At 40.9% G+C, this 72,089-nt stretch overlaps 1 long non-coding RNA gene across 1 annotated transcript; it reads left to right on the plus strand.

Annotated features, from left to right (window-relative positions):
- Window positions 1–24,751: 24,751 nt before the first annotated feature.
- LOC128413803 (uncharacterized) lies at window positions 24,752–46,187 on the plus strand. Its single transcript, XR_008330466.1, has 3 exons — window positions 24,752–24,832; window positions 26,307–26,353; window positions 45,967–46,187. It is a non-coding gene; the product is annotated as an uncharacterized LOC128413803 (long non-coding RNA).
- Window positions 46,188–72,089: the final 25,902 nt, after the last annotated feature.

Here is a 72,089-nt window from a genome sequence, read left to right on the forward strand (position 1 = left end):
AATTCTTACCTAGACTAAACTAAGGCCACATTTATGCCATACATTTAAAGTACTGTGATACCACTTGACTGTGATAAACAGTCCTCCAAAGAATGTTGGGACTGTTGTTTCTTTAGAGTACTAAGACCCCTATTCCCCCTTCCTAGAGCTACAATTCTCAGAGTGGTTTAACAACCAATGCCTCTCCCCAGGGAACTCTGGGAATTGTAGCTCTTTGAGGGGAACAGGGGCCTCCTAGCATCGCTCAGCATCCTTAACAAACTACAACTCCCAGAATTATTTGGGGGAAGCTGTCACTGTTTAAAGTGGCATCCTAGTGCTTTAAATGTATGTGTGAATGTGGCCATACACAACACCCAGGAAGGAGCAAGAATGCAAGGTATAAAGAGAGGATGACTAGGTCTAAGGAAGGCAGTGTCGGGTTTGGAAGGAAAGGTGTTGCTGAAAGACACATGCTTCTCTGCTTTTTCTCCCCGGGTTTACAATGCAGATTATGCCTCAGGCATGTGCAGCTGGCATGAATTTACTGGAAGGCTGATTTAGGGAAGGACTAAAATACTTGTCGATTTTACTTTCTTGGGCTCCATGATCACTGCAGATGATGACAGCAGTCACGAAATTAAAAGACACCTGCTTCTTGGGAGAAAGGCGATGACAAGCCTAGACAGCATCTTGAAAAGCAGAGACATCACCTTGCCAACAAAGGTCCATATAGTTAAAGCCATGGTTTTCCCAGTAGTGATGTATGGAAGTGAGAGCTGGACCATAAAGAAGGCTGATCGCCGAAGAATTGATGCTTTTGAATTATGGTGCTAGAGGAGACTCTTGAGAGTCCCATGGACTGCAAGAAGAACAAACCTATCCATTCTTAAGGAAATCAGCCCTGAGTGCTCACTGGAAGGACAGATCCTGAAGCTGAGGCTCCAATACTTTGGCCACCTCATGAGAAGAGAAGACTCCCTGGAAAAGACCCTGATGTTCTGAAAGATGGAGGGCACAAGGAGAAGGGGACGACAGAGGATGAGATGGTTGAACAGTGTTCTCGAAGCGACCAACATGAGTTTGACTAAACTGTGGGAGGCAGTGGAAGACAGGAGTGCCTGGCGTGCTCTGGTCCATGGGGTCAAGAAGAGTCGGATACGACTAAACGACTAAACAATAACAAAATACTTGTCTAAAACACAGAGATAGGAAGATGGAGTAAATGCATCGGCTACAACTTGTAAGAAAAACGCCTCCACCAGACAGGACACAGAGCAAAGTTACATTTCCCACCCTGATGAGGAATAAAATTGGGTACATCAAAAATCCTGGGTTAGGCAGGTAGGGCAGGCAGGCAAGTAGTTGGCCTGAGAAGGACTTTTGAGCCAACTGGAACCAGGATATCTGCTTGAGCAAGCAGGGATGGAGAGAATCAGGAACTGAAGAAGAGCCCTAAAACGGACTTATGAAGCAGCTACAATACAGAGAGTCAGAGGAGCAGGAACCAGAGGCAGAGAAGGAAACGGAAGGGAAGATAATGCTGTCACACCCCAGGTTCTGGTTGGCAGCATCAGTGATTTTCAGCAGGAAAGTGATCCAGCAGAAAGAATGATGCCACACAAACAGGGCAGTCTTGGGCTGAGAAATCTGGAGTTTTGTAACTTTCTTGATAGATGTTTCAAAGCAGATTCCAAAATTCATTGGCTGTAGGAAGGCATAATTCCTGCATGGCCTTTACTTTCCTCTACTTAGTATGGCTCTGCATTTTGTGGGAATAAGTGGGCAGCCCTCCTCCCTGATAGAATTTTCTTTTTGAAGACCAGTAGTGATAGTCAACTTTTCAGTAGCCTGATTAGATTTAGATGTGAACAATGGGCACATCACCTGAGGGGCACCCTACTGTAATGATAGTTTGACTGCATACCATCATTGCTCAAATCTATGTCCTGTGTACAAGATTTGTGACATCACCTCTTTTGAGATTATCAGTATCCATCAGGCAAGGATTGCTGCAGCCTCCTTGCTTTTATTGAAAAGCAAGGCAGGCTCAAGCCATTTTTTAAAATGACACAGACAGTATTGGAGTGGAGTGTCTTTCAGGCTCTTGCAGATAGCAGCCTGCCAACAGAGTTCAGTAGCTGGTAACCACCATCCATCAACTGCCATCATAGGCTGCTCATTTAAGCAAGCATCTTCTAGGCATCAGTGCCCATTAAAGAAACATCTTTAGTTGTTAACCACAAGAAAGACTGAGAAAAGGTCATCTCCTCCCTTGACAGCCATGCCAGTTTGCTGCAAACTTGATTTGTGGAACTGTCCCATTGATATCGGAGTAAAAACAATGAGAATCGGGCTGCAAGTACGTCAGTACAGATTACTGCCACTTGCTATCCGTGCCAAAGTATTCTACTGCCTACAAGACTGAACTGAGATCTCAAGACAAATGGAATTTGATTTCAATTTTCTTTGCATCATTTCTGACTTCTGGACAGACAAGCTGCCAATCAGTTTAAAAAGATAAACCGAACATTGGAGAAATAGGAGATCAGTGATTGCAGGGGTTGTTTGCTTGAATGTTGTGATGCAACGGAGCTCCTCTCTATATTAAAATGTCATCCTCAATATCCTAATTTGCCACGAGCATTTATTGTGCAAAGAATCCTACCCCGAGAAAGGATGGCTACATGAAAAATGTTTTAACATTACAGGCCTTCCTAACCTCAGTGTTGCTGTCTTAGGACTCAGCTATACAGCTGCAAATAAAACGTTTTAAGTGTGTTTTAAGTGCAATATACAATAAGACACTAGATGGCGTTGGTGAGCCTTATAGAAAATTCAATACAAAATTTTTTTTTTCCCTTTCAGTAGCACCTTAAAGACCAACTAAGTTAGTTCTTGGTATGAGCTTTTGTGTGCATGCACACTTCTTCAGATACACAGTGTATCAGCTTTAGCCCCAGGCCAGGCTCAGAGACCAAAGCAGGGTTCAGGAAGCAATCCTGATATAATTTTCTCAACAAGGGAGGTATCAGTTAAAAGGAAGCTGAAAGAGAGATACACAGTGTGTATCTGAAGAAGTGTGCATGCACACGAAAGCTCATACCAAGAACTAACTTAGTTGGTCTTTAAGGTGCTACTGGAAGGAAAAAAATTTTTTGTTTTGACTATGGCAGACCAACACAGCTACCTTTCTGTAACTAGAAAATTCAATGTATTTTTTAAAATGCTGTTTAAAAAGGCATTTTCAAAATGGTTTTTATATGTGTCTAGATTCCACCTATGATGTAGGGGGAAAATAGAACAAATAGAACACAGGAAGTCACACCACCCATTCATCTAGCTCCCTATTGTTTCTCCACTTTTTCTTACTATCTCCAGTTGGTTGTTGAACTGTTGAGCTTTGGAATTGAGGACTTAAATGCTGCATAGCTTCTCTATCCAACAAGAAAAAGATTGTGTCGACCAGTGGCAATGGAACAAAATGCTATTCCCCTTGTGCTCCAATAGAGATGGGGGTATCTGAATTAAATCAGCATAATGGGCTACAATGGCTTGGAATGCACTTTGCTACCCTTATTGGGATATGTTGTGTCCGGTGTCAAATGCACTTCTGGCACCAGAGTTTGCTCATCACTTATTTCCCAAGTTTCTTTATAAACCAACCTTTCCGTTATCCTGTTGACAATTATTTTTTACAGCAGTGGTGTTGGGTATGTTATATCATTCAGAATAATAACACATCTCCCTATATAAGCCACATTAATTATACTATAAATCCACATTTTAACAGCATCTTATGATTGCTGAAGTATAGCCCAGAAGCTTTGTGCATAATTTTTAAAATAATAATAATAATTTGAGTTCAGCACACCACGATGGTGTTCTCAGGGAAAGTTAAGGTCCCATTTGTACAGAAGAGTGAAGTCACCTCCTGATTATTATTATTTTGTGTGTGTTTGTGTATGGTCCTTCTCACAGAACACATGGGTGGAATGATAAAATATACTGTGGCTCTTCCCATACATTGCCATAGTTCATATCTTTAGCAATCTCTCACACAGAGCACTGTCAGAACTGTGTGATGGAAGTAACATATAAGCTGGGGATATACCCATGTCTGATCCTTTGGAAACCTCACTCATGTGACTTCATGTCTTCAAAATGGGGATTAAAAATATCCATTGAAGATCTCCTGGGAGTTTATTCCCCCCATGTGACTACTCCATATGGGGACCTTTAAATGCATTAATTGAGGGACTGGTGCAAAGCTGGAACCGTTGCTCTGACGTCTAAGGTTAATTTGATTTTATTCATCCTTGTGGTTTATTTTACCACTTTTTGTTGTATATTGTTAACTCTCCTTTATTCTAAAACAAGGCAAGATATTAACAGCATTGGTAAATACACCAATCACTTTGCCACACGATAATGGCACTGAGGGCCACTTAAACAAATAGGCAAACACTTTTGCAACAAGCAGTGAAAAATAATAAGGCATTGTCAGCACTGGCAACAGTGCTCACCAAAGTTATGGAGTAGTTGTAGCTCAGCTTTAGCCCCAGGCCAGGCTCAGAGACCAAAGCAGGGTTCAGGAAGCAATCCTGATATAATTTTCTCAACAAGGGAGGTATCAGTTAAAAGGAAGCTGAAAGAGAGAGTCCACCTCCTTGGAGCTTAATAAATGCTGCAATAATAGGAGCACAGCTAAAATGATTACCACAGATTGGGAAGTGTATCAACAACTCATCACAGTTCATGACAAAAGACAAGAAGGCTGCTCTGTTTAAATAAGAAAAACAAGCAGCTTTAAAAAGTCAACATACATAAATGTGAGCAACCAGCAAGAGGTAAGTAGGGGGAAGACTATGTTTCTTGACAACAAAGTTAAGTGTTTTTAACTTTCTTGTATCCTCACACTTTTGTCCAAATAAATCTACGAGGAAGTCCTGTGATTATTTTGCAAATAATCCACCATGAACAGCACGAATCCATGCTGATCAGAAACTTGATATGGTTATTTTTCAAAGGATGTTTGTGGTTTTGAGACACAGTCGACACGGTATACTTTCAGCTATTGGAGTTTTGCTTCTCTAGGCAATATGGAACAACTCAGGCTGTTTTATGTGAGCCTTTGTACTGATAACAAGAAGAGACTGGAGCTTGTCCACTTTCCTTCTTCCCAATAAAAGCCAACATTTCTGAGGGCACTAAGGCCTTTTATTTTAAAAGTGATTTAAAAGAGAACTGAATTGGAAAATCTCTTATATGCAGGAACTTTTTGGCAGGAGCTGATGAGATTTTGGAAATCTGCTTCTGCTAGCCTTTTTCTCCAAAGGGTTGTTGCTATCACATACTGATTCCATTCCTGTTTACTTTGCTGGGGAGATATCTGGCTCCAAAGACTTTCATTGCAACCATCTTCATTTCTAATTATTGTGCTCCCAGAAATAACCAACTTTTGTAGATTATTTCTAATTCCAGTGGCAAGTTGTGCTTTGAGCTGAGGGAGGACAATATTTAAAGGGTTTTCAGATGAATCTGTGAACATTTCCTTCACTAGAAAGAGAGAGAGAAACCCATTTCCTTTGGTCCTCGGTTTATGAACTATGACAGCTGCATGGTAGCTGTTTCCCATGTTGCTGAAGGAGGTGAGAAGCCTAGAAGATGTCATTATTATTTTTCTTTTAAGCACCCCTCATGTAGCAGTATGGGGGCGACCTTTTCCAATGGTGCAATCTCAAAGGTACACAATAAGATTGGAATTATCTGAGGAAGATGTGCTGTGTAAAACTTTCCCATCCAATCAACAGCCACCAAGGAGAGAAAGCAACATTTGGATAGGAAAAACTCAGGCAATCAGACCCAGCCACAGAGTTCTGATAATAACACACATACGTGGTATGGGATAGTACGACAATATCTAATTTGGGCTCAAGCTGTAGCCCTATTCAGGTGTTCTGCTAAATCATGTGATGGGAGGGGTGAACCCATGGTTCTGCAGAATTCTAAATCATATGGAGAGCCTCACTTCGGAAGTCCCCCCTCCAATGTGAGTACCCCCCCTTCTTCCTCTCAAATAGTTGGAATAAGGTCAACCTGAACACCCAAGCTGGGTTTCTATAAATAAGGGCACTCTGAACATCTGTACTGTGAAGAGGCATAGCGTAGGTTGCCAGCCCCTGGGGCTGCGAGGAGGGTGAGTGGGAGGGAGGAAAATGGATGGAGTACATATGCACTTTCAACTGCCTAATGACATCCACATCACCCACAGCACTGTAGCCACAGATAGAAGAAAAGAAGAGTCGTTCCATTGTCTGGAGAGGTCATTTCCTTCTTCGCATGGAAAAGCCCTTTTCAACTGAACCCAGTGACGGAAGCACGGGGCTGTATTGAGGAAGCAGCGGGTGTTGAAATTTTGTGCCTCTAACAATTTTGCACCCAGGGCAACTGCCCCCGTAGCCCCCCCTCCCATGCTATGCCACTGGTGTTGTGCATGTGATCCAAGTAGGTTAAGACTCTAACAAATGTGAAGAGGGGGAGAAAGATCCCTTTTTGAGTCTTAGTTAACCAGAGGTGTGTGCTGTTTCCTCCCTCCCTTAATGGGATTCCAAAGTGCTTTGGGAAGTATGTTTCCACTTAGAGCTAGTTAAGCAATGCAGAGATTTACAAGATGAGGCGCCGGCCCAAGCGTTTGAATGTTAAATGGTACTCGAGCCTTAATGTGTTGCTGCTTCCCCACCACCTGAAGCGTCATTTGAAAAATTTAGTATCAAAAACCGAAACAAAACAATAGAACGGGAAAAGAGGGTGGAGAACCTCACTTCGCTTTTAAGCCATTTTCATGCCTTTGGAATGCATCAACCTCCACTGCCTTGTGAAATATCTGATATGACAAGATGTTCATTTTCTGGTGTTCAAACGTGAACTCTCTTCAATAATGAATAAATGTAGTCACTTAAAAAGAAATGAAACCACACTGGAGTGTGAAGTCAATGTGGAAGTGAAGGAGAAAACCAGCACTTCTTTTGCCACATTTGTCTTGCCTTCCTCCTTAGTGAATAACCTTCAGCAGAACAAGTCAGGTCATGGTAGTAGATTGGTTTACATAGCCCATTCTTGACCTTTTACGTTGCATAGTATTGACCTTAAGAGGATCTTCAGCCTGCCTGAACAACACATGCTATAATATTGTATGCCCAGGAGGACCCCAAGGAAGGATCCTGCAGATCCTAGTATTTTTTGCCGGTTAAGATGCTTGAGATTTAATTCATTATTCTTTTCTGCCACCTGACTTGAAAAAAAATAATATGAAACATGAAACTTTTGGAAGGATGGGAAGACAGTTGATCTGTAATTTGTCACCTTTTCTCACGTCTTGTAGGAAAATAGCTCGGTAGATTAAAATTACAGCAGAAACTCCTTTTGGGGAAGAAAAGCGTGTTGGCATATATTACATGTGGAAAACTTCAATGTCAGCTGACAGCACAATCCTATACTTCTCTGTTCAAGAGTAAGCCTTCAGTGGGGTTACTTTCAAAACTGGAAGTGTTATATTTGATGCTTGTAGTTGCAGTGTATGGGAGTTAAGAGTATATGGGTGTGTGCATGTAACTCCCAATCAGAGATGGATCAGTGGGGTGATTCAGTGATCAGAGAGGGACACCCAATTTTTGGCACAGCAAGTTCCTCACAGCTCAGGGCATTTTTGGATACCATGGACTTGTAGAAATCTCAGAACTCCAAGCCACCTCCTACTTGGTGAAGAGGGATATGACTTCTAGAATACGTCTCCAGTCTCTATAGTTATAACCTGGGTTTATCAGAGTTTTCTTTCAAAAGAGAAACAAAACAACAACAATGGATGAGCAGTAGAGAAACATGATGCTGAATCCCAAAACTTGAACCACTGAGCAAACTTACACTTTGCCTTGTAAACTTTGTATAACCTTCATTCTCCACGGTTCTCCACGGTTATGAATAAACTGAATATACTCTTTTGTTTTTCAGGGTGATTTTTACTCTAGCATTAATTAACTGCTTTGGGAAGTTTGCTGCTTTACACCTGCATTTTAAATAGGCGTCAGTATGTAAATTTTTTATTTTTATTTCAGTACCTTGAAAAGAATAATGATTACTATAATTATTCACAAAATCTTCCAGATGAAATAATCACAAGAGAGATATCTCTACGGCAGGTACACGGTCTCTCCAAAAGTTTATTCCTAAATGTTTGTTTTGCTAAGAGCTCTTTAAGAATCAGAATCAATTTCACCCTTCTGTGTGAAGAACGAGATCAGCCAATGGGATGAAAGGTTCTCATCTGGTCAGGGTCAAAGCTATGAGTCCATAATGAAAGGAGAGGCAGATGTTGGACCATCCTTGGAAGACCTATCCACCCACCACTGATTTATAGCTCAGTCCTACATTCTCCTTTGCATAGTCCCCTCCTGCTTCTAGATCATCCAACTAAGTGACAGAATATTGAAAACTAATTATTTAAATACATATTGATAGTGGCTGCAGCTAACACCACTGTGCTGAGGACACAAGAGCCTGCCCACTTCTTGCCTTGTGCTTTATCCATAGAAACACAGGAAGCTGCCTAATTCTGAATTGGACCATTGGTTCATAGAAAGATAGAATTGCAGTGTTGGAAGAGGCACTGAGGACCATCTATTCCTGCAATGCAGTTGTTCCATACGGGCATCAAACCTGCGACCTTGGCATTATTAGCACCACACTCTAACCAACTGAGCTACATATAGCTGTGGGTGTGATCAGGGTTTTCAACAAGTTTTGATAGATGCTATTGAGATTGCAAAGGAGTTAGAAACACTGCCAAACTTTGAGACAGAACATGTTAGAAAAAGGAGAAAGAAACATCAGTTTGAGGCCCAAGAAGAGGCACCACAAGATCCAAAGCAGAAATTCAAAGCAGATTTGTAATAGGCTGTCTTAGACATGGCCTTACAATCTGTTGAAGGGTGATGCCAACAACTACAACAATGTAATTCCCTCGTTGGATTCCTGTACTGTATCAACAAAAAAATCTATTCAAGATGTACTTAAGGGCTGCAAGAATTTGTAAAAATCATTGATGCACAAAGAAAGATATTGATGCTGAAGATCTGTGAACTTATACTAATAGCTTGAAGACTTCCAAAGTCCATTAGGAGTACTTCTCATCATACTATAACAAAAATGCCTGGATAATGTGCCTAATGTTTCTGTTGCTCTAAGGATCCTTCTCACACTTTCAATGTCAGTGGCAAGTGGTGAACACAACTTCTCAAAGCTCAAACTTATAAAAACTTACATATGCTCAACAATGTTGCAGAGGAAACTAGATGGCTTGGCATGTTCAGTTGAACATGCTCAAGTATCAGCATTTGACCCGAAGAAATTGGCGGCAAAATTTGCAAAGGAAAAGGCAAGCAAAGTAAGATTTGTATGTGCCTGATATTGAAATTTTTATGAGACTTAAATTCTCATCATCACAATTCACAAGATTATTCCAAAAGATCTCTGTGTTAAATCATTTTCTTTTGTATTTGAGAAAGTTAATCAAAGACTGATGTATTCCTTATTCTTGCAATTTAAAATAAATTCAGCAGTTTCAAGTTTTCTGCATTTCATTTTTTTCTACAAGACATCTGTATTGAAAACTGAAGTTAGCAAAAAGACAATTTGAGAGTGCAAGTAGTTAGCCTTGCCTAGAGTGCTAAACTGCCTGGCACCAGCACTCTTCCTGAACATATCTACCCATGCAGTAAGATGTCTCACAGTGGAAAATTCACATACATTCATCTCAAACTGGCCAGTAGTCACTTTTCACAACTAGTGACACTTCCTTCTTGTGTGGTATGCACTTATACAGGCAGGAAGGCTAGCTGGCTAATGAAATGGTTTGATGGCTGATCTTTTTTTTTTTTTATGTCACTGGCCTTGGACATGACATTTTTTTAAACACAGAAACTATAGTAATATTTAGCATAAACTTGGCACAGACCCACCATGCAAGAAAGTAGCATTTTTTTTAAATAGCTGTTTTCAGAGGAAGAATAAAGTTCTTTGCCTTTCGTTGTATTCTATCAGTTTAAATTAATCTTGTGGGTTTTCTTTTTCAATGGTGAGGAAGAGAGATTGAAGCCTGAGAGAATGGAGATAGAATAATATTGTACTTTGCACAATGTACCATGCATTCTGGATACTAAAAAATCCTCAATGAATAAAGATGTTTCATCAGAGAAAAGGCCTTATTTAAAGCAGCTGCTCACATCTTGCTAACAATGCTTTCAGCGGTGCTGTGGACCAGTTACATTTGCCATACCCCAAACCTGGCATATCAGAATTTGACCTAGGCAGTCTTTTTAAGCAACAGTTGAAAGCTTAAAAATGGTTCTGACATACCCTCCAGCATTCCATAGATGAGCATGGGGACTTTTTATTTGGTTGTTACACCCCATTCTCAAAGTACGAATCACTCCCTGAGGCCCTTGCACACAATTACATTGTGCTGTAGGCTTTTTCATGCCTGCTATATTGCGTGACCAGGCGGAGACAGCCCCAGCCCCCAGGGATCATAAGGAAGGAATAAAGACTCTGACAACATTATAGGGAATGAAAATTAGGCACAACTTTATTAAACTTCCGAATGTAGGAAGAGCTTGGCTTAGGCCTTGGGCATGTATCCCTCCCAGCCCCCAGCTGGGGGGAACTGGGGCTCATCAGGGTAAATGGGATATCTCAAAAACTAAACCTTTTTGTGGTATGATTATGATTGCTGTCCTAGATATACATACTTGGGGAGTAAACTTCATGGAACATAGCTGTGTTTAACTTACAAATGGAAAGGTTCAGCTTGTAAAACATATGTCTACTCCCAACACCCATAGTGTACAGATAGTGGTGATTTTTTAAATATTGGGGGAAGGCATGATGGAGACACCCAACGCATTATGCATCCACATATCATGTCAACATGGGACCAGGAATGAGGGCTTCTTCCTTTGCCCTAGGCTGCAGTGCAAGTTTTCTGGTCAATTCATGGCCAGGTAGGATTTTTTTTCCAGCTCAGCTGCTCATTTGGCCTGCCCAATGGATTTTGTTTTGTTTTTACTTACCCCTCACTGCTTCAGTTGGGCTGCTGACTCCATTTGGGGCATTATTAGCCATGGCTTGTTGTTTATTAATTTGGCCACATCCAGCAGGTTGTGCAAGGAAAGGGGGAAAGAAATAGAGATTTGATTGGCACTCTGAAGTACCTTTACTTTCCAGGGACTTTCCTTTCAGGACTTTTAAAAATTAAAATTAAATTATCCATTTATGAATCTCAGTATTTTTTAGCTTCTTGGACTTCCCAAGTAATGCTGGGTACCATCTGCTAGCAATAGATTAACAGGTAACTCTTGCATTGGAGTTAATTAAGATTCTAAAAACCACATTGGGGAAATGCCTTTATTGCACCCACCAATATGTCGCAAAATAGTGTGCAGCCTTTACCATCTAGCCTGATGAAGAGTTATGGAGAACTTGAAAGTCCATTTTGTGATATTTTGATTGGTTCAATAAAACGCCTTACAAGGATTTTGGATTTTTCTTCTTCTTGTGGCCCTTTGCTTTTTGTGTGATTTGGAGAGCATTTACTTAAAAATTAGAAAGAGAAAGTGTTTCCTTTTCTAGAGCAGCTCAAGGGATAGCAAATAAAGCCATTGTAACATGTTGAAGCATTCAGTAATCAGTTCCAGAAGCTGAAGAAAAGTTGGATATTAATCCTGAGTAATAATGCAGCACTCTTAGTAATTTATGCAGCTTTTTAATCTCAGAAAGATTCTATGTGGTCTGCAAGAGACCTGCTTCTTTCCGTAGGCACATCTGGTGGTTTCCAATGAATATTCTAGTTTAAGATCACAATATTTAAAAGCATAGCATACCCTCTGATACATATTACATGTTCCATCTGGTGCAATGTTCCATAATGTTTGGCTCCTAGGAAATGTCCAGTAACAATAACAGGGATTGGCATTCAAAGCCCTACATTTCCCAAAATATGAATGCCTGTGTTATTAAATCAATTAAGATCAGGGGTTAGATGCCATTTCAAGGTGGCTTCACTTTCCCTCCCTACTAGAATGTATATTTCACCCCTGTGCAAAAACTATGGGTTCCACTGAATGGTGTGTGGGTGTTCACACAAAGTTCTGCTCACAAAGTGGGACTTTCTCTCCTCTTCCTGTAAAAGGTAAAGGTAAAGGGACCCCTGACGGTTAGGTCCAGTCACGAACGACTCTGGGGTTGCAGTGCTCATCTTGCTTTACTGGCCATGGGAGCCAGCGTTTGTCCGCAGTTTTTCCAGGTCATGTGGCCAGCAGGACTAAGCCGCTTCTGGCTAAACCAGAACAGCGCACGGAAATGCAGTTTACCTTCCTGCCAGAGTGGTACCTATTTATCTACTTGCACTTTGATGTGCTTTTGAACTGCTAGGTTGGCAGGAGCTGGGACTGAGCAACGGGAGCTCACCCCGTCACGGGGATTTGAACCGCTGACCTTCCGATCGGCAAGCCCTAGGCTCAGTGATTTAGACCACAGCGCCACCGGCATCTCCCTGTACTCACTCAAAAATCAGCTCCCGAGGATTATCCAACACTATGGATCGATTTTGAGGAGGTGGGGTAAGGGTGCGCTGTGAGAGAGGAGGAAGTTTTGTGTCCCAGGTGGATGTCTGCTGTGCTAGTGGAACAGCAGCACTGATTACAGCCCTGCAATTGCCATGATCACTTGTAATTACAAATTGCAGATTTCTCTCCCATTTTTCTTCTTCTATATATCCCAAGAAGACCTGCTGCTGTTAATAATTTCAGGAAAACACCACGTATTGTTCACGTACGTTGCTTTAAACGATGTCAATATATTTTTCTCACTGCAAACCAGAATCCAGTGATTTCCTCACATAAAGCTGAAATATTATCAAAGTATCCTTAATAGTAACATTGATTGGGATTCATTATAAAATACGTTATCTGCACGTGTGATAAATGGGCTGAAAAACTCTGAGCTATGCTTGTCCATGAGATTATTTGGTTTTGATATAGACCCCAGATTCTACTTCATCTTTCACTTACCCCAAAACCTAAAATCACCCAGAATTCAATTTGGATGAAACCCGACTTGAAATGCTAATGATGGACCGTTATTCATCTTTGAATGAGATATTCTCCAGGTAATGCTCTCAAGGGCAGATTAAACTGGGCAAGAATGTGGAAAGAGAAGATCTCAGAAACCCAAACCCCAAGCAGGTAAACTGCTTCAGGTTTCTATTTGCAGGTAGGGCAGATTCCGTGCTTGGTACTAGCTGTAAACCAGACTAAATTGGACCTTTACCCTCACTATAGAGCTATGCTTTTCTTTCTCTCAGAAAAGACAAAATATTTTACAGGCCCTTTGACCACATTCCAGGAGTGTGGTTAGTTATCTGAGAAGCAGGAGAATTTATATCAAATTCAGGAAATAGGCCTGAAAGAAAATGGTTTGACCAATTTTGACAAGCAATTCCTCTCAGATACACCATTGCTTGTCTATTTCCCTGATCATAACTGCTGGGCCCTCCAACAGACATTCCTTCCCCTTAACCATGAGTTATAGAGAAATAAGCCCTCACACTTGTACATAAAGTTCTTGATATGATTAGATTTCCTACATATTCAACTCCCTTCATAAACTTTAATAGTTCTTTAAAAATCAGGCCTCTGTTACATTTGGTACTAGAACGAAATTGCAAGCTTCACAGCATATTTACATTTGTGTGTAACTGCAGGCATAAAGTCATCCATTGTTCTTCTTTATTGATTGAGTTATGAATTTTAAAATGGAATTTAGTTTGCAAAGTCCCAAAAGAAATTAAAGCATGCATTAAAAATCAATATATATTTAAAATGAGCCACTAAGCAAGGCCTCTGTGAGTAAGAGGAACTGACATTCATTGCTAATAGGATTGGCTATTGTTTGCTTATTTTCTCTCTCTTTGGTCTGTTCTCTGTTTATTTTTGAATTTTACTTTTTGGGTATAATGTAATAAGCCCATTCTCCCACCTGTACTGTAATAGGTTGAATTGTTTAGGTTGTGATTAGAAGCAGCTGTCTATTATTTTATGTCTATGGGCCATGCATCATTTCTGGGGCTTGGCAAATTATTCTGATTCATCCAACAAAACATGGAATTAGGTTCTTTCCTCTGGGAGCTGGGCCCATTCCAGCTTCAGCTGCCAGCAAAACTTTGCTCAGCGATAAATAAATGTTATTAAAAAAATTCTAACCCACATTTTACTCCTATTTAAAAGTCTATTCTATTCCAGAATTCTGTAGCTATTGATCAACTTGCCTTCCATGACTATGTCTTTAGCCCTCTTAGAAAGAAAGTTATTAATCAAACTGTGCAGGTAACATTCTAAGCAATTTTTGTGAAATGAGCTAGCTTGACTGCTCCCACCTGTCAGTTTTTAGGGATGACATAGGGAAAATCAGGGTTATTGTGTCTTTGACAGCTGCACTATCATAATCAGGACAAAGGCAGAACAAAAGTTGACTTTCTGTGGTAAGCATGAGATTGTCTGCGGTGCAAGTGGAATAAAGCAGCAATGACATTATTCTCTAATTTTCTGTTATGCTTCTCGAGGCAACCATTTTGTGTTGTGCCATGTCCTCTATGGCAGCCATTTTGTGACTGGCACCCACAGATCTCTCAAAATTCAAAATGTGCTCACTGGTCCAAAAAGGCTAGTGACACCTGTCTTAAGAGGTATATAAATGCATAGAGAAGAGACAAACTTTTCAAAATATATACTAGATGCAGATTTATGCACTGTGACAACATTTGGGGTTTGATTGAATATGCAAGTTAAGAAAGGAGAAAACTCAGTGAGTGCACTTGGCTATACAATCTGCTGTTTTTTTTATAAAAAAATATTTATTACTTTTAAAGATTACAGAAAAGGAAAAGGAAAAGAAAAAAGACAAGAGAGAAAAAAACAAAAAAAGACAAGAAACAATACAATACAATGTATAAACAATACAAAACACAACCTAAACACATTAAACTAAACACATTAAACTAAACTAAACAAAACCCTAACCCACCCTAACCCTAAACAAAACAAAACAAAAACCATTTAAAAACATACATCACACCTTTTCCATACTCTATCTTTCATTCCCTTGTTTCCTTGACTTCCTCTCACCTCCCTTTTTGTATTCCACTTCTATTAATTGTTTCAGCAAATCCTTTCCATCTTTCTTTATTTTCTATCATGTTATAGATATCTTAACATATTTTTTAACCTTGTTTTTCATTTAAAACTAAAATACTTATATATGCTTAACTCCTTATAATATTTCTGCTAAGGCCATAAAATTTCTTTCCACCATTTTTCTATCACTCATTAATTTTACAGTATTTCTATATATAAACTTTAAATTCTCCAATCTTCTTCCACCATCTCCTCTCCCTGGTTTCGGATTCTGCCAGTCCTTTCCGTCAATTCCATATAGTCCATCAACCTGGAGTTCTTATGTCCCAGGCTCTTAACTCTTTTCCAGGTCCCTTCTGCAGGTCTTCTTCATATTCTTTAATGCCAAGGAGCAGATCTCGGGAAGACTCCAACCTAACCATGCTTTTATTCCTTCTGGACAGGTCAGCCAAATTTCCATGGTTGAAGCTAAGGTCTATAAGGTGTTTCATGACATGTTTCAAAATTCCTCCAAATCCAAAGGCCCCCAGAACTCCAATCTCCTCCAGACCCAAGTCCATGTCCCAAAAGTCAGTTAATCCCTGCATAGAGGGATCTTTCCAACTTTCCTTCTTCTGTTCAAGCCGGGATCCAATCCTCAAAATCTGGCTTTTTCTTGATCATAGAAGGCCTCAACTTATAATCCTCAATTTGCTTCTGTAAGACTGAGGATCCCGCTTGTATTCCTTTAGGCTCAACAACCACAGCTTTCTCTTTCTCCTCCACAATTTGTCCTGCCAAAGTAGATTCTTGTACCAAGTCCTGAATTGTTTCTGTATTAATGCTCACTTTTTGTCTCCAATTAGTCACTTTTTGTTCCAAGTTGTCAATTTTAAAAGACATGTCATCCGTCTTCTTATGAAGCTGTACCAGCGAATAGCTTATCTTACATAATACTGTCACAATGGCTTCTCCTGTCAACATTTTAGATGGTCCAAGGTCAATCTCTGGTTCTCACAATTTCTTATCTCGCAGTTGGCGATTCCCCAGCTATACTCCTGTAACAGTTTCAAAGGCTCCCTCTAGAGGGAAACAGTCTCCACTTGTATCAATCCTTTCAAACACAACTCAAGCCATAAAGATAGTTTCAATTTTCAGTTACTTTTCCTCCTTTTTAAAGGCAGAAGAGGACAATGGAAACAGTATCTTTCTCTTATTTAACTAGCTGTCAAAAATGTTCTGTTCGCAGTCAATGAACTCTCCCAAAACTTCACTCTTACTGGCAGCCCTTTTCCAGGTTCAGAGCAGTGGTAATTTGGTTTTTCACTCTTTCCTGCAGGCTCGCTAAGTCACAAATTTCCCCTCTCTTCTCCTGCTTCCAAGGGGGGTTTTGTAGTTTCAACCGATGGAAATTTAATCCTTTGTCAAAAGCTTTCAAAGACTTTAGCTTATAACGTCTTTGCTTCAATCTATTTACAAAAGAGGAAGGCGGACTTCCTGTTTAAGACCTTCCCCGTTTTGGTGCCAAATTAAGGTATTTAAAGATCCAATTTTCCGTCCTACTCACGGGTAGTTGTTTAAAATCCAATTGTCCACAGGAAAAAGTCAGCGCTCTCCAGCAGCAGCAATGCGGCTTCACTCCGTGAAAGAAGCAGTTAATTCGAAGCACCGTGCCACTCACCCCACGTCGCTCCGGATCCCCAAAACAGAGTTTCCCCGCGAGTAGGGGAGGCGCAGAGGGTGCCAGCCGAATCCCAAGTTCACAAGCTTCTCCCGCTTGTGATTTCAGAGGGTCTCCGCCTTCGCCGTGGCGGTCAGACCCTGCTTTCCACGGAGCAAGTTCCTCCCGATTGGAGGAGCTCCGCCATTGCCGGAGGCGCCAACCCGGAAGTCTGGCTATACAATCTGTAAGAAAGAAAATTGAATTTGGCCAGTTTGATTTTCCACCAAAACCCGTTACTAAGGGGGTCGGGAATATGGATTTGACAAATAAATTCCTTTTAAATGGGAGAGAGGGTATCTGCCTTCTTCCCAACAAATAGGAAGCCATACTTAGCTTTTGAGAGGCACTTCTCAGCTTTTTCAGTTTTCTGTGTGGGAAGAGAAGTACCATTCTAGCTGGTTTCACAAAGTATATATAATTTGTAGTGAGCCAGTTAGATCTGTTTCCAGATAATGTTTTATCCTATAGATAATCTGCACATTTTTGTTTTTTACACCCATTGAAACAATATTTAAAGTCTTTTAAGCTTGACTAATAAATCTGACAATGTAAACTCCCAAGTACTGAACAGCTGAATACTTTTTGAAATCCTGTGATTATAGTTCTTGGTTTAAATAAAGTCACAGGGGAGGCAGTACAAACCATTTGTCAAACAAGCATAATGCATTTCGGTTACTTTATCCTGCAGGTTGCTTAATTGCTACCTTTTACTACATGTATAAAAAGCTGAGCATTTTAAATTGTGGTTTGATTTTATCGTTGCACCATCACTGCACATGTTGCTATTTCTTCTTTTATTTTATCAGGCTTATTCCTTGCCAACTTGTATAGTAATATAATACAGAATGATAGGACACTTCTGCAACAGAAGACATCCACCCCTTCTAACATGCTTCCTTTCCCCATTTTATAATGTCCTATGCCATCTTATTCTGTCTTCTCCTCACTCGCCCTCTCTCATACAGCCACAAATGAGATGTAAGCTAGTGCAAGCTGTTTAAAGAAAGAGACAGTCCTTGAACCAACTTGTTAGTACCGCAAGGACCCACCTACTATGCAATTTAATTCACAAATCTATGTTCCAACCAGCTCATGGGTGTCTAGGTGTGCTTTCATTTCCATTAAATATTTCTCCTCAAGCACTTGACACCCCCCTCCAGTTCCCCAGGGGGAAAAAAAAACACTGATGGGAGAAATTACCTCATGATATCTTCCCCTGAGCTTTACCTCAGAGAAATTACCTCATGATATATTCCGCTGAGCAGGGAGTCAGGGAGGCTAACTATTAAGCACAAGAGGTCAGTGCAGCCGCTGATTTTGTTCATAAGGTTAGTCCTTTTCCGAAAAGTATAAAGGCCTCGTGTTGTTGTTTTGTAAAGCAACAAATAAGTGTCAGGCACATAGCAGGCAGCCTCTCTATATTTCCGGGAAATTTTGGGCACCCAGGAAGGCTGCATCATGCAGACTACTGACAAAACGATTTGTAGAATGAAAAGGCACTCACAAACCTCACAGCCACCTCAAAAGTAAGTTAACCATGACAACATCTCTGCATCCCATCCGTGAGAGCTTTACCAAACTTTTCTCCTCCTTTCATAATTTTTTTTCCTAAATAGATGGAGAATGGTCAGGGAAAATGCTTGAGAAATCTTTAGCACAGTACTTTACCACACTCTAAGCTAGGGTTGTCATATATCTGGAATTTCCCAGACATACCCAAAATACTGCAGTTGGAAGCAGTGTCCGGGTGGAAAGCGGCAAAAATTTCTGGGAAAATCCAGACATATGGCAACCTACATTAGAAAAGCCTTGTGATAATCTCTGGCCCTTATTGGCTGTATATGTCAATGACATCACATCTAAGGAGGTGATAGTGACTCAACAGATCTCCCCATCTCAGTCCTTGTGCCTGGAATCACTTGGCCTCCTGGTTTTGTGTATGAATACTCTTGACACGTGATTGATTTCACCAGAGACCTATTAAGTTCTGTTGGTGCATTAATGTTTAAATCCCCAGAATTTACAGAAAACCCTGCTTGGAGTGAAGTATAGGCAAAAAGGATAACTGATTATTATGGCTTTCTCTTTATGCTCGATGGTTTAAAGTCCCCAAAGCCAAATTTAGTATAATGTATATATTAAACATTAATGGACAAAGTAAATGCTGAGTTTTCTTTAAAAAATGTATAATTCAAAGGAGTGCTTTTGCACAGTGTGCTAATGAACAAGATTATCCCCCAAACAGCAAAATGGAGTCTAATATCCTTAAATAGATGAGGCTAAGAGCTGTTGCCTTAATGTACCAAAAATAATGGTTGATTTCCCTGTTCCAGAATGCAGATTAATGTGATATTTATTCCTGGTCACTTAATTCTTGGCCACCTAAAATGAATATGACACTTGGCTCCTAGTTGTGTGATAAACAGCACAGTTTAAAAAGCAGAAAGCCGTTTTATTTTAGGCACAGCTGAACAAATATTTCATATCCAATAAAATTACCAACAATAAATAGTCTCTCCCCCCCCCCTCCTTCCTCCTGGTAGAATGCTGGCAGACCGTCCATAATTTTTCTGAGTTGCTCAGTTCCCAAAATAATACAATAGCATTTGGAACCAATTTCTCTTTTTATGTAAATTGGCTTTCCTGATAAGTTGCTTGTGTAACTCACATGGTGTTTGATTTCCAATTTCTGATTGGATAAACAGATACTTAGAATTCACACAGTAAAAGAATGTAAGATGAATACCAAAGATGGGCAGTTGGTGGCCTGTGAAATAGACCTGGGCCCGAAAGCAATAGTCTCTGGCTACCAATGATTGTACCAGATTATAATCAGAGTGGGGTTATAATTTCCACTCACCCCCTCCAAGAGGGGGACGGGGTTTGTGACACTGCATGGGCTTACCTAGCCAGGTGCTACCCACCTTGCTACAGGGTGGCCATTGCTCCGCCCCCATCTCAGCAGGCCAATGGGCTGCCAGCTGGGGGTGGGGCGAGGGCCGGTGCTCTTCGGCCCAGACTCACTTTGATTTCTTTCCAGGTTCACCTGCTCAACCTTCCCTAAAATATAACATGGTCTTCTTTTGCATGCTAACCTCTTGCTTCCTAGGTCAGCGGGTGCTGCTATGGTCATAAGATGGTTGCTGTATTCAGAACTGGGAAGGAATTTCCCTGCATTGGCAGGTTTTGCCTTCCCCATTGCGATTCGTCACAACTTTGGCAGTTTTAGGCCTTGGTCAGTATTCTATAGTCTGTCTGTGAGTCAGGGGCAGCATACTGATGTACCCCCATACGGCAGAGCTTGCAGGGCCCGTTAGAGGGTTAATTGTGGGAGTCACTGGCCCTAGAGCAGCGGCATAGAGGTCAAACTCCTGGCTTTGGTGAAGTGGGAGGGCATGCTGTGTAAGTTCATGCTTTACAGTCCCCTCCAACAACACCTGACTGCCCTCTGCATCCTCAGCCCCTGTGGGGTATGAGAGGGATACCTTCCAAGGCCTAAGCCAAGGTTCCTACACCTGAATTTAATAAAGTTGTGGCCTAATTTAAACCCATACATGGGTGTCATGTCTCATTTATGGGTGGTGGGCTCCAGGGACAGGGTTTAGTGCATGGGCTTGCAAAAATGCTCTGTTTTATACATATTTCTTGATCATGCATGGTTGGGAAAGGCAAAGGTGTTGTCTCTTAAGATAATCTTTCAAAAGGTACTTTTGGTTTGGAGGGTCACATTGTGTTAGCCTGCTCTAGGCCTGCAAACATGATCCGAGTGGAATCAGCTATCAATTCTGAGCCCTCTTCAGGTGTTCCTTTAAAGCAAACCATTCACATCGTGTAGAGGAGGAAACAGGGATGTGTGCCCTTGGGTCTCCAGCACCCTTTGTGAGTTGGAGAGCCACTATCTACAGTGGGGGGCATCCTCTACCTGTAGGATTCCAGCGTGTTTTAGTACCATTGGTTGGTATTCCATTAAGTGTTACTCAGAGGAAATCCAATTAGTGTTGCCATATTTTGAAAAGCATAAAAGAGGACACACTTGCCAACTTCTGCTTTTAACTATGGATCGCTATGACAGCTCTACCCATGAAAATGAGGATGTGTCTTGGAAAAAGATGGCAGCCCTATGATGGGCCTAACTTAGTCATTATCATTAAGTTCAGTGAGTCTACTCTGAGAAAAACTTAGTTGAATACCACCCCATGGACTTTACTTGATGAGAAGGGATTCCATATCGCAGTCCTCCAACTTGTGGAGGGTGACAAGGGGATGGAGTGAGCATGCTCATCCCTTCTTCCTCGTCCATACAATATTCATCCCACGGATAAAATAACACCTTGTGTGTTATCTGATGTACTTGTTTTTTATAACTGTCTTTAGAGCTTTATCCAATGTGTCATCTTTTTCTGTAATTTTAAATGTTTAATCTGTTAACAATGCTGTTCTACAGTTTCAAAGAACATTTGTGATATTGAATTATTCATTTTAGTATCTTCTTTTTTAAAAAAAAGACTATTTGAAGTATGTAGAAATGTTTTTATTAATTTCACATGACTAAAACAAAATCATAAACAAAACGGGTTTTAAGTTCCTTTATTTCTACCATCACTTTTGTTCAAATTTGGGTTGGTGAGGTAAGTAGTTTGGGTCTTTATGGTGCATCAGCATTCTAGGCCAAGTGTTCCATATCTGGGAGCTGTAAAATCATCTTGCCTCATCTGATCCCAGCTGTCACATGGAGACATATAATAAATATCTCCTGAAATCAGCCATTTGATAGAAATCTTCCTATCAGTTTGACAGGCAGTTTGATCAACATAGTGTCAAGGATCATTAAGCGATACAATTTGCTTAACCTGCATTTAATATACAATAATTCATCAGTTTAGATCTTTTCATTTATCCAGACAGGGATTGCACTGGCAAAACAGCAGCCACGTTTAGCAATACACAAACGCTGAGCAGGAGAAACTGCCCCTGAGTTGTAAGGACTTTCTAGCATCTATTGCCTCTTTCTTCCCACCCACCTTAATATTTTATTGTCTTTTCTAATGCTGCAATAAAGATTGTATCCTCCTTAGGGTTGGGTCCCCTTACACTTTACTCTCAAGTGTGCATTATACTCTAACTGGATCTGTGTACATTGATGGCACCAATGGAAAATCCACATCTATGGGAAACCTGTCCTATGGAAGTCTATTGTAGGCCCTTGCCTGATGCTACTTGCATCATCTGTATCCTGTGTGATATTTAGTCAAGACTTTTCTGTTTACCAAGGTGCTGGGGAGATTCTCACTAATGCCAACCTTTTCACTTAATGTACTGCTGCTGTTATTATATTGCTGCTCCCGCTATATTAATCACCCCATCTCCAGAAAGGAGGCACAAGATGCCTATGCATGGTGTGAATGAAGTCAACATTTCATTAGAAACTGTGAATCATCATCCTACTCATCTCTCCAGTGGAAGTTCCTGATGCTTACTTGAGACTTAAGGAAACTGATGCTTCCAGCTGCCTGTCAGGTTAAGCTTGGACCACAGACGAAGGCCAGTAACCCATGCTATTTGTTATGTATTCAGTGGTCTGTGTTTGCCTGAGCTTGAGTCTGGACTGAGGGTTCTGAGCCCCTATGTTCTGATTCGATACGTGATATCCAATCACAGAACATTTCAGGATTTGGGCCTCTGCCACTGGCCCTTAAACTCTGAGTCATGATTCGCAGCTTGGAAGTTTAGAAAGCCAATCGCGTTGGGAGTGGGAGTGGCCCAGGCCTTCAGAAATGTATATAAGCAGTTGCTTTGCCTCTGCTGTCCAGCTCTTTAGTTCAATAAAGGTTCTTGTAGCCTCCAACATTTATCCAATGAAAATAGGGACATCCTAAGGAAAAGCAGGACATTCCGGGATCAAATCAGATGGCTTCTCTAAATCAGGGAGAGCCCTGGAAAATAGGGACACTAGGAGGGTCTGAACCAATTGCCCTAAGGCAATGTATCTCTAGTTCACATCATGCTTGCATTTCCTCTGTCCAGAACGACTTTTCACCTATTTAAAGTAATTTGTGCTTTTATTCTCATCATAGCCACTTTTTCTATACATTTCTATCTGAGATTGACACTTCTTGACTTTCCTTCCTCTGCCTCCTGTGATCTGAATGTGGGGAGGATTATAATTTGCATATCAGTTTCAAATGAATTAGTGTACTGTAATGTAATGTATTGCCTGTGGGGAAGCAGTCCAATGCAATACCTAAAGCCATTAAATCTATTTAATCAATTTACACCCATATATCAGAGCCTTGTGGACCAGCGAAGTATTAGAATATATGTAATTGTATCAGTCACAACATCCCGGTAACTTTACTTCAAGAAATAGCTCTTTTTTCTATTTCATTATTATTAAAGATGGTCATGAAATACAAAAGAACGTACAGGTTATAAAGTTTTTTTTGTTACGTTCAGTGTAAGACAATATGGTATCCCAGAGATAGGGGGAGAGAGTAGAGGGGAAAGGTTGGGTGATAAACTTGCACACTTCCCCCCCCTTCAATTTGGTATATTTGTTTGGTTAATACTAAAGGAGTGTGCTGCAAAACTTTCTGCTTCCACTAAAATTTGTCAGAGGTTTTGCCTGAGAAGCAACCCCCAAACTCTCTAGAAATTTTGCTTTAAGTAAACTGTGGTGACAGCCTAAAATTCAGTAGAACTCCCCTCAAAAATGCTGCCTAGTTTTATCGAAATTATCTTGGCTAACTCAGGGTATGAGTTATCTAAGACAATAAGGTTATCACCTTGCTAAACAGGCCTGAATCTGGTCATTCCTGGATGGGTGACCACAATGTCACCTTGGGTTCCATGATAGAATAAAGGTTGGATATAAATGTAATAAAGTAAAATAAATAACCTCAGAATTCCTCTGCTATTTTATTTCAGCAATAACCTTCCAAATTTGCTTCATTTTTTTCCCCTTTAAGAAAGCTCTTGGTAGCAAGTATTTCTGAAAAGAAAAATATGAAGTTTCTCTCAGCTTCTTGATGCTATCATGCTGATGAAATCCTTAAAAGGGAGCATTTTATAAATATTTCCTTTCATAGTCAGGAAGTATACAATGACTAATTCTGTTTTTTTTTAATTAAAAAAATATCAATGACAGTTGGAAGAAATCACCCACGTGCTTCAGATGGCAAAACTCAGGTGGATTTAACACAATCTAGTTAAATGTTTTGGCTTCTGCTTTGCTCAGTAACTGAGCTGGGCTTTCAAATAAATGCTGAGAGATCTGGTGGCAGTTTTAAGAATGCCCAGAATTTAATGATTCTAATGAGTGCTGCATCTGCAAGAGATTTATTTTTATATTTGAGGGGAAACAGGGCACATGTGTCAGGTTAAAAGCATCAGGCATTTGGGTACTGAATCTATAGATCCAGAGGTTTGCTCTTGATCTCTGATAATGCTTCTTGTTTGGATGATGGAGGATAGAGATCGGCTTGTGAGTGTGTGAAGAAACTAGCCTTTGCGTGCATTTGCTACTTCTGCCCCTGACTCCACCAGCCACTGGCATGTGGCCCCTAGAAGGTTGCTTCGAAATGCCTTTTTATCCTAGCAACTACATGGGCAACTGACATGAAAGGTTTCCGCATCTTAGGGAGAAAGTAATGCCTTTGTGACATCATCTGCAGGCATTACACCACTCCCCACCAATGGACAAGAATTCTGAGATGTGGGGATTGGTGCATTGGCTAGTGATAGTACTGCCTTTGTGATATCACTAGCCAATGCACCAATCCCCACATCTCAGAATTCTTGTCCATTGGTGGGGAGTGCTTTCTCCAAGCACAGCCACTGGAGCAGGTTAGAGCTGAGCCCGACTGAAGGGAGGACAGGAAGGATGCAGAAGTCTGAAGTAAGGGTGAAGGTAAGCTGGGGGACAGAGAAAATGTCTCGCCAAGGGGCTGAGAGCAGGGATGGAAAGAAAGAAAGATGGGATGAAGTCAGCTGAGAAAGGAGGGCTAGGGAACTTAGGGTTCCTGTCCTGCTCAGCTTCAGTCCATCTTTATGATCACCTTTCCATATGAATTCTCAAAATTTGGGAATTCATAAATAATATCCCTGAAGACATAATAGGAAATGTTTCCAAGTCATAAAGGATATGGCTAACAGAATTGAAATGTTTTGAAACACATTGTTTGTTTGCTCTTTGGAGGAGAGGACCAGATGGCTGGTTGTGGTTTTTAAATTGTGTGGTGTGTCCCCCCCCCCCCTGGTGTATCAGATGTGGCACCCAACATCCTTACATTCAGTAATGTTGTCTCACATTGCGAGACGTGCAGCTGATGGTCTGTTTAATAAAATCATTTCTTTCCAGTTCTCCTTTTAAAGGTAACTGTTTATCGTGGGTTTATCATGCATGTAATACAGCAACCAGATTCTCAATGATGCCAACCACAGAGGGTTGACAAGTGTTTCAGTTCAGCTCCCACACAATAACCTTCAAAGATATGAAAGCTGGTAGAAAGCAGATAAAACAGACACACTGGTAGATTTTGCAAATTCTTCTGAATTGGCTACCAATGGATAGCTCTCCCAGAAAGCCAGTGAAAGTTGAGAGCTGCTGCGTGGAAGTATAACCCTGTGATTCCTGCATTGCAGGGGATTCGACTAGATGACCCTCAGGGTCCCTACCAACACTATGATTCTATGAAACATCATTCTTTGAGACATTGTTCTTGTGTCTGTGAGAAAGAGACGCTTCAGGAAACATATATCTAGCAGATACTTGCAATCAGTGAAATGCAGAGGACATCTTTTCTGCAGAAAGTGTTCTGTGAGTTTGCTGGTTTCTCTGATTTAGTTGTCATGGTTGTTGCAATTCGGAAAGCCAAATAACAGATGGTGGCCTGATTCACATGTCACGTCAAGCCAAACCAAACCATGGCATAGTGCAAATGCACAAGTGTGCAGGCTTCAGAAAATCCTGGCCACGTCACTCTTCCCCAGTCAATTTGCTGCTGCACTGAGCTAAGGCATAGAATCATAACATTGTAGAGTTGGAAGGTATCTCCAAAGGTCATGTGGTTCAGCCCCCTGCTATGCAGGAATCTTAACTAAAGCATCCATGGCAGATGGCTATGGTTTGACTTAACATGTTGCCTAGACAAGAGCTCATTGTTTAGCCCTCCTAGACAAATCAGAAACAATGGGATAGACCTTGGTTTCAGCACATGGTTAGTCTGGAGAGAGGTAAACCACAAGCTTGGCTTCAGAATGGCCAAGACCACCATTTGGGGGAGGGCCTGATCCATTTGGGGCAGAAGTTGCTGCTCTGTGTCAGTGCTGAGACCTGGAGCAGATGGCATTGACAATGCATCATGTTCTGCTCAATTTATTAGCTGGCTTGGGAAGTTTCTGGCACGCTGCATGCCATACCACCAGACTGGTAAGTTAGATGCTTGAGGGAAGAGTTGGCAATGTTACCAGCCTCTCCCATTTTGTAAACCTTCAACATCTTCCTCAGATTATTTTGAAAATTATACACATTTTCCACCGCGCTCTTCAGAAGATGCCTATTATCAACATTCAAATGATCTTTAAATAGCCCGTTTTTATAGGTATTATTTTAAGAGGCTGGAATTTATGCAACCAACATGTTGGCAATGAAATTTCTGCCACCTGTTTTCCCTACAAGCGGATCAAAACATCCACTTTGGCTTGCAATTATCCACTTCCATTTACTTTCTTGTATGTCATAATTCTTCCGTTTGCATTCCCAGTAATAGTGAGGAATCAGATATTTCCGACTACTGAAAAGCCATGCAAAAACACCGAACAAAGAGAAACTACCAGCCAATTAGACCAAATTAGAGCAGTAAAATGTGCATATTTTACAACACACTGAAGTGTAACAGCCTCCGTTTTAGCCTGTTGTTACGGTATAAACTGATTTCATCCAAGCACTACCTGCAAACATGGGGCTACCACTCCTTAAATAAATGTTCATGAACAGATAATATAAAACAATCCATTGATAGATGAAATATACTTCTGAATAAAAATAATGGCTATGAAGAAAGGAAGCATGCTTTAAATGATATGCACGGAAATGCACACATACAAAAAACAATTCCGAAGAAAGAAAATATACTTTAAAAAGATGTTCAGATAGCTCAGCAGGCATCACCCTCTACTCTTTGAGCCAGGAGGAGTTCTTTTAATGTTGCATTTTATGAATATTGTTAACCACCCTGAGGTCTCATGATAGGAAGCTTGTGAGAAAAGGAAGAGAATAAGATAAATACTAAATAAATTAATAAATCTGTAATGTGGCAGCTTTCCTCTGTGGCTGTTGTAAGTACTTGGATAGATGCCCCCCTTAAATGCCCAATTAATTGGGGAGTCTTTTTAATTTATTGTAAGTTCTTGAACTAATTAATCTAATGACTCAATCAGCCATTAGAACAATTTAATGGTTCAATCAGAACCCTAATGCAAAAGATATATATATATATATATATATATATATATATATATATATATATACATACATACCTGAGAGGGAGGGTCCTTTTCCTATGTTTTATATCCTTGGCTGGCAACTCCTTTTTAAAAGGGACATATTTTGCACTGGGCAAATGCTGATTCTTTATTTCTTGAATTTACATCCTGCCCTTCCTACTGAAGGATCTCAGGAACATTGCCTGCACCCATATCTACCCAAGCAGAGATGCAGGCAAAGGACTCTTTAATCTCCTCTCTTTTCTGATGTTAATAGCAATACAGAGGTGCCTTGGGTTACAGACGCTTCAGGTTACAGACTCCGCTAACCCAGAAATAGTACCTCGGGTTATGAACTTTGCTTCAGGATGAGAATAGAAATCGCCCAGCAGCGGCACGGTGGCAGCAGGAGGCCTTATTAGCTAAAGTGATACCTCAGGTTAAGAACTGTTTCAGGTTAAAAACAGACCTCCAGAACGAATTAAGTTCTTAACCTGAGGTACCACTGTAGAGCCTTTGGCAGATCCTTTAGGCACTCCAGTTCCTCGCTCACTATCACTTCCTGGGGACCAAGTTTATTCACATGGGAATGGCTGTAGATTGTGTGCTTTGCATATAAGCAATCCTAGGTACAGTTCCCATTATATCCAGGTAGGACTGGGAGCTATCCTTGTCTGAAGAGCCACTGCCACTTAATGAAGACAGTACTGATCTAGATAAACCAGTGGACTGATTCGATTTGAGACACCTTCTAGTGTTCCTTTGAGTCGTCAGTAGAGCCATGTAGAAAGAGAACATGTGACTAATGTACAGCCTGGGATCTCATGGCATTGGACAGAAAGCCCTTGTGTCATAAAGCCAAGCCGATGTCTGAGAAATGTATGCACCATCTAGTCAAGAAAAGAGAGAACCTCATATGACTAGGCCTGTGAACTCTGACCCTGACATTAAGCAGAAATGCTACCTGCCATTGGTGGGTATTAGGACATTGCATAATGTTGCCAGGTCACAAAATATAGAGTAAGGGAGGAGACGATGAGGAGAAAGACTCAAAGCACTCATGTTCTTGTCTTCTTTCTTTCTTTCTTTCTTTCTTGAATTTATATACAGCCCTATACCCAGAGGTCTCAGGGCGGTTCACAGATTAAAATCAAAATATGAAAGCACAAAATACATAATCAAAATAAAAACAGCAACAACCCAATACCCCCACGAAAACCCCACATTTTAAAAGGGCATAGGATGTCAATCAAATTAACCAAAGGGTTAAAAGGGGACATTTTTGCCTGGTGCCTAAAGGTGTATAATGAAGGTGCCAGGCGAACTTCCCTGGGGAGAGCATTCCACAGATGGGGAGCCACTGCAGAGAAGGCCTATTCTTGTGTTGCCACCCTCCAGACCTCTTGTGCTGTTGTTTCTGGTAATACACATATCTATAATGCACACACTCGGACCTACCATTTCTAATGTGGAACATGAATGAACAAAATTGTTATGTTCCCAAAAGAGACTAATCTGTTGGAGTTAAACCTGGTGTCTCTCCAGGGTTAGCCAAAGACCTTGTTTACCCCAGGCTTTCCAGTATGACACTAAAGCTGGGTGATGTTGTTTACCCATTGTGCAAGATTCTGTCCATTGTTATAGTACTTGATATTCCTTTTATGGTTTTTTATGAGCTGTCCTGGCAGTTTTATAAGCCATAGGGTGGCACATAAATACTTTAAACAAGCAAACAAATACATTTTTGCTTTCAGCTGCAGTCCATTACATCACTGCTGGGAATCTGCTGGCCCTGATAAGCATTATTTTTGGGGGGAGGAGCCTCCCCCCCAAAAAATCCAAATATACAGGGGGGAAACTTTTTAGGTATCGCTCTAAGGATTTAAGCTGTTAACGGTCATATATCATTCTGTCATAGTAACAAGAATGCTGGCAGAGGAGGCAGAAGACATTAAACTGCTAGATGAGCTCTTGACTTCATTGTATGCTTAACTCAGTAATGTTTGCTGTTTTCCTTTTTTGCCTGTATGATTCCTTTTTCTTTAGAGCTTATTTGTGTTCACTATCACATGGTCAAATGTCACATTGGGACACACTCAGGAAGTATTTTTTTCAAGCTTGTACATGATTCTTAAAAGAGTAAAGCTGAAGTTATAAAGGATTTAGGTTTTTTTAAAACCCATTTGCAAAATCGGAACAAACCCATCCCTTGGAGTATGTCAGGGATTTTACTGACAGAGGAGGAGGAATGGTGGAGGTCTCTCCCCGCTCTCCTGTAGCTTCCAGATAGGAGGAATGCAGTCTTGAACTACAGCAGGGCTTTGAGGAAGATAACAACTCAGACAGGCAAACAGCTAGCTGACATGTCACTGGACAGCATAACCAGCCCCCCTCAAAAACCGTGGTGTTCATTAAGGGGGCAAGAACAAAGAGTGCAGAGACAATTGTCCATGGACAAATGCCATAGAAGCAGGTGTTGTTGCTAGAGAGGGAAGGGGAAGGAGCTCAGTGTGAGCAATGCCACCATTGAGGAAGGACCATATTTATATGTCTTTCACCGTGATGGCTGAATAAATCATAGTAAGAACTTTTGTGTTTCATCCCTGCTTCTTGGTGCCATCGGGGGAGGGAGAGAATTCCTCAAGCCTGACAGAGTACAAAGTAATTCAAGAGAGTGCATTCAAGCAGCACTTTGGCCTGGGTAGCTCCCTCACAGTGTTCCCAGTTACCAGTAGTGCTGTGGAACTACTGTAGCATGGTGGCTACAAGCACAGTCTCCAACCGCAATCCTATTTCCCACTTAGCTGGGTGTAAGCCCCACTGAAATTTATCATTACATGAACTTTATTACCTGTGGGCATGTATTATAAGTAAATCCAATTGAGTTCAGTGGGGCTTACTGCTTATGGAGACTGAGCTGTGAAACAGGAAGAGAAACGAGTTCATGTTTCCTCGCCACCCTAAATTCACAACCAGGGTGATCACGGGCATATTTCCCATTCTCACTCCACCACCCCACCATTGGGATTGTAAAGGTTCCTGGGATAATGTATGTGAAGAGATTTCAGCACTCTAAAGTGCCATGCAAATCATACCGTTGTCATCCTTAAGGGACCAGCGTAGTATAGAGGATAGAGTGTCAGCACTGGAACTCTGTAGAAACTTTGAAAAATAAACATTCTGAATGCATCCATTCCACGTCAGGAACAAGAGGAGAGTTCCAAAATCCAGTGAGGCATCTGGATGAGGAGAATTTTGGGATCATCCCTACTCTTAACTTGCCCACCATATGCCTAACCTCATTTTTAAAATTTCATACATTCTGTATTATGATTACCTCTCATACAAATGATTACTAGAGGAGGCCATTAAATATTTCCTTCTTTCTCCAAGTGCCAGAATAAAAAATAGTTAAAGAAAGTTTCAAAGTTCATCCTCAGATTGCATATTCTCTAGAGCTCCATCAAATGTTGAAATATTCACCCGTTAATATTAACTGTGACAGTATGTTCCATCTCTGGACAGCTTGCAGAACAACATCTTCCAGCAGCTGACAATGATTAAATAAACATTGTCAAAACATCATGTACTCTAAAAGGACTTTTTAAAGGATGGAGATGAGAAGAAATTGTTATGACTTTCTGAAAGAGAGAATTGTCTTACCAGTCAGTTATTTATAGAAACAGAAGTGCATGGAGACAGAAATGTATAGCCAGTTTTCAAGGTTCAAATGATTTAAAATTAGTTCCCTAATCCACCAAGTGAGGTCTGCACCCATACCAGGCTGTGAGTGAACTGGCTGGCTGTGCCATTGTGTGAAAGATGGAGATCCAGTTGTATATCTTCATTCAAGACCACTATATGCTGCTCATGAAAAGAGTTGAATGGAAGTCATGGACTGCAAGCTTTAATTGGTTTGATAGATTAATCAACTAAGAATTTGGCTGATTATTCAGTCTAGACACATTTTAATTGGTAGGCTGGAGAACACTTGTGATTATTTTATTGTTTTTAAGACTGTTTTGGTTTGTGTGTGTTACTGTATGAAAAATGAAACCATTAAGAATGGCCTTTCCTTATAACAGTGAGAAGCAGCTTTTTGTTTATTAAATGTTAAGTCCTCACACTTCCTCCAACATTTCAAAAGGGCATCTATAGTGAAGCTTTGGTAATATGCAAATTTATTTACATTTTAATTAATAAATCAGTTTTGAGCAAATAATTTATCAACTACATCGTTTTTAAAGTTGACAGCTCCAATAGGAACACAACTTCAGATATAATTAATTATGGTATTACTTGGACTTTGAGGGAAAGGTGTAAAGGATGTCATTGCCTGTGATGGATTTAACTGCACCACAGAAGTAATATTAATGTTAACGGCTGTTAAGGTACTACCTTTTGTTTATGTTTTTTGCTTGCTGAGGCTCAGATGGTGTTTTTTCTGTGGGCACACATTTCTGGAAGTTGCTTCTTCAGTGGCCAGTTAAGGCTTGATAGCTAATAGTGGCCAGGGCACAGCTACCACCAAGGATGTTCTGCAGTGTGTATGTGTGTCTGGGGAGGGGGGAGAGAGAAAAATATACAATGTGACCTTCAAGCAGGAGTGGTGGTGGTTTAAACCTTACGGCTGGCTAGAAGGAGCCTTTAGAGTATGCAGTTCTGTGGGGACTTTGAAGTACGCAGAGGAAGCAGGCAGTGCTAAGCCACAAGTCTGAATCAAGCAGAAAGACCACATTCAGCACCGTGGACAGCTCCTTATGGCAAACAAACTTAACTGTGCGGGGATCTACAGCCAATTCAACCATTACAGGTTCCCTAGCCTGTGCCTCCCACCACTCCTCTTCATCCAGCCCCTGACACCTAGTTTTGTCCCTGTTATTCCCAATTTCCATCTACAGCAGGGGTAGTAAACATGATATCCTTCAGATATTGTTGGGCTACAACTTTCTTCTTTGGAGGAAGGATAGAAATTTAAAAAAAATTAATAATTCATTCCTGACCTTTGGCTATGCTGGCTGTGTCTGATGGGAGTTGGAGTTCAACAATATCTGGAGGGCGCCATCTTGGTTACTGAAGAATGGAATTTTGCTGAAGAATGCAATATTTTTATTATATACTGGTGCAATAAGGTACATGAAACTATAAATATATATGCATTGATGAGAATACTTTGAGACTATATTTTTTATTTAATTTTTTTAAAAATTAAGAAATAAATAACTTAGAATTTAGTGAAAAGAATCAGATGTTGTAAATATCTTTCCACTTGTCACTACAGCTGTTTGTTAATGCAACATGTATTTTTATTCTCTTTCTCTCTCTTCACTTGTTTGCTGTGACTTAGAACACTAATTTGTAGTATTATGACTGCAAAATACTGTACTTACATGCTTAATAAATACTAATACTAATACTAATACTAATACTACTACTAATAATAATAATAATAAACCATTACTTAGGCTGATTAGCCTCACTTTTCTCAAGGAACTGACTGGCTTAGCTTATTTTCTAGCTTTTGGCTTCTCTGAAGTTTGGGGGAGAGAGGTACTTCAGAGGGCAGAATCAGAGGATGGTCCCTTCCAGAAGGGAGGATCCTGAATGAAGAAGCCTGAACATCATCCAACTGGTCTGAGCTCTACTCTAAAAGTTATTGAGTACACTTGTGTGAACATTTCAATAAAAGCAATGTGATTGCAGTTATGATATTCATCTAGGAAAATCAAGCAGGAGTCTTATACATGTAAATGCCTTATTACAAGGTTCTACATTCTGCAGAACACACAAGATCTAAATGCAGAAGGCAAAATATTGCAAATTGTGAACATCCTCAAATGATTTGATATTTAGTCAGGCCCAAGCCTTGGATATTATGCTGCAGGACAAAATATACAATTCCTGCTGTTATTGTGGCCAGGAAATAAGCCACTCTGGCCAAGAATACAAACAATGATATAGAAATAGAAAATAATGAGAGGCAAATTCTGAGGAACAATTAGCATGTTGTGTGCAATTCTCCACCTTTGATGTGAACTACAAAGCATACATTAAATGATGTTTTAGGAGCCTGAGGACTCAAGGATTACCCTTTCCTTTCATCTTGCAGCAAGAATGAAGCTTGCCTGACTCTCAAGGAAGTCTGCACAGATAAAATTCCAAGGCAATAAACACACACACACACACACACAGAGAGAGAGAGAGAGAGAGAGAGAGAGAGAGAGAGAGAGAGAGATCAAGAAGGAAAGCAAAACTGCTTCTGGGAAGATATCCTGCTTCCAGTGTGTTGGCGATGCATTTACTTTTTAATTTGTATTAATTTGTAATCTGATTTTGGAATCCACCCAAAATTATTGGCTTACATAAAGGGCTTACTCCAGCTTTGGGCTAGAATAACTTATTTGGCTAAAGTGTATTGCCCACCTCCATAAGGAAATCTACACTTACACACTAAAGACAGTTTTCAGGAAAAGGAAGAAGTTCTCTCTCTCTCTCTCTCTCTCTCTCTCTCTCTGGAAGAGTTACCAGGTCTAGTTTCTGCCAAGTCAAAGCAACATTTCAATATAAAACACCCGGGGCCTGCAATGGGAGGGGGGGCGTGATCAGCAGTTTTTAACAAGTCCAGAGTCCAGAGCAAACCTGAAAATGTAAAACTAGTGATGATGCCAAATGTAAGAATGCTACACTGTCTCTTTAAATTTGTTGACTGCATGCTGCTGGTAACAGAACTAGCTGAGTCTTCGTACCACCTAGCCAACTGGAATAGACAGAGAAAAGTGTTTTGTGAGTATTTTTATACAACACAGTAACTCTTATTTTGACAAATTAATAATAAAAAAATTCCAGATCCTGCTTCTTCTTAGAGGAAGCAGTGGAGAATAAAAGATAAACTGCTGAAGAGATGGAGAGAGACCTCAAACGTCCAGGTAAAGCTATTGAATCTTGGAAAATAAATACACACAAACACACACACAAGCAAGCAAGAGGTTATGCAGAAAAGAGCAGAATATAGTACATAAGTTATGCTCATACCTGAAAACAAGGCTGAAAATGTCATTAACAGCATGCAGCTAAACCAGGATGAGAGGAAAAGCAGTGCAGTAACTGTGTTACAGACATGTGCTAACAAAGCATACCAATAAATACAATACAGCTGAAAGATACAAGTTCCACAAAATAATTCAAAAAGAGGGTGACTATTGTGATTGTGAAGGACTCTTGACAAACTTAGCTGAAGAGCCAGGATTATAACCTTAGGCAGCTCATAGACTCTATCATAAAGGGTTGGGTTGCAATAGGAATTTGAGATCCAGAACAAAACAAAAATGATTAGAAGATGTGGAATTGGCGCTAGACAAAGCAATAAGAGGAATTAAACCAATGGGTCCAGTCTGGGTTTCTGTAGGAGAGCTGCAGTGTTCACTCATTCAGTTGAGCTTACCAATGACACATCATTCTCAAACCCCTGATGACATCCCCCAAGGGCTTCACACAAACGTCAAATAGGCTGGGGAATCAGATGGACCCATGTGGGATACCAAGCTCCCAGGGTGTGGACTTAAAGTTCCCATTGCTACTCTCTGGAAATTGTCTCCTACTTCCCAGTCTCCACCCCCCAAGAGCTGCTCCAGAGAGCTGCCAAGCTGCCAGGAAGAATCAACAGAGCAACACTCCCCCTTTCTGTCTCCCCACAAAAGTCACCAACCAGGGTGACCGAGACAGATGGAGTGGGATGCCTTGGTCTGAACCCAGAATGAAAAGAACGCAGATAATCAATTTCTCTCAAGCATGAAGAACTACCACCACACTCTCCAGCACCTTGCCTATGTAGGGCTGATGGGAGTTGAAAGTCCAGTCCCCCACACCTGTTCAGGCCTGACCTCCCTGACATGTTAATACACAGGCAGGATGTTTTTATATTTCCATTTGCTTTTTCACCTGAGAAAAGAATGTGCTACAGCCCAGCGACATCTACATCATTTGAAGTTACCGTTCATATATTTTGTTCATATATTACCTGCGAACTGCCTTCTCTGAAAAGCGTTGTGTTTGTGCTGATGCAAAATGATACAAAATTTCCATCTGTGGTACTTGATCATTCTGTGATGTGTGCTGTCGCTTCCATAGATGCAAGCAACCCTTTGATGTTTATAGTTATTGCATAACAGAAATGCATACATGAAATCATCTGAAGAGATGCAGGGAATCACAGCTATCACAATCAAAGCTACATATTATTTTGAGTTTGAAGACTAGCTAATCATTATGAATGCAGTCCCTTTTTTTGTGAAAGAAAAAGGAAAGCATTCATTCACCCTACTATGACTAATTGGCACAAGCAAAAGAAAAAAAGTGAGGGGAGTTTGACTCCCTGTGTGGTGGTAGGCTCTTGTTTGATAGCTCAGCAGAAAGCTCGTGCCACAAACTGTCCAAATGTATCTAAAAATGTATGTGAGAGGATCATATTTTTATCTCAGGATAATCCTCTTAAGTAGTAAAGGGAAAAATCTCATTGTGAATAAGTAAGTATCTCAATGGGCCATTTCAAGACTTCAGCGTATGTTCCTCAGAAAGCATGGAGCTGGTGGGATGAAAACTGGAATGAAAACCCAAAGGAATTATTTCTTGAGGACTTTTACTTTTAAAAAAAGGCAACCGCATCAAATTGCTGGCTTTTACATACACACCTGAACATCTGACCTATAGAGGAGGAGGAGGAGATAATAATAGCTGGTCAGGTCATTTTGTGTGTGTGATTGATTGGCAAGGAGGAGCTTGGAGTTGTTGGTTTTATGGTTTTGTTTTGTTTTTTAGAGGGGGTTGTTTCTGCATGGAGGACACACACACCTATTTCATACTGAATGCAGTTGGATGTCTGAAATTAAATTAGGTTTTGACTAATATATCTATTTGCTTTTAATTCATAAAATTTACATATCAGTTGATTGTAGAATAAAACCTCAAAATGGGCATAGATTGCAAATACAATTTTTGGCTATGTAAACTTTTCAAAGCAGATCATTTGCTTTCCAGAGGCCTCCAATGACAACCAGCTACTGGACTCACTGGATTTAGGCCTAAAGAAAATATTTTGGCAGTTTGAATGTAGCAAGCAACGAAGAAACAAACTTGGCTTTTGCAAACAGAGGATATGCTGCTTCTTTGGGGGAATTGTGCTGTGTTAAAAACTAGAGCTGTTTGCTTGCTTGCTCCCCCCACCCCTCATGTAATTGCTAGTAAGCTTTGTAAACTCCATAAATTTCCACCATCTTTCCAGGAAACAAATCCAATAAAATCTCTGGTCCTATTGCTTCCCACTGCTGGGGAAAGTAAGGAGCGCCAAAACCTGCATGCACATTTTTCTATTTCAGCATTTGTGCATGAGTTTTCTGTATTCAGCAACTCCAGCCTTCACACTATCTACTTCAAGATCCCAATAACATGATTGAGGATTTGTTAATTTTAGAGATCTTTGGATTCATTATCAAAGGTAGTGCAACAGTTCCTGCAACTACTGTTTGCGCTTGAACAACAGGTGAGCAAGCATGGATTCCTAATTAACTGGAATCAGTTTTTGCTTATTTAGCAGGAAACAGTCTTTAGCATTTCTCAAAGGTACATTATCTGAAAAAACATGGAAATGTTGGATCCCATCATCCTCAGAGCATATTTATCTTGCAGGGACAGTAAACTAGCAATGAGTCAGCATAACATGATTAGAGTTAGAAGCATCTTAGTGTGCCGGATCCTACAGCAAGCCCAAGTAATTAGGGGGAGAGATTTATGGGAAGCAAACTAAACAGTCATTAGAGCTAATGTGAAGGTTTGGGGCAGCTGATCAGGGTTGCCTGAAAGTGTGGAGAAAATGCAACATGGTTATGTGCTTATTTAGCTAATAGGAATAACTGTATTAATAACAAGGAACACAAGTCATATTCCTTTCATACATACAATCACCAAGTCATAGGAAGGTGAATCCCAAACAACATGGTATTGATAACAGAAAATATGAAGAAAACCAATTCATGATGGGAAAGGGATCAGTCTGAATCAGTTTGTATATAAATTGCTCTGTCCAAGCTCTGTCTAATACCCATCTCAGAAAAGCCATATTCATGAATACTAATGGTAAATGAAATGGCAGATCTCATCCATAACTAAGGTTTGATGCAACAGTCTTCCAGTCTCTGCTAAAATGGGCCTCTATGGCTTCAATTTTCAGATAGTACAATAAAAAATCTCAATCCTATCAATTTATGCAAGCTCAATGAGGATAGGATATGAAACACGACTGTATATACCAGTGGAGTCTACTAGTAATGTTGCAGAACTTTACTGGTGTAGTACCATGGTGAAATTTCCTCCAGCAACACTGCCACTGCAAAAGACAAAAATTAGACAGAACTGGTGTAAGAAGACACTGCACCACTTATCTGATGGTAAGGCTCAGAATTCTGTAATTGTCTTTCTGCTTCAGAGACCCGGATGCTCTTGAAAGAGCCACACTGAGAATATATCACAAGCCGGAAGGCTGCAGTTAATTTGCTTTATTTACTACTGCAGTTTATCATTTCACAAAGATGGTAGGAGGCTGCCAGATTTAAATTAGTGGACAAGTTGAATGCATCCCTACCATATCCGTGTTTGAAAGATACTATCCACCAACCCTGAAAAACAAGAGTTTTCCTTTGAGAAACCAAAAGCTTGTATGTTTTTCAACATACAAATGGAATGGGGGTGCCATTTACCTTCTGGGTGCTGTTACTTACCTTCTTTTACCCTTTTCCCACCACATTTCTTTTCGTATTTAAAAAGAAGAGCCTTGGTGTGTACTTGTGAGATGCCATTCCATTGCTCCCCCAACCACTCCAACACCAGGAACATGGTACTGTCTTTCCACCTAACTCTCACTCACCATTGCTAGTCATTTGCAGTGATCAGGCATTTGAATGCCTTCTAGTCAAAATATAATGTTGTACACAGAGATATTCACCAAAAACCCTGGAAGCCTTCAGAAAACTTCTCCGGAGTCTGAAGATTCAGTGGGAACCTGGAACTCACCCACTCTCAATTCCAAACTTTTGCTAATAGTACCCATCATAATTTTTCCTATCCCCAGATTTTAAATGGCCAATGGTTTGGTGGCTATCTGACATATTGCTGCTTCTGCTTTTCCGGCTAAAGCAGTTAGAATATTTTGTCTTTCCTCTCTGAACCTAATCAGCACAACTAATTGAAAATAAGAGGCTTGGTGCAACATTAAAATAAAATTTAAAAACCTCTGAAATTTGGTCAGATCAGATCTTGTATTGCAGGAATAGAGTTCTAACTGGAAAAGGGGGGAATTTAAACAATGTGGACTGTATGATACTCACTATTTTGCTTTGAATTACCACTGTTTGTTCAGTTACCTGTTCTGGATCAGCCAGGCTGTGACATAATTGATGTATGCCAGCCAGTGTCCTCTGTAGATAGATGATAGATGATAGATAGATAGATAGATAGATAGATAGATAGATAGATGATAGATAGATAGATAGATATGTTATTAGAGCAATGCAATTCAGGCAAGTGTAGATAATATTTGGGCCCCCTCCACCACACTCCCTTGTTTTTAAAAATGCAGTGAACTGCTTTCAGTTTTTAGTGAGCTTCTCATTTTTCTGTCTAGTCAGTATCCCATTTTCTTACCAAATTCACAAGCTACAGAAAATATCTGTGGAAGGGTGTGGATTCATTGCTGCTAATAAAGCTGTACACCAAGCTGAGGCCCAAAGTGACCTTAGATTTTTTTCAGTATTTTTTTTTTAGTGGCCTGTTAATATTTAACAAGCCCTTTGGAGTTATTTCATTAGTATCCACTTCATTGAACTAAAATTCCGCATCCTTACAGATGCCTTCATTAATTATGAATCCATCCCAGGAAACCTGAGAATATAGTGTTATTTTTCTCCCCATTCCCAAATTAATTTGTACATGATTATAGGCCACTGAGTAATCTGCCAATATTCTGGGAGTCTCAAAGCAGTATTCTGACTTCTTGATTTAGCAGAAACAAATCAAGTCGCAGGTGGGCAAGGAGTTTCCTCTGTTGGGGGAAGGTTGCCTTCAGTGCGTTAGGGTAAAAGGAACAGTTTTACTTAAATTTTGGATTATTGCTCTACACAATTTTAGGATTGAAAGTGTAGCATGTGTAATTATATATACATACAGCTGGTGGGTTCCACAGTATGTGCCTAACACCCTGCTGTTCTCCTGTCCTCTGCCATTAGTCGTCGTCTTCTTCTTCTTCTTCTTCTTCTTCTTCTTCTTCTTCTTCTTCTTCTTCTTCTTCTTGCATTCTCTTTTGTATGAAAATTAAGCCTATGAAGACTAGGAAATCTCATTTTGACAAATATTTTTGGGGAAACCTGGTACAGATTTAACACTGCCCAAGCTCCCATCTTTCTTGTGGGCATTGTGTCTTCATGAGCTTTTTGGCTAGAGGGTGGTCATGTATTCTACTTCGCAAGGACAGTCCTGTTTCAAAGGTGTTCTCTATTTGAGGGCTGTCAAGTCCATGTCTGTTTTAAAGATATGGAGCCCTGAAGTTAATAATCGCAGATTTGTTGAGTTGGAAGGGAATCTTTTGCCCAACGTGGGGCTCAAACCCACAACCCTGAAATTAAGAGTCCACTGAGCTATCCTAGGTCCCAAGTCGCCCATCAACAGTTTGCAGCACCCAGTCAACAGACTGAGCAGGGGACCCAAGTCCCCTGGTACCTTCCCCACTATTGTATTTCTATTTAAATTATAGTATTTCTTTGAACATTTGCATCTATACATAAAAATTAGCATATGCAATTATTTTGCAGAATGGTGCCTCCTTTTGTTTTTTTGGTTGCAAATCCTCTTTTTTGGCAATGCACACCTGCCCACACTATTGCTAACCATAGCTAGAATTGCACCTCAGTTTGCAACCATGGTGACAGATGGTTTTCAAAATATAGGTAGGTCTAACTATAGTGAAGATTAGCACTGGATGTGCATGTCCTCATGGTTAGAAGATCCGGCCGTGTTTCCTAACCTCTGGGTCTGGGCCTTCAATCTTGTTCTTGCCATATCTCTTTATCTTCTAAGTACATAAAAAAATACTTGCAATAATAAATATATGGGTTTTTTTCCAACAGGGCTTTTAATGCACACACACACAGAGAGAGAGAGAGAGAGAGAGAGAGAGAGAGAGAGAGAGAGAGAGAGAGTGCTAGACACATTTAGCAAAATGCAGAGGGTCTCAAGTGTACTTGTGTGCATCACCCTGAAGGTTCAGAAGAAGCACCAGAGGTCATCAAAAGGCCACCTACTGCTCTTGGCACTCAGATTCTCTCTCCTGGCAATAACGGATCCTCGACAGATGCTAGGAAGTCTAATAAGAAATGCAGGATTACTGTAAGGCATGCCTGTGCTTGTTTTTAATCATTCCTGGTATATTGGCAATATAACAGTTTGCAGCGCGCCTGTGATACGCTAGCTGTAATGCCTCAGTGTTTTCTTAGAAATGAGATGTTGCCTTCCCAGAGGTGTTGTGTAGACACACTCTTAAGGATTAAAGCTATAAACAGAGCCCATATCAAAATTCTGACAATGAAAAGCAAGCTAGTCTCACTTCACACTGCTTATCTCACTTCTGCTGTTCAACTTTATGTAAGCCTGCAAGGATGTTTATTTCATAACTTTCTGTTAACTAATTTAGTTGGGGGTTATAAGGGGTTCTACAAATACTGCCAAGCTGAATCAATCTACTTGCCACATATTGAAATGTATTCTTCTACCTTAATATCTGCTTGCAAAAGAAAATATAATTAATGTTATGAACCCTCATTTTTTTCTTTTAATGTTTCCATCAGGTGATCGCCTTTTCATAAAAAGAATCCTTATAGTCTTCTTAGTATTAACAGGGCACAGCGTGGGATCGCACCAAGCCAAATGTACCTTACCAATCATATATGGCAGCTAGGAATGTATGAGAAATCTTGGTGCTGCCTTGTAAGGGTGGGAATAACACAGGACAATGCTTTCATATATCTCCAGTCCTTAACAGGAATGCTCCCATTCAGAGCTCCAGTCATCTTGGACAAGAGACAGATCATAGGTCCTTGTTGATTCATTTTGGTATTAGAACTAATGGTAGGAACACAAAAAGGTGTCTTTATACCAAGCTCTATCTAGCTGGGAAATAAATACCCCAATCTGAAACCTTAGGGATGCACATCTAGAGTAGATAAAAGTGTCTTAGATGAGCCAATGGTATGACTTGGTGTAAGACAGCTTTCTAAATCTTCCGGGAGCTGATCAAGAAAATCTATGTGTATGGGCATTTTTGAAGTATAAGAGAGACATGTGCCTCCCATTTTAATTTAGAAAAAAAAATGTGTACCAGCAATCCCAAGTATCAGTGGTAAGCAAGCATTAATAGGCAAGTGTAGACGACCAAAAGTTTCTTCTCAACTTACGCAATCCAGAGGCACTGCTGCATGACATCTTACCTACATGCCAGTTGATATGATGAAAAGTGTAGGAAAGTTTCCCAAGAAGGATGCAACTCACAGGACTTCTGATTCCTTGCCTTGATTTAAGATTGGAACTCAATTTATCCTGGGCGGTCTCAGAAAGTGTGTTGAACCAAGAAGTGATAAAACATGGCTTGCAAGCTGAACGATTCAGAACAGTGGTTTGACTCAAGTAAATAACCAACAAATGCCAATTCCTATTGACTCCTTCAACACATAAAATGGCGATGTGGTCTACTCATTACTGATTTTCACTTTGCTGCTTGACCAGTCTAGCTGGATACTGGCGATGACTGACTTCTCAACAGAGAGATTTGTTTGCTTGCTTGCATTATTTATAGACCACCCTAATAATAACAGGAAATTCCATGGACAATTTATGGAATAAAAATAACTTATGAAAAACACAACAATACAATAAAAAATGCAATCAAATACTGCACAGCTTTTAGAACACCAAGAAAGATGGGAAACAGATCAAGGAAAATAAAGAGCAAAGAATAAATATCAGAGGTAAAATAATGATAAAAGCTACAACATGACTTACAGGGCTTAGGGAAATAGAAAGATCTTTGGCTGGAACCGACTGAAATCGATCTAGAAAATGTGTTTCATCCCTGAGTGCCTGGATTTGTCTGATAACTACTTGTTCAAGTGCCTTGCCTAGGAAAGAAATGTTGTTCAGCTCTTGTGGGCCCAAGGAGAAAATAAGGAAGAAAGGCAGCCTTATCCATGCCCACGGTTCTGAAGTTATATTCTAGTGTGGGCTGACTTACTTCAAAGGGGTTTGAGAAACTTTGGGGTTTGTTCAATATATACCCCCACACTACATCTAGGGCACAGATGGGGAACTTGTGGCACCTGAGTTGTTGTTGGACTCCCAACTCTCTGCAGCCCCAACAGGATGTCCAATGGTAAGGATTTATGGGAGCTGAAACCCAACAACATTTCAAGGACCACAGGTATCCCATCTCAAATATAGAGATGGGTGTGCCAGAAGTTCCCCTGGTTTATTTAATGTTATACACTCTGTGTCAACTCTGAGATTCTCTCCTGAACCTTGTAGAGTATATGTTAGGATTCTTGCTCCGTGTTTACAGTCATGGGATTGTTTCCTATCACATGGCGGTGTATGTTTTCATTCCACAGTGTGGAAAGTGACGGAGACAGAATGTTTTGATGCTACTGTGTTCCGGAATGTAGGACTATTGTCCTTTGTTTCTTTCTGTTTGCTCTCTAGTGAGAAAGAGGAAGGAGCTAAGTCAGAATGCTAAGTCAGAATGCTCCAGATGAAATTGCCTGCAATAACCGCCAAATGGTTGAGGGGTGAAAGGGATTGTATCTCTTTGACTTTCCTGATATACAAGATCCCTGCTAGATCACACATAGGGTCCATCTAGTAGAGCATTCTGCTTTCAACCGTGTCCACAAAGACGTCTCTGTGAAGCTCATAAGCAGGGCACAAAAGCTGTAGCTAAGTCCCAGGCAGCATCCGTCATTGTAATCCCATCAATGACAAGTTTGAAACAATAAACAGATTACCTCATTCACTCCAGTCATTTAAATGTGTGCTTTCAAAAAAATAGTCCTGGACAATCTTCTCTGCCCTGCAGCATATCTGTTAAACCTTTCTTGCCAGAGCTAGTTTTCCCCCTCTCCTCATGCAAATCCCAGAGTGTCCCTTTCTTAATTAAGGTCTCTGCACTTTAAATATGATTAAAAAGTACTCACTGGAATGTATAAAATTATAACTTTGCTTCCCTGCTAGAACTGACACTAATGAATTGCTTGCTCAGTGCAGGGTCACAATATTGACCAAAACATCTACCTGGCACATGACGAGACTGCAAAGAGTTTCATGTCAGAAACCTTGCGACATCAAGCCATTAGCGTTTGGTTTTGTAGCATGTGGTGAGACTCTGCTGGGGCCAGATGCACAGAATAAACAAGCTGTGCTGAATCTTTGAAATACCTGTAAATTATTTGGTCTCTGCTCCAAGAAGCTTGCAATCTTACAACAGAAGGACACTTGTGTTATGGTATTTTAACTTATTTACGTACATAAAAGCAACTGGAGATTTGAAGGAAGGTATTGTCAATATGGTTAAGGGTATTGCAGAACAGGTAGCTCTCTAAATGTTGTTGGTGGGAAAATCTGTCAGTTTCCATTTCTCTCCATTTCTCATTTGTCTAATCTGAAAGTCAGTTACCCACATTACTCTGGTGTTTTTTTAAGTTCTGAAAATTCATCAGCATTTCAGTGTAAATTTCTCCCAAAACATGTGCCTTTGCATGCAGTTTTCCCTAACATATACATTGTTGCAAAGCAGTTCCTCCACATTTTAATCTCATTTTTACCCAGATTATCTCAGTATATGCTGAGCAGTGTAAGGTGAAAAGTTTGTTTGGGTTATCACACTGCTTTCAAAATGGCGAATTTGGTAGGTTAACCTTTAAATGCAAAAAATCTGAATCGAATTTCTTTTCCCTCCCAACTCCCATTAGCCCAACTCAATTTGATAAATGATAAAGGATTATGGGATCTGGAGTCCATCAACATCTGGAGGGCCACAGGTTCTCCACCACTAAGCTTAGCTCTATGTTTTCTTTTTATCACCATGGAGATGCTGAAATCTATCAGAAATGGACTGAATGAGGGTCAGTAACTGAACTGACACCAGATGGGGGTTGGTGGTTCAATGAATTTGGGAAGTGGTTTCAATCATGGTCTGCACAAAGGTTTCCATACACTGCAAAGGAACTGGTTTGCTATTTCAGGTGCTTTGGGATCCTGTCTTATTTTGTATCCCCAAATGACCTCAGTGGAATGAATTGCCCAACAGCTAAGGCTGTACCCCTCCCTGAGTGTCTGGGCACCTTGGAACATTAGACTACTGCAGTATGTTATATATGCAACCGCCTTAGAAGATTTCTCAGAAACTTTCATTAATGCAAAATACAACTTCTAGATTGTTTGCAGACCAAGGTACCATGACTCCTCTGTCCCTAATCCACCAAGAAGTACAAAGGACACCAAAAACTGACTTTGGATCGAAACAGGCCACAACTTTATTGAATACAGTTGAAAGAGTTTGGCTTAAGCAAGGGACAATCATTTACTTCCAGCCCATCTGCCAGAAGTGGCAGGGTGCCATTTCACTTCCCAGCACCTCTGAAAGTTTCATGGTTTGGGACAACTCTATGTTTATTTGAAGAGCTGCCAATTTCCACATGCCTGCTTGTGAATTTCATGGCTACCTGTTTAGCTCTATTAACCTTTGCTATTCCCTGTATGTTAACAACTGAGGCCATTGTTAACAATTGAGGCCATGTTAACAATTGAGGTCACCCTGATTTCACATGGTATGTGGATGGTGACTGGGAGCCTTCTCAGCTGTGACAGTCCACACATTGAATGCTATCCACATGGTGGCATGCCTGATGCTTACTCTGATATATTATGGTACCAGGTGAAAACTTTTTAAAAAGGCTTGGCCAGGCTTTTAAATAGTGCACAATCTGGTTTTAGTTCTGCTGGAATGTTTTAATAATCCCTCAGCTGTTTTAATTGGTGTAATCACTGTATTGTGAAGTATGTTTTGGCTTGCTCATTGATTTTATTCTTTGTTTTATTGCTCAGTAGAGTAAGCCATCTTGGGAATGGAAACATTGCATTTATATAAAATGAATGCCTATATTAATATACATGATTTGATTAATGCTTCGCTTCATTTGAAGCTGAGCACTGAACTGCAAGATCAATCATGTAGCCCTTTTTAAAAGAAAATAATGAACTCCAGTAAAACTATCCTGCTTGCAGATAAGCCCTCGTCCTTTATTTACTTTTTTTTGCTTTTATTTATTTTATTTTTTAATAAAACAGTTTGCCAGGGGTTAAGTGTGCCACTACTCTAGTGCTTAAAGGATCAGAATGAAAGCTAGTGCTATTTTTCTAGAAAACGAGGTGCCGGGACTCACCACGAACATTTCACTTGTTCTCTTATAATAGCAATGGTGCCCACCTGAGAAGTGCCAGAACTAGGTTCCAGTGTGTTCCAGCTGAAAAAAAAAGCCCGGATTAAGGCTATTCCGCCAGCCTGAAATAATGGCATTCATTCCTACAGCACATGTGTACATGATACTGTATTACTGTCACAGGATCACCAGGACATTAACTATAAGCTATAGGGTATTTTGATCATCTGGAAAGACCCTAGGAAATCTGTTCATATCTGTTGACTCTCTAATTAAAGCTTTTTGCCTGGAGATTCTCCATTTTATAATTAGTGTGTGCTTAGATATCGCCCCTTATTAATCATCCTCATCAGGTGATCTGTCTGTGGCTAGATGGGGGCAGGAATGCACACAGCAGACTGTATGTGGCAGCTGGAGAATTCTGTTGGCCCCACTTATTAAACTGACAAAGGAAAGGGTGTGTAGAAACCTGCAAGAGAGGGAAACAAACAAACACGACTGCTCTGTTCCAGGCTCCAAATCAGCTAGTTCCTATAAGCTACTGTTGGGGATCAAAAGGAAAGTATACAGGCAAATGACATGTTTTGTGACTGCTTTAAGGGATGACAGATGGCAGGATTTCACCCCTGGTTGCCTGTAGCCTGTCTCCCTGCATCTTCATCTGGACATAATCAGATGCAAAAATGCACCAAAAGCCGGTAGTTCCTCTTTTGACCTTCGCTTCTGGAAGAGATATCACCTGACTGACAGGTGCTGATAAGCTTTCAGCATCCACTTTAATAATTCATTTGAGATTCCTGCTATCCAAATCCGGCTGTGTTTTGAGTTTGTTTGTATGCATGTGTGAGTGAGCAGATATATATACAAACAAACACACAAATGATGAATGATGGTTGGATCTGGATGCTAAGGGGATTTGTTCTCTACAACGCCCCAGCATTACGTCCCATCTTTGTCCAGAGTCCCATCTGCAGTACAACAGTTCAACTTTAAATTTTAAAAGCATCATTGTACCACTTTAAACAATCATGGCTTCCCCACAATGAATCGAGGGAACAGCAGTTTGTTAAAGGCTGCTAAAAACTGCTTGGAGACTCCAGTTCCCCCCTTACCAGTCACAGCCACTTACCAGTAGAGGTGAAGTGGTGGGAAGGATGTTCACCTCAACAGTGCCTGTCTAGGGATCTTGCAGATGTGGCCACACACCACCGCTCCTCCTCTCCCTCTCCTTCTCAGTTGGTTGCAATAATTCCACCACCAGGAGACTAGTTGTATGGCACTGCCAATGCCATTAAATGTCTAATACAGGTTGGCATCCATCTCTATCGGAAGACAATGGAGGGATACACTTTTGGGGGATGAAGTCAAATCGGTGAAGAGTTACAGCACCTGCTGTGACTGTAGAGACTCGCTTGGACTGGCTAAATACAGAGGAGTGGTGGGAGGCACCAGCTAGGGAACCCCCCAGGGGAAGAAGGCTCTAAGACAGGGGATTGGAGGTGGGATGACAATGAGTGGCCAGAGGGAAAAGGAACAGGCTGGGTGGAAGAGGTGTCAGCAGGAGAGTTGACAGGGTTTAATGAACAGGTAGAGCATGGGTCGACAAACTAAGGCCTGCAGGCCGGATCAGGCCCAATTGCCTTCTGGATCTGGCCCACGGACGGTCCGGGAATTACCGCATGGATTGCCAGTGCACACGCTCTTTCCCTCTCCCTCCCTCTCCCTCACATGCCAGCAGCACCTCCTCCCTCTCTCCTCCTGGCTTCTCCCCACCCTACCTAGAGGAGGAAGAGGGCTGGGTTTGTTGCTGCCAGCAGCAGCAGCGCTCAAGCAGCCACCATTTTAAGCAGCCCCTCTCCGGAGCCCTTTTGCGCACCGCTCATCATCCCTCTGCCGCCGCTGCCAGCCCCTGCCACTCGCAAGACACAGGTAAGCAGCCACCAGCAGGGCTCGTGGTGCTCTTGCATCATCATTATTTTTTCAAAATATAGTCTGCCCCCCCCCACAAGGTCTGAGGGACAGTGGACTGGCCCCCTGCTGAAAAAGTTTGCTGACCCTTGAGGTAGAGGCTGTGGCAGAGAGCAGTTCAGACTCAGGCTGAAGCAGAGGTTGGATGGGTGGGTGGCCCAGAGGCAGAGAGGAAACAAGCTGCTGAAGAACCCAGGAAGTCTCCCCCTCCTGTTGCAACCATCTCCCCTCCCCTCTGTTATCCAAGAATGAAACAGACGGAAGGTGGCTGTGTGCAGACACAGCCTGAGACTGCATGGGAAAGACTCTAGAGAGGAGGAGTCCTAGTGGACACTGGGAAAGTGGGGGCCTTGAGTCCTCACAACTGTTTCATTGGTGTGAGACCTCCTAAAAAGCTTTGCTGAGCTCAATAGACCTGAGCTGTAGTTTGTTTCCTTGAATAGAGATTTAACTTCACTGGCCTCAAGTGCTTTATTGTTTTTGCTGCTGGCCTACACCTGATTCCAGTCCTGAAAGTCAGATACGGGAGAGAGATGTTTTGTTGAAGCTGGGGTAGATGAAGGTATCTGGTTGTGCTGCTGCAAATGCACCATTGTGGTTTTTTCCCCTCTACTCCCAGCACTCATTCCTCCTACAATCACTGCTATGGGTGCACAACCTGACTGTCTAATTCCAGGCACTGTGATTGTCCCAAGGGATTCCCACACAGTGGGGTTGATGTTGCCAGCCTTCATGTCACATCTGCAGACATCTTTGGTCTGCCAATAGGCCTGGTGCATGAAGCCTGCTCCCCATAGAGGATCCTTGGAGATCCTGCTATCTGTGGACATTACCAAGCCAGTGTAGATGCTGCTGAGACAGAACTGCAAACACGCTGGGAATATGAACTTGGGTGAGCACATATTTGTTTGAGGCTTTGTCCTGCCATGTGACACATCACATGTGGAAGGGGGTTGAGGCATCACTCCTTGCGGTTGTAAGTTGCCCACGACTCACTTTCACAATGCAGCATGCTCAACACACAAGCCTGGTAGACCTTCAACTTGATCTTGGACATTAGCATCACATTCGAATACCGAGATCAAATATTCATCACATATCCAGTGAATGTTGAGTTTCAGCATTCAAAGAAGATGATTCTGAGCAGATTTTGGGGAATTTTTTTTCTGGTTTGGGGGAGGGGGAACTCAGGGTCTTCACACAGCATAGTTAAATTATGAAATGTGCTACCACAAGATGTAGTGATGGTGGCCACCAACAAAAATCAGGTAGAATAAAACTATCAGTGGCTACTAGTGATGCTGTACTACCTCTAGGATCAGACACAGCCTCTGAAGTTGCAGAAAGGAATGCAATCATTGTGGGCTTAATCATCTGGTTGGCCACTGTGATAACAGAATGGTGGATTAGATGGGCCTTTCATCTGATCCAGCAGGGCTCTTCTTCTCCTCTTGTAGGGTATACTTGGGTGGGGAGAAAATCCATTTCAACCCTAGAATAAAGCAATGATTGGCAATAAAACCTATTGCCCATGGAGGGATATTAGAGTAAGTTCTGAGCATTCAAAATTACAATAATATGTCCTGCAAAAAGCACACTGCAGCAGCACCAGGGATGTAACACGGTTACGTGAAACCCACTCTTATGCTGGTGTTTCAAAGGTGACCATCTGTTTCTTTTCCTAAATTGCCAGGTAAAACTATAAAACACTGTACAATTATTGGAGTCTCCATGTTCAGCATCTGTAAAAAGAGTCACTACTCTTGCTTCCTTTGAGAAGGGTTATTTTTCCAACTCATTGTCTGAAGCTGCAATATACTATCTATTTATAGCCGTTGATTAATGAAATGGCTCAAAAACTCTGCTGCTATTTGCCAATGGACTATTTTTAGCTCAAGTGGAGTTCTAGAATTGTTGCAATATCTCATCACCACTGTTCTTTATTTGTCTTTGATCTTGAGTCTCTGAATCAAGACAAACCTGTGGCTTTCAAGATGTTAACTGCAGCTCCCATAATCCCTGACCATTCACTATGCTGGGAGGGGCTAAGGGGAGCTGGGCTGGAACATCTGGAGGGCTGCAGGCTAGTCACCCCTGTTCTAGAATTGCATAACTCAGTTTGTTCATTTACTATATGTGTGTGACAAATTGGATTATGATGACATGGGTGCAAAATAGTGGGCTCCATGGCAGTATTGAGTATCCACACCTAACACATGGATGGCAGGGGTGTGGCAAGCCATACAACCTTGGGGAGGAGTCTGCATGATTGCATGGGCATCCCTTCATGGAAGTATCATGTACTGAATTATCTATTCTTGGTGTCAGATTACCAAATAGGCAGAGTAGGCACTGGTCTATAGGCCCCATGCCTTTTAGGGACCCTGTGACAATGGATCAAAATAATATAGTTCAGTGTAAGGGGCCTCAAGATTTTGACTGCCTCCACATGGTTTACTCTGTCTAATCTGTCTATTCTACTCCCTATATAAGTGCAACCAGTCTACATTTTTGACACAGTCCATTATCCAGTAATGTTTGAATGAAGAGCATTAATTCCATCATGGTTGGGACCTAAAGAGCCTTTTATGGATGTATAGTAGGCGTGTCACTGAAATATCACCTAAAGCAAATTTTGGGGAGAATTTGGGAGTTCCACCTTTAGATGAAACAACTGTTGAATTTTGAGGAAAGTCAGAAGTTTGAAGAAGACTAGAGAATTGCTCAGGGGTGTTCAAACAACTGTAGGTTGTCAGTGGATTTTGCCTGAAGCAAAACTCAACATGAATGGAGAGGGTCTTTCTCAGGCCAAACATCTAAGGGATTTCAAAGGAAGGAAGGAATAATGTCAAGAGGTTTGCACAACCTGATGTGCAAATGATTCTACGTGTGCACCAGGACTTCCTTCTTTCCTTTCCCTCTGCATCAACTACGTCATCTCCAAGTTTCCACATCAGCATTCGGGTGTGATACTGCACTGGGCAAAAAGTTGTGTCAACTCTACCTAGACAGAAGTTTCCCATAAGCGTTTAATGCAAACAACAAATTTCTCTGTGTCCTACTGTGATTCCTAGATGCAACAGTCTTCTCAACTTTAAGATCTGTGTACTCTGTTTGAATGAGAGAATATTCTCTTTATTGTTGCCTGGGTGCTTGTGCACAGATAAACCATTAGGACAGACAGATTCAATAATATTCCAGCTTTGGAGATGTGGATGTCTGATCCGAGGTGGCCTAATTCTTTTATGCCCAAATGAAGTGTTAGGCTAGGCACAATGCTGCAACATCTTGTAGAAGACACCCTCATAGAATTGAGAATTTGAGGTGGCCCACAATGTAATGTCGGGTGCACACCTCCGGGCCATATTCTTTTCTGTGTACATTGGAGCTTATTGATGTTAGGAGCACCATTCTCAACAGCTTCTGGCACTCAAATGAAGCACTGAGTAGTGGTGTGGAATCTTTTAGTGGTTATTTACCTTGAATTAGAGGTTTAAGATTTTATGGGTCCAAAGCTTAATTTGGGATGCACAACTACAGTTCCATATTCACATAGTACATACCCAGACATTGAACTATGTTCTTACACCCAAACTAAGCAAAAGGCTGGATGAAATCGCATGCCAGCCCATAGAAGACACTCCCCTGGATGTATGATTTTGGGTGATCTAAATATTATTTGGGGATGCCCACCTCCAATTCCATATTCATTTCTGCATACAATGGACATTATTGGCATGGAAGTCCTAGGCCTGAATACACACATGAATACACACAGTAGAGTGGGGAGAGATCAGAATACACACAGTAGAATACACACAGTAGAGTGGGGAGAGATCAGAAATAAGACAGGTGCTATTTTTCTATAAAAAGAGGGTGGTCTTGTCATCTAGGCAGCCCAAGACCTGCATCCATACTGCCCAGGCCTGCACCCCAGGGAGGTCACTTCCATGCTGCCAACACAGCAAAAACAACACAGGAGGCAGCAGTTACCTATTCTGGAATGAATTTTCCAATATTCTTAACATTTCCTATGATTTTCAAGCCATTTAAACACAGTAGATTGCTAGGGCTGGGCAATTATTATGAACCATTTGAATTTATTGAAGTGGAGAGCTGAGGAGATTACATTAAATAAGCAAATATGCCCAAACTGTCCAGATACTAGAATCTTCCACATGGAGAGGAATTTGTCTCTATTTCTAATATTGCTCAGCTATGCAAATATTTATCACAACACGTTCACTGCTACAGCTATCTGCATATTGCCTTATCTTGATCACATCTTAAGAGCATTTTAATAATATTTTTTAAAGGTTCCCCCAAAAGGTAATTATTCAAACCTTTCAATTTTAGACCCCTTTCTCGAGATAATTGAATCATTCACAACAGAATATTTCATCTAACACAGCCACTACATAAATCTCCAAATATTCCAATCCCTTTAGGGTTCAGTGAAATTGGAAATTACTTATTGTACTCTGTCAGAATACTTAATTCAATCTCAGGCAGTCACAAATTCCCTTTTCCTAAGATGAGGTTCCATGTAAATTTATTGACATATAACTAAAATGGGAGGTAGTTTGCAACAGTAGATAAGTTCTGTGTCATTAAACTGTTGGGAAACATGCATGCGTCCTCACACGTAAAAGCCACAAATCAGTTAACATTCGTTATGGCGTGCGCCATGATTCTATAAGTGGTTACTCGGAGGTAAGCCACACAGTGTTCCATGAATCCTCCTCTAAGGAAGCAGCCACCTTTTCTTTCCAAGCAGTTTCCCCTGTGAAATCCCATTGATGTCAGCAGCAGGAAAAAGTGATATAGTACGGTAGCCCTAAACAGATATCACTGCTGAGTGATCACCCAGGATGGAGGATGTGGTTGCATTAGAGGTCAACCCAAGGGCCATGGCCCGCTTCTCCTAAATCTCTGCTCAGTGGTGGCAACTCTTTCCCACTATCACACCACATCAGTGGGCATTTCTGGATTTCAACAGGAGAAAGTTAACATGAGAAAAGCCTGTTGGATCAGGCCAATGGTGCATCTTGTCCAGCATCCTGCTCTCACAGTGACCAGCTGGATGCCTATGCAAAGCAGGCAAACAGAACCTGAGCACAACTGCATTCTCATGTCTTGTAGTTCTGGTATTCTGAAGCATATTGCCTTCAGTAGTGGAGGTCGGACACAGCCATTGTGGCTAGCAGCCATCAATATCGTTATACAGGTTATGCTTCACCCCCAGTCTCTACCAAGTGGTAGCAACATTTCCGGGAGTTCCAGGCACTCACTCAGGGTTGTATATGACAGTCTGCATTTCTTAGTGCAGAAAGTATTGATCTGATGTGTAGAGATCTTTCCTATTCTACTTAATTCAAGAGGGCTCTGGAAGCTTCTCTGTGTGAAAGAAATAAGCATAAGGTTCATGATGTTTGGGTTATTCCTTCAGAGAAGTTGAGTATAGCTAGCTTAAACTGGTTCTGTTATCTCTTTCTGTCAAGTTCATGCTGAAGGAGCCTGGGTTTCATGCTTTCTCTTTCTATCGCTTTTCCTTCTGGTGTGGTGTTCTGTACATAGTATGCTTAGTGTCACGGTTTAGACTTATTCTAAATTATTGTAAGTTTAAGTTAAGTCTGCTGCAACTGGATTTCTTATTGACAGTGCCAATCCTGAATGTATTGGATTTGTGACCATGATGTTCATTTGCCTTCAGTAGCAGTAAAGCTCTGCTGGATGAAATATTAATTGCCTCTGGTCTATTTTTTGGGAATCCTTCAACATGTTGTTACTCTGCTAACTATACATTGGAATCTACTCTTGATCAATACTGAGTAGAATTCAATGACAGTATATTCATTGGGAAAATTAAGGTACAGCAGAGACTAGTGTCTTTAAGAAATATGGTTTATTTTATACATATTTACACCTCATGTATTCCATGGAGAGGGTACAGAACGTTATAGCCTAAGAGTGTTTCTCATTGCCCGTCTCATAGCTTCATTGAGCTTCAATCCAAAGCAGCAGTCAGTGATGGCTCCCAATAATGGCCTCTTGGTGGAGCCTCCTCCAGCCAACTCCACATGGAGTTCTACCAACCTGTGCCTTTTGGTTCCCCTTCATGTTCCAAATATTATCTAAATGCTTCTGTTTATTAATTCTACCATTCAGTAACAGATTCTCATACCCTAGATCCATGACAATATTCTTATCCTTCATGAATTTGTCTAATTATATTTTAAGACCATCCAAGTTGGTGGCCATCACTGCCTCATATGAGAGTGAATTCCATACTTTCTTTTGTCTCTCTTGAATCTTCCAACATTCAGCTGCATTGGATGCTGCAAGTTCTAGGGCTCTTCCACCGTGTCCAAGCAGTTCTGTTCTGTTTTTATTTTGTCCCAGTGTTTTCCCCAAGAACACTTATGTTTACTGGAGGCAGTTGGAGAATGGATGGTGGCTAACAGATTGAGGTTGAATCCTGACAAGAAAAAAGTAGTGTTTTGGGGGGACAGGGGGTGGGTGGGGGTGGGGGACTCATTGGTCCTGAATGGGGCAACTGTGCCTCTGAAGGAGCAGCTGCACAGCCTGGGAGTCATTTTGGACTCACAGCTGTCCATGGAGGTGCAGGTCAATTCTGTGTCCGGGGCAGCTGTCTACCAGCTCCATTTGGTATGCAGGCTGAGACCCTACTTGCCCGTGGACTGTCTTGCCAGAGTGGTACGTGCTCTGGTTATCTCCCGCTTGGACTACTGCAATGCGCTCTACATGGGGCTACCTTTGAAGGTGACCCAGAAACTACAACTAATCCAGAATGCGGCAGCTAGATTGATGACTGGGAGTGGCCACCGAGACCACATAACACCAGTCCTGAAAGACCTACATTGGCTCCCAGTACATCTCTGGGCACAATTCAAAGTGTTGGTGCTGACCTTTAAAGCCCTAAACAGCCTTGACCCAGTATACCTGAAGAAGCGTCTCCACCCCCATTGTTCTGCCCAGACACTGAGGTTCAGCACCAAGGGCCTTCTGGCAGTTCCCTCACTGCAAGAAGTGAGGTTACAGGGGACCAGGCAGAGGGCCTTCTCGGTAGTGGTGCCCACCCTGTGGAATGCCGTCCCATCAGATGTCAAAGAAATAAACAGCTACTTGACTTTTAGAAGACATCTGAAGGCAGCCCTCTTTAGGGAAGCTTTTAATATGTGATGAATGATTGTATTTTAATATTTTACTGGAAGCCGCCCAGAGTAGCTGGGGAAACCCAGCCAGATGGGCGGGGTATAAATAAATAAATAAATAAATAAATAAATAAATTATTATTATTATTATTATTATTATTATTATTATTATTATTATTAGATTGGACCAAGTGGCAATATTTTAAAGTACTGCCTTCCTGCAAAATGTAACAGTCCCACATAATATTGCAAGTTTGTTACCTCCACACCTTAATAGTTCCATAGAACATAATGTATTGCCATTATTTCAGACACCGTTGCTCAAAAGTATCCTCTCTTTTGGAAGTTCTGATCTGGCAACTGTAGACTCAAGGATATTTCTCTGCCCATTGGGCCAAATGTATAATGTATTTCGAGAAATTCAGCTCCATGTTAAGTGTTAGTGACTGACTCTAATAGCAATGTGTTAAAATTAAATGGTCCATAGGATATATGGCTATAGAAGCTAACACACTAGAACATATTGACAAGGGTGCCCATTGCTCTCTAGACAGAAATGCTGAATTTCTAGGGTGTAAGAAGCAGTGCCTTTTTCTGGGGGGGATGCAGGGGTACACATGCCTTTAAACATTTTGTGAATCTAAGTTTGGCCTCGTTGAGGGGCAGTATATCAATATGAGTAGAAAAATGAGAGTACCCCTAAACATATTTTTTTAAAAAATAAAATAAAACACTGGTAAGAAGTATCCAGCCACGAAATTAAAAGACGCCTGCTTCTTGGGAGAAAAGCAATGACAAACCTAGACAGCATCTTAAAAAGTAGAGACATCACCTTGCCAACAAAGGTCCATATAGTAAAAGCTATGGTTTTCCCAGTAGTGATGTATGGAAGTAAGAGCTGGACCATAAAGAAGGCTGGTCGCCGAAGAATTGATGCTTTTGAATTATGGTGCTGGAGGAGACTCTTGAGAGTCCCATGGACTGCAAGAAGAACAAACCTATCCATTCTTAAGGAAATCAGCCCTGAGTGCTCACTGGAAGGACAGATCGTGAAGCTGAGGCTCCAATACTTTGGCCACCTCATGAGAAGAGAAGACTCCCTGGGAATGACCCTGATGTTGGGAAAGATGGAGGGCACAAGGAGAAGGGGACGACAGAGGACGAGATGGCTGGATAGTGTTCTCGAAGCTACCAGCATGAGTTTGACCAAACTGTGGGAGGCAGTTGAAGACAGAAGTGCCTTGCATGCTCTGGTCCATGGTGTCACGAAGAGTTGGACATGACTAAACGACTAAACAACAACAACAAGAAGAATCCTCAGATTGATGATCTTTAGCGCTAGCCTGGTACCGTTGTTAAGAGTGTTGAAGCAGAAAGACCTGGGTTCTTTTCCCCACTCAGACACTATCTCTTAGCCTAACCTACCTCCCAGTGTTCTTATGATGATAACATGGTAAAAACACACACATGTGTGCTGTCTTGCACTCTTTGTAAACCACCCTGAGACCTCCGGGTATAGGGTGTAAATTCAATAAAAAATAAAAAGGAAGAGTGGAATATATGTTTATTTAATGAATTATTATAATAACACCTAATCAGATTTAATGTTATATTTTCAAAACACTTATGTTCTGTTTTTCAGCCCATGAGACTCTCAAGAGTGGCTGGCAAAATATGGATTAAAATAATTAAATGCTTTATGACTTACAAATATAATAGTAAAGCAGCAAGGTGTTGGCACAAAAATTCCTTTAAAATGGGGAGCCAGGACTAAAGGGTTTTTTATTTCTAAATGGCCTGAGTGGTAGAGCCAAGGGCTTTACCTGGCCCTGAGAAGAAAATCATTCCAAAGCTGAGGGGCCACAGTTGAAAAGATCTTATCTCTGATCATCACCTACAACTCCTCAGATGGTGGGAAGACCCAGAGGAGGGCATTCAAGGGTGTTCTTTGTATCTTAGGCGATGTCTGAGGGAGGAGGCAATCCTTAATCTGATTTCTATCCAACAGTTTAACTCAACTAAACTGGCATAGGGCATAATGTCACCACCATTAAGTGGGAAGATGGCATTTTCCTACCTTTTCCCCTAAGCTAATAGCTAAGTTGGTTCCTCAGTGAGCACAAATAGCTAGAAGATTGACTACTGGAGGCAGGGCCAGCTTGAGGTTTGATGAAGCCCTAAGCTACTTAAGGTAATAGAGCCCTTTATATATCCAGCTGTCATTTGTCAACAACAAATTGTCACTTTTGTGTGTGTGTGTTGAATATATGCTATATGGTAATTTATGGACCAATAGGTATCTAAAGCCATTTCTATATGTTGCCATGCAACCAGTCCATGCAGAATGTAGGCACCCTATACAGTGGTACCTCGGGTTAAGAACTTAATTCATTCTGGAGGTCTGTTCTTAACCTGAAACTGTTTTTAACCTGAGGTACCACTTTAGCTAATGGGGCCTCCCGCTGCCACCGCACGATTTCTGTTCTCATCCTGAATCAAAGTTCTTAACCCGAGGTATTATTTCTGGGATAGCGGAGTCTATAACCTGAGGCGTCTGTAACCTGAAGCGTCTGTAACCCAAGGTACCACTGTACATAGAAATGAGCAAACCAGTGATATTTTAGGGAGCAGGGTTAGCAGGCAGGGCCCATTACTTACATCATAGGAGCCTACACAACGCCAAACACTGTTGCTGTATGTAGGTTTTATGTTATTTGTTTTTTATCTTCTATTTTGGAAATGTACATCCAGTTGTTTTTTTCTTTAATTTTTTGGGGGCTCCCAAGAGAGTGGGGCCCTAAGCTATAGCTTGTTTAGCTTATACGTAAATCCGGCACTGACTAGAGGCATGGATGAGACTGCTGGTAGAATGTTTGCCAGCAGCAATAGGGCGACATAGCTGATTTCTGAGTTTGGAAGAAAGTGGAAGAAACTGCTTTGAAGAATCACCCTCTCCCCTGTACTCAAGTTGCCGGTTGTTGTTTTTTAAAGAAAAAGATATTGTGATATATAGTGCCTATTTGCACAATACCTGTGATGCCGAAGCATCTAGAGACAAGGCTAGCTGCCACATTCTCCAAAGCCCCTCTGTGGATTTGGTCCTTGTGGGTACCAAATGACTTAAAATGGCTTGAGGATGGGGGGGGGCCCTGTGTAACTCTGCTGCAGTCCACGGGGTCCGTGATTAACGCATACAAGACAGGAGGCGGAAATGTCTTTATAGCCTGAAAATAGGAGTGCAAAAACCAAACCCAAAAAAGAAGACCTGCTGATATATTTTAACTCAAAACAAAATGTGTTTTCTAAGAAGTTCACCATTTCTCATGGGGCAGCGAAGATAATGGCAAAGATGATGGACTGTTTGAACTGCTTGCTGCAGTGAAATCTTACAGGAACAAGGTTTATGTCTGAAGCACCATGGATAAAACGCATTTCGTTGACAGAGTTCCCAAAGAGAGCAGAATGAAAGTGCCAGCATTGTGCACCTCCTGAGCAGTGTGATGACAATCAGAAAGCTTCTGTGAAAGAATAATGGGGGATATTGTGGTCCTGAAATGAATATTCCCAAACATTAGAAAATTGCAGAATTGAACAGTGCTGACATTCAGATTTTAAAGAACTTTCAAATGCAAAGCCCCTCTTTGAACGAACTTTGAAACTTCAGAGTTCAAAATAGGTTTAACGTGTCTTAACGGTTACAATTTTGGTTGGCTTCAAATATGAAATTTCACTTCCGGGGTGGCGCCTTCGGCAATGGCTGCCTCCCTCTGAACTGGAGGGACCAGCTCCGCGCGAAACGGGTCGTATCCTTTCAAAAATCACAGGCGGATGAAGCCTGTGACCATGGGACTCGGCGGGCACCATTAGCGCCCCTCCCAACCCACTAAGGAACCCACCAACGGGCTCCGAAGTGAAGAGGGGGAAGTGGCGTGGTGCTGAGAGTCATCGGCTATTTCCGTGGAGCGAAGCGGCATTGCTGTTGCCAGAGAGCGCTGCCTTTTCCTGGAACAATTGGGACTTTAAAACAACAACCCGTAAGTAGTATGGAAATTGGATCCTTTAAATATTTTTAAATTCGGCACTGATCGGGGAAGGTACAACCAGGAAGTCTGCCTCCCCTTTCTGTAAATATTTTAAAGCAAAGAACCTCCAGCTAAGGTCGTGGAGAACTCTGCTTTTTATAAAAGATTTTAATTCTACCGATTGAAATTACAAGGAAACTTACTTGGAAGCAGGGGAACCTGCGGGAGAAGAACTAAATTTAAAAACCGACGTGCCACCCCCCCTGGACCCGGGAGTGGTCCGTGAGAGCCGGTTGAGGAGTAATTGAATAATTTGACAGCTGTCAAGTTAGCTGTCAAGATACAAAAAGAGGATTTTGTCTCTGCTGCTTATATTGGCTACAATGTAAGTATTGGTTACATTTTTATGTTTTAAAAGAAGGAAGGACTGCTACAATTTAACGTATGGAACTTTTGGTTTTGTGCTGAAAGGAGTAAAAAGAAACTTAAATCCCCCTAGAGGGAGTTTTGGGACATTGCATTAAGAACCAGCTGAGAAATTGTTTTCTGACCTTGATATGTTTAAGAATGGCAGTGGGTAAAGAAATACAGTCTGAACTGAACAAGACTTTCGTTCTCTTGGGAAAGCTGCAAGATCAAATAGGTGTTTTGACTACAAATGTTACAACCTTGGGCACAAGAGCCAGTTCTAGCAATGAACTTGATAAGAACTTGGTACAGGATTTCTACTTAACTGAACAAACAGAGGAAATTGAGAAGGAGAATAATGCTGCCATTGAAGAGAAAAAAGGGGGGGACCCAACCCTGCAGATGCAAAAGGTGAGCTGTAACCTGAGGCTGGACACGATGGTAATAAGAAGAAACAAACCTTTGAAGATGGAAGCCTGGCCTGAATTGGAAAATGAAAAATGGAGAGATCTCCTTATCTGGAGATCATATGACATTTGGATTATAAATTTGATTCAGTTGGAAGTTGGAGCTATAGGGACATTTGGAATCTTAAGGAGAATGAAACAAGATGTGGAATACCCTATAGGCCTTACTTTCAAGTACGTAGGCCTGGCTGGAAGAAACTTGGATGCTGCAGGGTGGGAGCCCCATCGAGATTTGGTCTTGAATATTAAAGACTATCAAAGAGACTGGCAGAGGGGTCAGGAGAGAGACTTAAGAGCCTCGGACATAAGGTCACCGGGTTGATGGTTTTATTTTGAGATGTGTTGGGACTGAAACCGGGAAGGGGGGTGGGTGGAATGAAAAATGGGAAGGGTACATGATATAAGTTGCTTTTCTGTTCAATTTTTTTTTGGTCTTATTTCTAGGAGAACTGGAAATTTGTGGAAGGAAACCTTCTTTCGACCTTAGGGAAATGTTTTAAGAATGAGCACCGTTATATAGATTTGGACGAGAATTAAGTCTGGATAAAGTTAAAAAGCGGGTTATATAAAGGAAAATATGGTAAAACTAAGGTTTTGGTGATAAGGACTTGATGAACTAACAATTTGAACTGGAACATAAGGATTTGTTGAATTAAAAAGAAGCAGGTTAAAATTTATTGACAAGGATTTGTTGAATTAACAATTTGAATTGGAATACAAAAAAGGGAGGTAGGAGGAGGTCTGGGAAATAAGTTAATGGAAAATAAGTTATGGAAACTTTATGTGTTTTTAATTATTTGTATTTTTGTATTTTTGTATTTTTGTATTTTTGTAATTTTTTTCTTTTTGATTTTTTTCTTATTGTATTAATATTGAAAACTTTAATAAATATCTTATAAAAAAAAACAAATATGAAATTTCATCAGCTGTCAATACTGTTGCTGTCCCATGTCATCTCACAAACACAGGGAGACTCTAAATACCATTGTTTTTTGATTAAAAATGCCATTGAATGTCCACTATAAAAAGTGTCAAATATTAAACACTATTGCACAATAGTATTATCCAGTACTTTTCTTTGGCAGACTGCTTATTCTTTCTGGAAATCTTGAAAGCCACTATGCCGTGTAATTGCATCTCAGCTATCAATACTGTCAAATGGTAACTGTCGCTGCATGCCAGCTATCAAATAAATTGCATGCCAATTATTAAGTGCTGTCAAATATTAACAGTCAGATAACAAATTGTAAAATAAAACTTCATTAAGTATCAAATAAGTGATGTATACCTACTTTTAAATTTTGCTGATTTTTATAGAGTTATTTTGCCCAACGTGGGGCTCAAACCCACAATTCTGTATATTGATAGTTGCTTCAAATTGTTCTGTGTTTACCAGTCAGGGAGTCTTTGATTAGGTGACATACATTCTTCTAAATAAATAAGTAAAAATATATATTTAAAATACATTCAAACTTTTGGAAAATATTCAAGCAATCAGAGAACATTTGATGTCAACCTTCACAAAGGAGAAGACTGAAAATTGAAAAGAAAATTCATTTCAGCTCCAAAAACTATTTTCAGGTAGAATATATTTTTAGGCAGAAAATTATGTCCCCCACACCCATAAAGGAGCATCACAAGACAAAGCGCTCGGATAATGATAGTGCTTATTAATATAACAACTTAGAGGAACTATAAACCAAATTAACCAAATTCAAAAAGTAAGGGTAGGTGAGCATTTTATCTAGCTCTGGTAAGGAAGCATCCCTCCAGGCACCTGGGCATGTGATGCAGCCACAGGCTGTGGCTCCCCAGCTAAGGAGGGAGGGGAAATGACCCCCCTTTTTGCTACGTGGAGCTTTGGTATGAACCCAACATGTACAGCCAGGCCCTGCTGGCCAGCGCTCACCCAAAACGTGCATGACTTAACTAAAGGGCACGTTCCAAGACTCACCAGGCATAATGCACTGGCAGTTCCATAAAGGGTGCCCTTAACCCAATAATGCTTCATTATAACTTATGTTTTTCTCCCTCACTTCCTCATTTGCCCAGACTCAATGCCACACCACTCCTGAAGCCAATCAAATTCACCCCAGCAGTGTGAAGTGGGTGAGAAATAAGGGACTGTAAGGCCAATCAATACATTACCGCTTCCCAATTCTTACTTAGTCTCTTCAAATGTCAATTTGCGAAGCCCACAATGCACTTAGGGAGGGAGAGCACATCTAGCAAAAATGCTAAGAACAAGGTGTAGGGGAGGAGCAAGCATATAAGGTTCTACCCCTTTTCCGAATTGGCTCAATGACCTCATGTGGTCCTCACTCTCATTGGAAGTCATTTCTTCCAAGTCATCTTTGAGGAAAGGAGGGGACAAACACACTCCAGCTATAGGGTGGGAATGACATTTTCATAGTGCTAGAACTTTGAGAATTGATGGTGAATATTTTTCGATACCTCAGGGATGCGGGTGGTGCTGTGGGTTAAACCACAGAGCCTAGGACTTGCCGATCAGAAGGTCAGCAAATCGAATCCCCATGATGAGGTGAGCTCCCGTTCCTCGGTCTCTGCTCCTGCTAACCTAGCAGTTCGAAAGCATGTCAAAGTGCAAGTAGATAAATAGGTACCACTCCGGCGGGAAGGTAAATGGCATTTCCATGCGCTGCTATGGTTTGCCAGAAGCGGCTTAGTCTGGCCACATGACCCGGAAGCTGTATGCCAGCTCCCTCGGTCAATAAAGTGAGATGAGTGCCGCAACCCCAGAGTCGGTCACGACTGGACCTAATGGTCAGGGGTCCCTTTACCTTTACCTATTTTTCAATACAGTTCTTGATCCTCTATCTACTGGGGTTGGGGAGATGCCAAAGCATTAGTTTCAACAAGGAGGTGACCTCAAGTGCCTCCAAACAGTGCCCTGTGACCTGACTTAGTGTTTGAGTAGGCTGAGACAGAGGCAGATGATTCGAGTACTTGTTCCAAGCCATCAGGGTTGACCCTATCTTTAGGCAGGGTGAAACAAATCGCATCAAGCGGTAGGTGCTGATTGGGGGGAGAGTGGAGCAGCAGCAAGGGCAGAGCTGTATGTGCCATGCCTTCTGTGCTGGGCCACCTAGGTGGTAAACTGTTTAGGGGTTTTTACAGCAAAGTGGCATGCAAACCCTGGTAAATAAATCAATAAAAATCAATAAACTAGCCTGCTGCCCTCCATTGTGGTGGAGCATGCTGTTCTGTTGTTGGTGTTGAAACTGCTAGCTTGGTCAGCTTTTGTACATGGAGTTGGAGGGAAAACCACTTGTTCTTTGCTTCAAGCAGCAAAATACCTTGAGCCAGTCCTGTTGGAAGGTAGTACCAACTATGGAAATTGATCAGGGGCAAGGGCAGTTGTCTAAACACTGGTGAGATGGATCCTAGTACCTGGCCCCAGTCAGCAGCCTGGCAGCAGTAATCCAAACTGACTGAAGTTGCTGGGCAGTCTTCAAAAGTACAATGCCATGAACAAAACATTTGTAGTAATCTAAACTGAAGGCTGAACTTGCAAGCAACTCTGAAAACCATCTGCACAAAATAGAATTGGGAAAGTTAATCTGGAGGCAAATGTGGAGATTGCTATTTGGACAAAGTGGCTGAAATTTCAAAGGACACTAAAAGATAAGGACCAGCAACATTTTTTTCCCTTTTACAAAAGAATTCCAATCATCCCTGGAGTTACAGCTTCAGCAGTTGGCTCAACAACTGAAGGCCTGATGAAAGTCTTGTTGGTCTTCTACATATCACGAATAGGCTTATCAGAGCATCCATGGGGATTAGTTCTGCCAAAATTTCAACAAATGCTTGGCATTTAACAACAAAGCATCAGTATGTCTCTTAACATGACCAAAACAAATCCAGGATCACAATTCCCCAAATAATTCATTACTCCCGTCTTTCCTTAATTCAGCTGTTACCTATTCTAAATAATCTTTTGGCAGTATGTTCAGAAACTATTTTTCTTTCCTAAGAACAAAATTCAACATTACTTTAGAAAACCACCAGCCATTGGGCAGGTTTAGAAACAATTGGTGCAGCCGTTTGACTGAAACTGTAAGATCATAAAGTTAGGATATTGTTGTTTTGCTTAGAAGCTAATTCACTTGTGGCAGGTGGGATTTATAAAAGACAAACTTTGATCTGAACATTTTATAGAATGAAGAATCATGTGTTCGATCAGATGAAAGTCTGGGTATTTGTGCTGAAGAACAAGAAAAGTGAATGAGGATATGTGGTCCTGGATGAGTGAAGCGTCCCAGCTCTTTAAAGAAAGATTATGGTGCTCTGCTTTTTCCAGTGAAACTGAATGTTATAACAAAGAAGGTTGATATTCCAGAGGGGTAGCTTCTGTGGCCAGAACAATAAATATCCCAGTGTAACTTTAAAGGACAGGTAGAGAACCATTTTCAGTCCAAGGACCATGTACTATCACAGCAACCTTCTGGATGTTCAAGGGTGCTCAGCATGCAAGCCTGGTAGACCTTCATCATTGGTCGCTAGCATCACATTCTCCCATACCCTTTTGGAGAGGTGACCCATTGCCATAGCTGCCTTGCCAATACACTTGTCCATCTCAGCATCAATTGAAAGGTTGCTGGTTCAGGTGGAGCCCACGAAGACATGGTCATCCACCACCTCAAGCATGCAGTCACCAGTGCTGATGCACGGAGTGCTGATGATGTCCTGAACCAGAATGTTGGTCTTTGTCAGGCTGATGGTGAGGCCAATGCAGGTTCACTTCTTACTCCACCATCCCAACCATCAACGTTAACTATTAAATTATTATTTTGCTTACTCTGACTAGTGAAACGTTCAGCATTTCTGGAAAAGCACTGAACTTGTCTGTGGCTGAATGTACACTGACCTGTTTAACATTATTTCCCCCTATTAGAATGATACTAGATAGGCCGTTCTCAAATTTCACAGGATATACTTGTTAATTAAAATGTTTTTTACCTTGGTATTTTTGTCTAAAGCAAGTAATACCTGGACACACCATTTTCCAAAATGCTGTTTCTTTCCCTACTGCTGGTCACTGGTTGCTCTGCCCTGCCCTCTGGTGTCACATTTTAATTCTTCCTCCCTCCCTCTCTGTCCTTTGTTATCTGTGCTTCCCAGCCTTTCACCACCCCTCAAATACCATGGGGGGGGGGGGGCAGAAATTTGAATGTAGTAAAAAAAAAAAGGCTAAATGCTAAATGCTACATAAGGACATATGAGCAATGTTTCATCAATATAGCAGCATAAAACAATTAAAAATTAAGTGATAAAAAGACAAGGTAATAATGTACTATGAACGTAAAAAGTAGGACGTCACGTGTCCATCTATGTTATCAAAAACCCTTCCTTAACGTTAAAAACTATGAGTGTAGAAATGCCCACTGCTGCTACTCTGAGAAAGGTAAAGGTAAAGGACCCCTGGACTGTTCAGTCAAAGGTGACTATGGGGTTGCAACGCTCATCTCGCTTTCAAGGCAAGGGAGCCAGCGTTTGTCCACAGACAGCTTTCCAGGTAATGTGGCCAGCAGGATTAAACTGCTTCTGGCTCACGGAACACCGTGACAGAAACCAGAGCACACAGAAACACTGTTTACCCTCCTGCTGCAGCAGTACCTATTTATCTACTTGCACTGGTGTGCTTTTGAACTGCTAGGTTGGCAGGAGCTGGGACAGAGCGACGGGAGCTCTCCCCCTCATGGGGATTTAAACCACCGACCTTCTGATCGGTAAGCCCAGGAGGCTCAGTGGTTGAGACCACAGCGCCACCTGCGTCCTTTTGACACTACTCTGAGAACCTTAGAAGAGCACTCCACTTTCCAGACTACAATACAAAGTTACTCACAAGATGCTCCTGTCTGTTTTTGTAAATGTTCCTAGGCCAGCTGTACCGAATAGATATCAGCCTGTCCTCCAGCAGAATAGAGCCAGGCCTTCCATGAGGAGTGGTCTCCTGAGCACCTGTGAGCATTCCTCTAGACCACCAACATTTCTGATTATTATGTGAATGCACAACAAATGCTCTAAAAGTGGGCTGCTTTCTTTTCTCGTTTACACTTGAATAAATTCAGGAACAGGCCTAGGAGTCTTGCTGTTAATAACTTTGTTCTCTGAATTTTAACAATATGGGATAATTTCTCAGGCATGTCCGTATGTTTCATTATTATGGGGATATGTAACCTCAACAAATTATCATAAAATAGAATGTGTTTTGGTGTTGTTTGCTTTTGGGGGCAAATTAAACATTTTCATGCTACTGGATCATATTTATTGTAGATGTTGATGACTGGGGTGTGCACAGATAATAAGATTCACCTTGCATCTTCAGAAAACTTTCTCATCTGTTTCTGGGTCATGTTCTGCTGTTTCCACTTCAGTCTGTGCTCTGTGTTTTGAACCAAGCTATATAAAATGAAGCCCAAAAGAACAAGCAATCCACAGAGTAAGTGGCTACTCATGAGGAGACAAGTCTTCATAAGCAGACACCTCCAGCAACTCTGATGCCTGTGGCTGTACTTTGGGTGTAGCTCTGACAGGTTATGCAGAGTGTGTTGAAATGGCCTCCCACTTCTAGTTCCCTGGCTTGCTTTGTGATCTAGCGAGTGATGGCTCTTCCCTGTGCTTTGATCTTGAACTGTTTCTGAGTCTTGGTGCCATTGTGTTTTGACTTGGGATTGTAACAAGATCTTGCTTTTTGGATTGTCCCTGTGAGTGGACTCGAGACTGCTGGATTTGGTTTCATCTAAAGCAGGACAGAACTAAAGTTTGCATAATAGTTCCTGAGATTCAGGGGGAGGTTTTTGTCTCTTTGTGGATGCCTTTCTGAATCAAGGTGATGGCCTGAACCTTTCAAAAGGCACTGATTTTAAGCACATTTTGCAGTATTACATAGTATAGTTTACCCAATAGCATTTGAATGAATTCATTTTTTTTCATTAAGCTAAGAAGTTAAATTATCTAGCTATGAATTGCAATATTTTTAGTTTCTTAGTACCCAGCGTTGCCCAAAAATTCTATCCGCTAGTATACACACAATTACAAACAATTCTTCCTATTAAATTGTGTCTTTGCTTGTATTATATGTTTTTATGCAAAATGCACACTTTCCCCAATATACATTTTTACCTATACATTATTTGGTTAGAGAAACATCACAAAAATGTGAAGTATTTCAGTTTGTATATTGTTTCAAGAAGCATGAATTAGATAGGTTTGCAATACAAATGCAACCCAAATTGCATTTCTCCCCTAGCCCTAGTAATGAACATAATTCTCTCTGTGCCCCTCCTAATGGAGGGTGTCAGTTTCCTATCTCCAAAGTCCCCACTACAAATAAACAGGGCAGTTGGCAAAATATTGTTGGGAAAGTTTTCCTTTTTGAAGAACTTGCCGTGATTTCATTAACCTGTTTTCAAAACTCCACCTAATTATTTCAATGGAGTTGGTTCATACAGGCATAAATTGAAATCAGAATCTACCTTCTGAAGAGGAAATCTCCAAAATCTTTTTAAAAATGTGGTACAGGTGGAAATTACTGGTTCTGCCCTTCTAACTGAAACAGCCTTTTTAATTTTATTTCATGGTCTCTTTACATGTTAATATCCCCAGTAATTACACCTAAAGAAAACAGTTCATCTTCATCATCTCTCTTAAGACATTCAAAGGCATGGAGGATTGTTTTGATTTTGTCTGCTGCTTCACAAGTGCCTTATATGCACGACAACATTAATGCCCAGATCGTTGCCTCACTGTGACTTTGAATCCCGCCTGATAAATTTGCTCAATCCCTTGTCAAAACAAAGAGGCAAATCTAAACATTTTCATAAATCTCTCCACATGCACAGCAAAGGAAAATCTTCAGAGCAGCCACAGGAGGCTTCTAATTGCAGAATGAGGTATTGGAAGGTACTCAGATACAAAATAAATTGGTTCCTTGGCTCAAAGCCTCATCTGAGCTTAGGGTATAAGTCAACAAAGAGGAAAGAGATATATGGGAGGCCAGTTCTACTTGCAAGCCACCAAAGTAAACACAGCAAAACTGCCCCTTACCACGCCATATTGTGTCCAGCCAGGTATTTTTGTAGTCCTAGCAGGGCACTGAAAACAGGAGCTTTAGATGGGACTGTATAGACCTAGTTATGCTTTGTTTTGTAGACCACAGATAGTACAGACCTGGATATGCAATGTAGGGGGAATTTCTGGCCCTCTAGATATTCCTAGTCCCATCAGCCTCAGACAGCATAGGTAATGGGCAGGGGTGATGGTAGACAGCCCAATGGCAAAATTCTGCATTGCAGGAGATTGGACTAGATGACCTTCACAGGAATCCAGCATACTTGTATTACCCTTTCCCAGTTGAAATACTTGAAGATGGTGTTGTTGTCAGGAGCTCATCCTACACGCAAGTAGGACCATGGCATGTTCTCTCCCTCCTGGTAGATCGTTCTGGAGCTTCTAAAGCTTTCTTCAGCCTGAAACTCACAGCGACCGATGCCAACAGACACCGGCACACTTAGGGATCCACAGAGTCTTCGCAGCTTACATGAGAGACCTCAGCAACTCAGCATTTTGGCTAATCTACTTTATTTACATATAAACACACACAGAGCACTGCAGCATGGCTCCCTCTCTCTCTAGCATCAGGCAGCAAAGAAAAAAGTACAAAGGACAATAGTCCCACTTCATGGAACACAGTAACACAAACATCCTGTCTCCGTCACTTCCCACTCTGTGGAGTCAAAACATATACCGTCATGTGATGGACAAAAATCCCATGACTGCAATCATGGAGCAAGAATTCTAACAGTTTTATCTTATTCTGTTATTGCTGTTGCCCCTAATTACTGACTACCTCTGTTGTTCTATCTAGAGTGAAGATGTATCCATGCATTGTGGCAGTGTTTTGACATTACTTATTGGTGGTTCTTTTACAGAAGGGGTGCTGAGCCAATGCAGAGAGGGGATACCTTTTCTGAACATTTCTTCCTCCCCTTTCATAAAATGCACGCTTCGTTTTGCTCATTTTTCAGGTGGGGATACAAAACAGACAAAGGTTTTCTTCATACATGCACCTGCAGTATCGTCAACGTTTTCCTCCATGGTACACTTTCAGCCTGTTTGCTGCTTTGGTGATGTTTTATTTAAGGCACTATAACTCTCGCAGCAACAACTGTCCCTCCCCTCCAGACAGCCTGCTAATTGAGCATTCATCCTGATTTGTTTTCACAAAGATTATATCCACTCTTCTTTTTTTAGCAGTCTTCCTGATTTGCTTGTAGAGTGTTTAAATGTCTTCCTTTTTTAAATAAGATATTTATTAAGATTTTTTATAATATTACAATAAAGTAAAAAAAGAAAAAAACAGAATAACAAAAATACAGAATAAAGAAACTTTTTAAGAAAAGAAAAACACACATACATTTTCAATTACTTATTTTCTTTTAACTTGTTTCCTGGACCTCCTCATACCTCCCTTTTTTGTATTCCACCCCAAATTGTTAGTTCAGCAAATCCTTACCATTATATTATTACCTATTTATAATCCTTTTTTTTCATATCTCTTAAAGCATTACAGCTGGAAACCGCTTAAATTCAATCCAACATCATTCTAACACTCATTAATTTTACAATATTTCTGTAGATAATCTTTAAATTTCTTCCAATCTTCTTCCACCGACTCTTCTCCCTGGTCCCGGATTCTGCCGGTCATTTCTGCCAGTCCCATATAGTCCATCACCTTCATCTGCCATTCTTCCAAAGTGGGTAGTTCTTGTGTCTTCCAATACTTTGCAATGAGCATTCTTGCTGCTGTTGTAGCATACATAAAAAACGTTCTGTCCTTCTTTGGCACCAATTGGCCGACAATGCCCAGAAGGAAGGCCTCTGGTTTCTTCAGAAAAGTATATTTAAATACCTTTTTCATTTCATTGTAGATCATTTCCCAGAAAGCCTTAATTCTTGGGCACGTCCACCAAAGGTGAAAGAATGTACCTTCAGTTTCTTTACATTTCCAACATTTATTGTCGGGCAAATGATATATTTTTGCAAGCTTGACTGGGGTCATGTACCACATGTATATCATTTTCATAATATTCTCTCTTAAGGCATTGCATGCCATGAATTTCATACCTGTGGTCCACAACTGTTCCCAGTCAGCAAACATAATGTTATGTCCAACATCTTGTGCCCATTTAATCATAGCAGATTTCACCATTTCATCCTGAGTATTCCATTTCAACAGCAAGTTATACATCTTTGACAAAATCTTAGTTTTGGGTTCTAACAGTTCTGTTTCTAATTTTGATTTTTCCACCTGGAAGCCAATTTTCTTGTCCAAATTATATGCTTCCATTATCTGATAATAATGTAGCCAATCTCGCACTTTGTTTTTTAGTTTCTCAAAGCTCTGCAGTTTTAGTCTATCTCCCTCCTGTTCCAAAATTTCCCAATATTTCGGCCATTTGGCCTCCATATTGAGCTTTTTCTGAGCCTTCGCTTCCATTGGTGACAACCACCTTGGGGTTTTATTTTCCAGTAAATCTTTGTATCTTATCCAAACATTAAACAATGCTTTCCTGACAATATGGTTTTTAAATGCTTTATGTGCTTTAACCTTGTCGTACCACAAATATGCATGCCAACCAAAAATGTTGTTAAAACCTTCTAAGCCCAAAATGTCTGTGTTCTCAAGAAGCAGCCAATCTTTTAGCCAGCAGAATGCTGCTGATTCATAGTAAAGTTTAAAGTCTGGCAGGGCAAATCCACCTCTTTCCTTTGCATCAGTTAATATCTTAAATTTTATTCTGGGCTTCTTGCCCTGCCAGACAAATCTAGAAATATCTTTCTGCCACTTCTTGAAACAATCCATTTTGTCCACAATCTGCAATGTTTGAAACAAAAACAACATTCTAGGCAAAACATTCATCTTTATAGCTGCAATTCGACCCAACAAGGAAAGCTTCAGATTTGACCAAATTTCTAAATCTTTTAAATGTCTTCCTGTTAGCCATTTGTTCGTCCCACTCACACTTTTCCATGAATTTCCTCATCACTTTCGAAACCCCAAAAAGTCTGTTGCTGTTTTTATGTGGATTTGTTGCAGTGTGTCGCAGAGTGCTTTTAACCACTTTAAATGCCCATACCTAAAGTTTTGGTATGCAATTGAACCACTCCCACAAAATACTGACAGTCTGGAAGCTCTCTAAGATACTGAAATTGAAATTTAAATGGTCCACTGATCGCACTTAGTTTCATAGGCACTATCACTTCAATAAGAAAGAAAGAAAGAAAGAAAGAAAGAAAGAAAGAAAGAAAGAAGAGGAGAATGCCCTTTCTTCTCTGAATATTGGACAAAATGCATTATATCTATTGGTAAAGGGGGTGGGATGAGCAAGAGAACTCATTGCCATCCCTTCAGTAGTTCTGTTTTGTCCTTTGGATTTAATTGTTATACTTGCACACACAAGTTAAATCTTCTGCATGGCATATAAACTTTGCAGTGTGAGGAATTCACTTTAAATTGCTTTTCTAGTGGATCTAATTTTCATTCTCACTGATGAGGAAAATATTTTTTGTTATGAATGAATAGTGATTTATTTTAGTAGCTTCACATTTAAAATATAAGAACAGTCATATCAAACCATTCCCCCCTCTCTCACATACTGTCCATGGAAATATTGTCCAAATGCTTAAGCTTTCCACAGCTGCTTAGTGCATTCTGACAATATGCCAGGAATTGTTTTTTCAGAACAAAAGTACTTGTTCACATGAGTAACATTTAGGGATGGGTGAGAAACCAAAAGATAGCCATCCTTTGAAATTCACACTTCTCTGAATTTTGCAGTGCATTACTCCAGCCATGCAAAATGTACAGGAATGCATATACTAGGTTAAGTGTGCAAAAGAAAAGGTATATATTGGTGAAAATAGCACACAAAATGTATTCTATTAGGGTAAGCCACTTTGCAGAAATGAATATATTAGGCAAAATTGCATGTACAAATGTGATTATTAGGAGAAAATTGCACTAAAATGCTGTTGAATTGTCACGAGGATTTGCAAACTGATGTGGAAACATGGAGAACTGAACTTCAGATT

This window comes from Podarcis raffonei, chromosome 5 (assembly GCF_027172205.1).
Source record: "Podarcis raffonei isolate rPodRaf1 chromosome 5, rPodRaf1.pri, whole genome shotgun sequence".
Taxonomy (NCBI): Eukaryota; Metazoa; Chordata; class Lepidosauria; order Squamata; family Lacertidae; genus Podarcis; species Podarcis raffonei.